The sequence below is a fragment of the Hemicordylus capensis genome, chromosome 1 (genome assembly GCF_027244095.1).
Source record: "Hemicordylus capensis ecotype Gifberg chromosome 1, rHemCap1.1.pri, whole genome shotgun sequence".
NCBI classification, from domain to species: domain Eukaryota; kingdom Metazoa; phylum Chordata; class Lepidosauria; order Squamata; family Cordylidae; genus Hemicordylus; species Hemicordylus capensis.
The window spans coordinates 16,070,544-16,142,632 of record NC_069657.1 but is presented as its reverse complement, the minus strand read 5'-3'; the positions used below and the strand labels follow the sequence as shown (position 1 = coordinate 16,142,632).

At 46.7% G+C, this 72,089-nt stretch overlaps 2 long non-coding RNA genes across 2 annotated transcripts; both read right to left on the bottom strand.

The window, feature by feature from the left end:
- Positions 1 to 18,819: 18,819 nt before the first annotated feature.
- Positions 18,820 to 50,892, bottom strand: LOC128340463 (uncharacterized). Its single transcript, XR_008313733.1, has 2 exons — positions 50,805 to 50,892; positions 18,820 to 18,996 (listed from the first exon to the last, which is right to left on the bottom strand). It is a non-coding gene; the product is annotated as an uncharacterized LOC128340463 (long non-coding RNA).
- LOC128340464 (uncharacterized) lies at positions 38,314 to 44,762 on the bottom strand. Its single transcript, XR_008313734.1, has 3 exons — positions 44,697 to 44,762; positions 40,613 to 40,826; positions 38,314 to 38,452 (listed from the first exon to the last, which is right to left on the bottom strand). It is a non-coding gene; the product is annotated as an uncharacterized LOC128340464 (long non-coding RNA).
- Positions 50,893 to 72,089: the final 21,197 nt, after the last annotated feature.

Sequence of the window (72,089 nt, the reverse complement as noted above, 5' to 3'; positions counted from 1 at the left end):
AGGTGAGACAGTGCGTGGAACTGCGGGTCCATTGGACTCACAGCTCCACATTATGTCCAAAAGTGGCCACTGACTCCCATACTGCACAGCAAGTTGCCAATCCAAGTGTGCGCATCCAGAGGTCAGCAAGGGGGCAGTTGCCCCCCTGGATCGAGCCAGTCCCATTGAATTCAGTGTGATAATCTCAGGTAGGCGGGTATAGGATTGCAGCTTTTGGACCCCTACTGGAAAAGTCCTCCAGATGCCCATGGATCTAAGTGAGAGGTGCACTCTCTGCTCCTGGGCCACTCTGCAGTTTGTGCTGTTTGCGAAGGTGGGGCTTTTCCATGTCAATGAACAAGTGTGTCATCACACTTGTGCTGCTCTGGGAATGATGGAGTAACATTGCAAGTGAGATGGCAAACTCCTTCATGGCCACGAAGCAGCCCCCCTTTGCAAACAGAGCAGGTGGGGTGCAGAGTGGCTCAGAAGCAGCAAGGGCATCTCTTACTTCTTTCAAGTTAAAGAGCACTGGTCCCAGTATAGCTCCTTGGGTGACCCCTCGTCTAAATTCCCTCCATTGTTAAAACAGTCTGTTTCCTTGCCTCCAACCAGTTACCAATCCACACATGAACCTGTCCCCATATTCCATAACTGCTAAGTTTACTCAAGAGCCTTGGGTGGGGAACTTTGTCAAAAGCTTTTTGGAAGTCCAAGTATACTATGTCAACTGGATCACCTTTATCCACATGACACTCCCAAAGAACTCCAAAAGGTTAGTGAGGCAGGACTTGCCCTTGCAGAAGCCATGCTGGTTCTCCTTCAACAAGGCCTGTCCTTCTATGTGTTTAACAATTTTGTCCTTAAGTATGCTTTCCATCAATTTTTCCAGCACAGAAGTTAAGCTAATTGGCCTGTAATTTCCCAGGTCCCTCCTGGGTCCCTTTTTGAAAACTGAGGTTACATTAGCTACTTTCCAGTCCTGTGGTACAGAGCCTGATTGTAGGGACGAGTTACTTTTTTTTTTGCTAGAGGACCAGCAATTTCACATTTGTGTTCCCTCAGAACTCTTGGGCGGATGCAATCTGGCCCTGGCAATTTGTTAATTTTTAATTTTTCAGGACAGTCTAGAACATCTGCCATCACCTCAAATTGTCCCAATTCTTCAGCCTCCAAGCCTGAGATGCCCACCAGGTGTTGGGCACCACTCAGGATTGAGTCCAAGGTCACCTTCTCTCTGGGTGGTTCCACAACCAACTGTTCTAAATGCACTCATTTAGCATTTCTAAAAATTTGGCACCTCTGTCAATACCCAAATGTTAATTTTCCTAGTCTATGTGAGGGTAATTGAAGTCACTCATTATTACACTCTGTCTCTCTTTGATGCCTCTCTGATTTGCTTCTCCAACTCCAGGTCACTCTCAGCGTTTTGATCCAGAGGGCGATAGCATGTCCCCTAGTAACACATTTCTTTTCAGTCCTTGTATTGTCATCCATAATGATTCTGGGGGGGTCCTCCTAGGTTTTCTAGCTTGTTGGATTCTATCCCTTTTATAATACACACAGTGCTACCCACCCCTCCCCCACCCCACCCCCCGCAATCCTCCCCTCCCTGTCCATTCTGTAGAGTTTGTATCCAGGAATAACAGTGGACTGGTTCTCACCATTCCATCAGGTTTCTGTTACGCCCACTATATCTATGTTTTCATTAGCAACCAAGCACTCCAGCTCAGCCATCTTGGCTTGGAGGCTTCTGGAACTGATAAATAAACACCTATAGGCTGAGTCTCTTACCTGGCATTGGAGTGTGCTATCTCCCCTTACTGTCACTTGACCTTTTTGACCAGCTGTCATGTGTTTCCATCTGTTCTTCTCCTGGTTCTACTCTGTTCCCTTCTCGTTTATCTGAAATGTTTGCACCCTTGCACCTTAGGGGATTTTGCTTGCCCAACAAGATACCATCCAGTTCCTGTTGGAAACCCGCCAGGCACCATTTTAAAAGCTGCTCTATGACCTTTTTTATTTTAAGCGCCAGCAGCCTTGTTCCATATTGGTCCTCGTGGAGCCCGTCCCTTTTGTACAGGCTTTGCTTGCCCCAAAATGTATCCCAGTGCTAAGCAAATCTAAACCCCTCCTCCCAGCACCACCATCTCATCCACGCATTGAAACCCCTAAGCGTCACCTGTCTTGCTGGCCCTGCACATAGAACAGGTAGCACTTCAGAGAATGCTACAGAGAAGGGTAGTCTCCCATTCAAATGTAAACCAGGGTGGACCTTGCTTAGCAAAGGATAGAATTCATGCTTGCTACCACAAGACCAGCTCTCCTCCCATAACTCACTATGTGGTATGTGGGCCAGCATCCCTATTTTGCCCCTATTTTGACTCTGGGGGATACCCTGTCAAAATGTTATTTTTTGTCCCAGGGTATTGATCATGGAAGCGCCTTGACAGTCCCAACGCTTCCCTCTTCATACAAATGCTGTCATTTCTGTGAGCAGTGCCAGGAGGGAGGTGAGTAATATGCTGAGGTGGGACTTCTGACCCACTTTTGGCACTCGTAAGCCTATGAGGAGCAGCATACTTTCAAACGAGCCAGCGTGGTGTAGTGGTTAGAGTGCTGGACTAGGACCAGGGAGACCCGAATACAAATCCCCATTCAGCCATGATACTTGCTGGGTGACTCTGGGCCAGTCACTTCTCTCTCAGCCTAACCTACTTCACAGGGTTGTTGTGAGGAGAAACCTAAGTATGTAGTACACTGCTCTGGGCTCCCTGGAGGAAGAGCGGGATATGATGATGATGATGATGATGATGATGATGATGATGAAATGCCTGAGTGCCTACAGCCACTAACATAGGACTTAAAGAATCCCCATCGTGGATCATTATTTTCCAGTATGCCTTTGGGCCCCTTTATAAGCTGAGCAGAGTTTTAGTCACAACCAGGCAGGGTAATCTTTTGATCTTTTGCAATAGACTCTAGCAAGATTTCCTTATAATTTTCTTGATTTCACAAGGCTGCTTGTACCCCTCCTTTACTTGTGTCATGATGATGTCCGTATCCACATCAGTTCTGCTGGTAGACATGATGGAAGGGAAGTGAGGAGAAGAACATGGCTCCTATTTTCAGCAGCAGTTCTACATATGGAGTAGCATGTAGTTTAGCCTACGGAAACCTAACTCCAAAACCTTTTAAGGATAGCTTAAGGGACCTTAAAAGATGCTGTTTATCAGCTCCCAAGTTTCTCATCCATGGGAATACTCACATATCAAGACAAAACAGGGAAATAGGCCAAATAATAAGGACATATTTGAAGCTTGACTGTATGCAGGGTGCTCTGTAGAAGATTTTATTCCCTAAATGTCAGCTGGTATCTACAGACAATGACTTATTCTTTCAAAGAACAGAGAGAGAGGTTTGAAGACTAGAGGAAATATATCTGCAAGTCATACCTGTGCTAGAGTGGCTCTGAAAGAGCACTGTGATAGGAGGAAAAAGCTCGCTTTCTCCAAAATTGCTTTTTCAGAAGGGATTTGTGTGGCATTATAAATCATATAGCAAGTGTTTGGGAAGTTACAGGGCATAATGCATAACTGATCATATGCTTTTTCTTCTCAACTAAAGTTCCAGCCACCATCCTAGAGATAGCAAAATTAAAAAAAAAATCCTAATTAACACCCTTTCATTAAAATCCCACGTCCCCCGTGGCCAGAATTAAACAGCATCTGCATTACACCAAACTCCTTAATAATGTTTTTAAGGTCATAAATCTTATCAATTAGTATTTCAAAATGATTCATCCTATTTCTAATATTTCCGTTGCCAGGCAGAATCTTGCAGATAGAGTAAAATAAATAAATAAAGTATTTTTGAGCAGATTCAAAGTAATTGCTTTTCAGAATTGCTGGTGGGGATTCAGCAACTCAGAATACTTAAGCCTGTAAATGTGTTTAAGAGATTAAATGAGGAAAACGGAGCTGGTCTGATAACTGCCCACTTTTTGTATGTCTTCAGAGTTTTTACGGCTCCAAATGTGGCCAGGAGCAGCTGGCTATGCCTTAACCTTCCTTAAGGAAAAGATTACCAAAGGTTTCATGCTTCTAAACAGGTTCTGCACATGTTATACCCAGAGCTGTCCTTTAACAGGATGCTTTAACCCTAGGATGCTGCCTAGGGCAGCCTGTTGTAGTGGGTAGCACTTTTGCTTCGGCAGCAGATGGAAGGAGCTGCCTTTCCCAAACTCCAACTGCAGCAGAGGTGACATTTAGGGAGATCAGGAGGGCATCCTGTTTCAGACCTCTTGTGGCTACTCCTAAGGAGCCCTGCATTTGTTACTGGCTAATGATCAAGGAAAATTCCACTGTTCCTTTTCACCTAGTTGTGTTACCTACATAAGCCCTAAAGGTCGCAAGTTGCTGCACCCTGCCATTACAAGGACACCTTTTCTTGGAAACAATACTCTGCCCCACTTGGGTAGAGATAAGCACCAGTTGACCATAGCTTGCCCTGCCTGACTAGGCATAAGCACAGCTAAAGCTGATTGGTGCATTATTGCTGGTTTCTGTCTTGTAATTGGTTCACCTTGTCCACCAATGGCTAAGCTTTATTCTGCTTGTACTAGTATGATTGGTGTATACCAAGAAACTTTGTCTTCTGATAGGCTCTGTCTGTACTCAATCCTATAGCCCAGGCATCCCCAAACTGTGGCCCTTCCCATATACACTGATGGGGCATGAGCTATCAGTGACTAACATAGGAAGCTGCCATTCCTATGACCATTGGTCCAGACCATTGGTCCATCTAGCTCAGTATTGTCTTCACAGACTGGCAGCGGCTTCTCCAAAGTTGCAGGCAGGAATCTCTCTCAGTCCTATCTTTAAGAAGCCAGGGAGGGAACTTGGAACCTTCTGCTCTTCCCAGAGCAGCGCCATCCCTTGAGGGGGATATCTTGCAGTGCTCAAACTTCTAGTCTCCCATTCATATGCAACCAGGGCATACCCTGCTTAGCTAAGGGGACAAGTCATGCTTGTGACCACAAGACCAGCTGACCAGGAGAGAGAACCTGGGCTCATGGTGGACAGGTCATTGAAAGTGTTGACTCCACTGTGAAAAAAGCCAATTCCATACTAGGGATTATTAGGAAGAGGATTGAAAATAAAAATGCTAACATTATCATGTCCTTGTACAAATCTATGGTGTGACCAAATATGGAGTATTGTGTACAGTTTTGGGCACCATATCATAAGAAGGATATTGTACAACTGGAAAGGGTGCAGAAGAGGGCAACCAAGATGCTCAGGGGCCTGGAACACTTATGAGGCAAGGGTACAGCATCTGGGGCACTTTAGTTTGGGGGGGGAAGTGACTAAGGGCCATTTCAGCCCTTCTTCCGGTGGCAGCAGACATGCAGCATTCCCTTGGGCATGCGCAGCAGCCTCCAAAATGTCCACCACCAATGGAGGAAGGGCTGGAACGGCCTGAAAATGGGCCGAACCTGTCCTTTTTAGAATTGGAGAAGGCCTGAGGGGGAGGGGGATATGACACACGCACACACACACACACCCCGTGGCTGCAACCGCTAACCTGGACCTGGAGGTAAGTCTGGTTTTTTAAATAAATTTAGAACCCCTGAACTGGCTCGAATATGAGCCGAACCAGTGGTATGTTGGGGGGAGGCACAAAACTGAACATTCACAGTTTGGTTTGAGTGCAATCCGGACTCGAACTTAACCGGGCAAACCAGTTTTCTACACACACCAAAAGAGGAAGCACTTTTTCCCACAGCGTATAATTAATTTATGGAATTCCTTGCCATGGGATGTGGTGATGGCCACCAGTTTTGACAACTTTAAAAGGGGCTTAGACAAATTCATGGTGGACAGGACTATCAAGGGCTACTAGCCTGGTGGCTGGTGGCTGCCTCCAGTCTCAGAGGCACAATGCCTCTCGATACCAGTGGCAGGGCAGCAACAGCAGGAGAGAGGGCATGCCCTCACCTCTTGCCTGTGGGCTCCCCAGAGGCATCTGGTGGGCTACAATGTGGAACAAGATGCTGGACTAGATGGGCCTTGGGTCTGATCCAGCAGGGCTGTTCTTACGTTCTATGTTCTTATTAACAGTCTATAGTGCAATGTTCTCGGAGACTGAGTGAAAAAATGTACCGGTGGTTTGAGAGAGCAACTTTTAGAAACAAAACGTAATCCCTCCTTAATTATAGGCACCGCTTTGGAGACGCCTGTCTTCCCTTCCCTTCCCTTCCTTGCCTGTGTCCTGACAGTGTTTTGATAATCATCTGACAAATAGCCTGCTGAGATCTCAAAGCAGCCTGTCAGGCTAGTGCAAAGATCTAACGCTTGGCTGCTGTCCCACTGGGCTGCACTGGAGAAGCTGTTCTTGCTGTGCTTTTGGGGGGCTCCCCCCCCCCCGTCTTGCCTCATCCCAGACACAATTGCAGCATCTCTGCGAACTAAAAGGCTCTCACATAGCAAGGCTGGGGAATACAACTCTGCCTGATGCTGGAAAGTTGCTGCCAATCAAAGCAGGCAAAACTGGGTTAGCTGGAGCAATGGTCCGACTCGGTAGAAGGCTGCTTCATATGCTTGTAGTGTAATAAAAGTCTTGATCACTTTTCTTTGGATTTAGGTCAGGGGTGGGCAATCTCGGCCCTCCAGATGTTGGACTACAACTCCCATCATCCTCTGCTATTGTGGCAGGGGTGATGGGAGCTGTAGTCCAACAACATATGGAGGACCAAGATTGTATTGGAGAAGGGTAAATGGGCTTCTCTGTTTCCAAGTAACATTCTTAGGACAGAAACAGGCCTGCCTGGGGCAAATAAAGATTTATCAAATAACTCTATCTCTGAATATCCTAGCCTAGGCAGCACGGTTAAATTTCTAGGTGCCATGGCTCCTTGCCACCTGGGATTTATCAAGTCCCAGTGTAACATAAACCGCTCTATTTATTGTATTGAAGGGTGGTCCCTATTTTCAGGTCTGTGTCCCAAGTAAATCACAGAGCCCATGAGAAAGGGCTTGAAGGGGCAGGGGAGGACGCCTCAAACGACTTACCTCCCGCGCAGACGATCCTCACTTTTGGTCTGGGCGTGGAGATTGTGCGCCCAGACGTGCAGCTGCCTCCTTGGGTGGCAGGGAGGGTCGCGGGCCAGGATGCATTGTCCCAGCCCTGGAACTCCCATAATCCACCACACGAGGGATTCCCTTGGAAGGATTAGGGATTATAGTGCACTGCGCAAGGGATTATGGGGATTCCCTCGACGTCGGCCAGGAGCCCTGCAGTCACCCAATCCCGTCTGCAAGCAGCTGGGGCTGGCAGACGGTTTTTAAAAATCAGGCTAAGCGAGCACTAGCTTCCTTAATCCTGTTGAAAAGGATGGCTGGCTTTTCGGGTTTGCTGCCGAGGTGCCGCCGGGATCGGGCACGATCCCAGCGGTTCTCACGTTAGGGCAAGACCGGGCTTGGCTTCATTGGCCCGGTTTTGCCTGCATGTCAGAACAGCCTCACAGACTCTTTCTTATATCTGTTTTTGCTTGTTGAGAGATATGTAGAAACAATGAGAAAATTCTTCCTTTTTTTTTTCCTGGGGGGGGAGCTGAAGGTCCATTTCGAATTTGAGTTTAGAGAGATTACAGTTGCAACCTATGATGCCTTGGTGTAATTTAGTTCATGTGAGTTGCTGGAGTTGTCATTCTTTAAGGCTCTGCTACCTTGGGTCTCTAGATGATGAATCTTTGATTGTGTGCATGTGTGGGAAAGTAAATCCAATGTAATCTGTAGTGCATGTGCATCCCAATGCTTGCACATGAATACTAATGCACTATGCAGTTCAGAGCGTGGCATTTCTTGCACTACTCTCTCAGAGGTCTATTTAAGGTAATTACATACCTTAAAACAAGGGTTCTCAAGCTTGGTCCCCCAGATATTGTTGGACTACAAGTCCCATGATCCCCCAAGATCCCCTTTGGCCATTGTGGCTGGAGATGATGGGAGTTGTAGTAGTCCAACAACATCTGGGAACCCAAGCTTGAGAAACCCTAATTTAAACATATTAGGTTAACTGTATTTATATTCTGCTTATTCTGCAAAAATTCTGAGTCCCATTCCCCTAGTTTCACCAAATGCTTGGCTACAAATCTACTCAGCACCCACAGAAAGATACACTATGCATATGCTCAGCAATGCTATTCTGTATCATTATTTTGCATCCTCCAGGTCCTCGCCTTTTTACTGTAAACCAGGGCTGCAGAATTTTGACCCCCCCACACCAGCTGTTTTTGGACTACAACTCCCATCTTCCCCAGCCACAATGGCCAATAGTCAGGGATTATGGGAGTTGTAGGCCAACACCTGCAGGAGGGCCGAAGTTGTGCAACCCTGTTGAAAACTATTCCCAGTGAGCCTGCCTAAAAATGCAGCCCAAACTTTCCCCCACTGTATTAGTCACCGAGAAGATCATCAACTTGCTTCCCAGGAACCACCTGGCCAGGCGAGTGGCATGTCAAAAGCAGTTAACAAACAATCGGCATAGCCTGGGGAGAAAAATGAAATATGCAGCCACTTTTATTCGGAGCTCCTACCTAAGGCTTGGGAAAGAAACCATGCTCTCCTGCAAGGTATCCTCACTGATCCATTTTAATTAACCAGTTACGTACCGTAACTTGCCTGGGGCACTGGGAAAGAAGGCATAAGCACTTTGTCGTCAGTGTATGAGCCTCAGCAACATCAGATCAGGCTGCCTTGCCATTCTGTGATGCCTGTTAAAGGCAGGAAAGCCAGACAGGACTAAAAGCGGAGTGCTGAATTGTCTCAGGCCTCCCAGAAAGGCAGAGTCGCCATGGGACCGTGGCTCTGTCTCTTTGCCAGCATCATACCTCTCTTATTTAAAAGGAAAGTTGACTCTCCTTGGCAGGCACAGCTGCGCTCTCTTCCTGTACTCTCCATAAAGCATGAGGTTCTGTGCTTAAAAGGTGGCAGAAAAGGCTAGCACATAAGCTCCAAACATTATGTGTGTCTTGGAAAGCAGGAGAATAAAGCTTTGTTCTGGAGGGAAAAGCCTGAGGCACTTTTCTGCACAATCAGTCAAGGTGCGTCCCTGGAAGGGAGATGCAGAGAGAGCCATTCACTGCTCAAGTTGGAACCAAGATTTCCTCAAAGCAAAATTTGAATGAGATCAGCCTGGTTTCAATCTTGGTTTCATGTAGGTTACTGACATTACTGGGATTGGTGTGAATCCACACAATGGTGGGAATCTCAGATTCATCTCAGGTCATAAACCACTTTGGTTCACACAATCATGTCAATATTGGTAGCCCACATTAAACCTAGATTTGAAGGATTGTGTGAACCAGGCCAATGTCAGGGTTCCTCCCGAGGGGAAACTTGGAGAATTTTCTCAGATGCTTTCTCCCAAGCACTGCCACATGGTTCTCCACAACAGCCTCTTTCTTTGGTGCAATGGATTGTGAGCCTTTTGGGGACAGGGAGCCATTTTATTTATTTATTTACATCTATGTAAACCGCTTTGAGAACTTTTTGTTGGAAAGCGGCATATAAATATTCATCATATTCATATTCATGGATAGAATGGGAAGACCTGGGTTCAAATTCTAGTTTAGCTGCAAAGCTCTCTGAGTGCCCATGGGCCAGACACTGAGGTCGTGCACATGACTAGTACAGGGGCAAGAAGGGAGGGCAGGGAATAAGGCAGGGTTGACCCTACCATCCCTCCAGACGATTGCTGATTTCCTCTTCATGGTGCCGTTGCACGCCCACACGATCCACACTGCTCCAAGCAGTGCAGATCACTGGAGGCCGGGAAAACAAGTCCCAGCCTCCAGGAATCCCAAAATGCACCATGCAAGCAGTGCAGTTCATTGGAGGATTCCCCCATCAGGCAGGCGCTCTAGGCACCCAACTCTGTGTGTGCTTGGGCTGCATATGGCCCAAGCACACACAACCCCGGACCTGTGGTTCTAACCCTGGTTAATGGCCAGGGTTTAAAGTCGGGCTAGTGGGGGCAGAAGCACTGTGATCAGGAGCAATCCTGGTGCTCCACATGAGCAGCTCAACCCAGTCTAGACTGCCCTAGCCTGAGTTGGGCTACTTGTGTGAATAGCCTTATTATGTCTCAGCCTAACTTATTTCAGAGTGTTGCTGTGGAAATAAAACCCTCTTATTTCTTTATTTTTTAGTTTCTTACGTGAACTGCTTTGCAAACTTTTGTTTGCAGGGAAGAGCCCTGGTCTTGTGGCAGCAAGCATGACTTGTCCCCTTAGCTAAGCAGGGTCCACCCTGGTTATGTATGAAAGGGAGACTAGAAGTGTGAGCACTGCAAGATATTCCCCCCAGGGGATGGAGTCGCTCTGGGAAGAGCATCTAGGCTCCAAGTTCCTTCCCTGGCATGGGCCTTGGGCCTGATCCAGCAGGGTTGTTCTTATATTCTCTCCCTCCAGTGATGTCACACACAGGGGGTGTGACTGGCACATGCTGTGGCTGCATGTGCCTGGCAGAGCCACAGAGATAGGGGCAAACACAAGCCCCCATTCCCTTGGATACACCAGTGAACTTATCATCTCTCAGGCAAGGAGGAGAGCAGGTGGGGGAGTGGTTGATTGCTGGTAAGTTTCACACACCCCTCTGCCATTTCTGCACATGTGCCTTTTCTTCAGTTGTCAGTGGTACAGCAAAACCTGGGAGGCCAATTTGGCTGAGCCATGAAAAAAACGTGTTGTGTGAAGAGGCTATGGGGGCTTAGAAATATCCCAGTAATTAGCAAGGATCTCTCCCCCCCCCCCCGAGTTGACCCTGGCTATCTTCATGGCAAAGAAAGAGGGGAGAGCTTCAAACTGGCTAAACTGCAGGCTCCTTTGTTGGTTGGTTTCCTGGACAATCCTGATTTCATTTGGTGCCCTGGCACAGTCGCACAGGGTTGCGGCGGTCATTAATGCCGCCTTTGATAAAATCAAGCCATGTTGCCATATGCTCTGATGTATTCCAATGCAATTATTGCCCCAGAAAGGGCCTTTTGAACAACAACGGCAAAATTAGATTTCTCCTTGTTCTCTTTTCATTACCCTCAGGATGTGTGGCTTTGCTTCCCCGATACAAACAACATAGCCAAACACCTCCAGCACATTAGGAGGAGATGCGGCTCTAATGGAACCGCAGATACTGTTCCTTTTTATTTGTGTCGTGTTAAATCAAAGCAGCCCTGACATGTGGCTGCAAACCTTCTGTTCAGGAAATGCAGGTTTGGGCCTCAGTGAGCGTAAATGAAGGGGTATAATTTCATTGGATAGTCACTGAAATGTGGCACCCGACACCCTGGCTGTCCCTTGCTCAATACAATAGTCCCAGGTCTCACAGCATGGTCTAAGGGCACACGATACGACGACATTGTTGGAACTAAGCCGATGTTGGCATAATCAGTACCTGGATGGGAGACCTGTGTGTGCTATCTTTGGAGATGGAGCCATAGCTCTGAGGCAGAGAGTCTGCTTTGCATGCAGACGTTCATAGGTTCAGTTCCTGGCAGCATCTCCAGGTAGGGCTGGGAAAGACTCCTGCCTGCAGCCTTGGAAAAGCTGCTGCCAGTCAGTGCAGACAACACTGAGCTAAATGAACCGATGGTCTGACTCAGTAGAAGGCAGCTCCCTATGTCCCTAGTACAGCTTAGCTGAGATGCAGTTCAAGAAAATCACGCTGTTGGGAATCTCAAAGGTTCTTGCATTTGACCCAGGGCTGGCCTTATCGTCAAGCCAGGTGAATCCGCTGCAAGGTAGATTCTAAATGGGATCGTTTTTTCCTGCCTCTCTATTTTGTGGAAAATTAGCAGGGAAGAGACATTTCACATCCACAGAACACCATCTGAATGTTCAAAATACCTCACTACTTATATTATCTTAGGCCTCATTTACACATACCAAAAAAAAAATGAGTGAGTTGAGCTTTGAAGTCGTAGAGTGAATTATCCCACCCCAATTTCTCATGTTACTTCTCTACTTGTAGGGTTTGGGGTGTTTTTTTAAAAAAATTAAGGTGATTGATTGATTGATTGATTGATTGGGTGCTGTCAAGTCAGTGTCCACTCTTAGCGACCACAAACAGATTCTCCCCAGGATGGTCTGTTTTCGACTTGGCCTTTGAGAGATAAAGACCAAGTCAAAAACAGATTATCTTGGAGATAATCTATCTATGTGGTCACTAAGCGTCAACACTGACTTGACGGCACTTAATCAATCAATCAAGCAATCCCCTTACTTAAAAACCCCCCCCAAAACCACCCTGTAAGTACAAAAGTAGCATGACAAGGAGGGAAGTTCTAACTTCTTGACTCACTGCTTTAGTTATTGATATTGTAGAACTGGAAAAGGTACAGAAGATAGCAACCAAAATGATCAGGGGCCTGGAGCACCTTCCTCACGAGGCTAGACTACAGTATCTGGGGCTCTTTACCTTGGAAAAGAGGCGACTAAGGGGAGACATGATGGAAGTGTATAAAATTAGGCATGGAGTGGAGAGGGTGGACAGAGAGGATTTTTTTTCTCCCTCTCTCACACCACTAGAACCGGGGGTCACCCCATGAAACTGAAGGTTGGGAAATTTAGGACTGACAAGAGGAAGTACTTTTTCCACAGAGCATAATTAATTTATGGAATTCTTTGCCATGGGATGTGGAGATGGCCACCAGCTTGGATGGCTTTAAAAGGGGCTTAGACAGATTCATGGTGGACAGGTCTATCAATGGCTACTAGTCTGATGGCTGTGGGCCATCTCCAGCCTCAGAGGCAAGATGTCTGTAAATACCAGATGCAGAGGAGTAACTGCAGGAGAGGGGGCATGCACATACCTCTTGCCTGTGGGCTTCCCAGAGGCATCTGGTGGGCCACTGTGTGAAACACGATGCTGGTAAATAGGCCTTGTGCCTGATCCAGCAGGGCTGTTCTTATGTCCTTATGTTCTTAGTTTTCTACTTGCCGTGAATTTTTGTTAATTGGTGTTTTTTTCAACATGGGGAACATTAAAAATTTGATCCTCCCACAATAGGAATTGTTGGATTCTTTCAATTGTGTCAGAACTCTACCCAGTGGTGGCTGTTGCAGGCACTGTTGGGGGTGGGGGTTGGCAAGAGGCACCTTTAAGCATCAATTGGTAGGTGCTTACCTCTGCTCCAGCCACACCTGCAAGCTGCTCTGAGCAGCAGTACACTGCACAGCACTCCCTGCGATGGGGGATTGGCTCCAACACCCACCTCAGCTCCGCAGAAGCCAGGTGAGTGGTAGAGCTGATCCCCATCCCAGGGAATGCTAGGCAGTGCGCTACTGTCGAAGCAGTTTGCAGGTGCAGCCAGAGCAGAGGTAACCACCTACTAATTTATGCTTAAAGGTGCCTCTCGCCGCCGCCACCACCACCACCTCCGCGTGGCACCTGCACCAGTTGCTACTGACTCTACCACAACATCTCTACCCCATTCTGCTTTAGGGATAGATCCATTTCTGTGTTCCTTAACAGAACCTTGTCATATTTAATAGAACCTTGTCAGATGAACGACCTCAAAACAGTGGTACATCTGCTGGTCACCTCCAGACTTGACTTCTGCCATGCGCTCTATGTGGGGCTGCCTTTGTATGTAGTCCAGAAACTCCAGTTGGTCCAGAATGCGGCAGCCAGGTTGGTCTCTGGGTCATCCTTGTTGGAAGTGAAGGACTTTGCGCTGTCTCTTGTCTCAATGACAGTGGAGGACAGACTAGTGAGTCAGAGGGCTAGAGGGTCAAGACACTGCTCTGACACTATCCCTTTGGAATGTAGATTGCTACTCTCAGGGACACTTCCTTCCTGCCTGTCTTGTCACTTCCTCTCTCCCTTTTCCTCTTCCCTTCCTTCTACCTTGAAACATGCAAGCTCCTCTCCCCTGCACCATGTGTGCAGAGATGCAGAATCCATCTGCATCCCGCTAGCTAGCTAGATTAGAGATCCTAACTCCTCACTTTCCTATCTAGAATGGAGTTCTCTAATAAATACCATTTATATTGATTTGAAACTATGAACTGGCTCCAAGTTACTTTACTCTTAGCATACACGCATGCCTAACTAAATTCCGCTGTGTTGTGCCTCTGTGCACTCTGCTATAATGAAAAAGGGTTTCTCTTACCAGAGAGAATTCCCAACAATCCTGGAGAGACCATATCATATCACTCCTTTGCTGATGGAGCTACACTGGTTACCAATAAGTTTCCGGGCAAAATACAAAGTGCTGGTTATCCTCTCTAATAAAGCGCTTGGTGTCCGTCCGTGGACGTACACCAAGCGTGTGTCCGTGCCTCCCTGCCCTGTTCTGGGCATGCGCGAAGCAGGGCAAGGGAGACACGATCGCCGGCACCCGGCAGCCATCTTGGGTGGCCAGAAGCGGCCACCCCGAAGAAGCCGGAGAAGCGGCGGCGGGGGAGAGTGACCGAGGCGGCCGAAAGAGACGGAGGCCGGGGGCGGAGCGGAGGCCATGTAACTTTAAAAAAAAATTGCTCCCACGGACCGCCCACCCTCCCGCAAGCACCCAAAGCAGCAGTTCGGCAAGAGGCTTTGCACAGGGAGGAGCTCTGCTTGCGAGCTCCTCTCTGCCTCTTAAATTGAGGGCTGTCTACGGCCGACAGCAGTCGGCCAGGGTAATGGGGACTCGGCAGCTGTGAGGGAGGGTGGGCGGTCGGCGGCATCGGCCGTGGGAGCAATTTTTTAAAAAAGTTACATGGCCTCCGCTCCGCCCCCGGTCCCGGCCTCCGTCTCCCCAGCCTGGCGGGGGCAAGTGCCTGGGCCGATTTGGCCCTTAAAGGTGGGGGGGGCGGACGGCGGAGGGAGGGGGAATGATGGCGGGGGGCCAGGAGCCCCGTTACTAGCGCCCGTTATTCAACGGGCCAAAATTCACTTGTAACCTATAAAGCCCTAAATGGCTTAGGCCCTGGGTATTTAAGAGAACGTCTTCTTCACTATGAGCCCCACTGTCCATTGAAATGAACTGCCCTCTGTCTCGTGACTGCATCTGTGCGATTCTGCGGTCTTGCACATCCGCACAAAAGTTTCATTCCTAGGCTGATGGAACTTGCTCAGTATGTCAGCCAAGATTTGGACTGGGGACTTCCCAGCGCACTGCTCAGACATTTAGCTGCTCTGCCACACCAGTTGCATGCGTAAAAAATATCAAAAGCTGACACTGGTTCAACCCCCTTGAAATCTCCTCTTTAAAATCTCCCAGCAAATTCATGCGAGCAAAAATGCGCAACGTGACATCCATTGGAAATAACGGATGTCATGTCACTCAACTGCGCTTGTACAACGTTAAGTCACAGCAGAACAGTCCTGTTCCCTGGAATTTACACAAATGCAGCAGTGCAGGCAGTGTTGAACCACCCACATTAGGCTGCGCTGAGTGTGGGTAGAGACCCCCACAGTTAGTTATGGGGGTAACTAATCCCATTGTCTGACCAAGTTATGCCACCAAATTTCACATCACACAAAATTTTATAGCACATTCAGAGGTCCTTGTTTGAGCTAAAGAGTGGAGGGGTTTTGTGGGGAACAAAAACCATTTGATCACTATTGTTTTCTCTCTCCACTCTTCCTGATGAGCTAGTTTCATGCTTACAGAAACCTCTCAGAAAATAGACAAACTTTTTCTTCATTTGCTGAGTGAGAAAGCTCAGAAATATGACAATCCTGGATGAAACTCAAAGAAGTTCACCCATCACTATCCTTCTCTCTATCAGTAAAAGTGTGAAAAGTCTTACTTAAAAAGAAAGAAAGAAACCTGAAAATTCAGGAAAGGGGTCTGCAATATCCCAGGACCTTGTGGCCCCCTCCTGCGGCTACAGTTCTAATTGAGCTTCAGCTACATCAGTGTCCAGTCATGAGGTCCACCGCTGAGCTTGGGCCAATCCACATGATCAGGCTGTGAGAACTTGGGATCATCAGCGGGGAAAACAAAATAAATAGAAGAAGAATAAATAAACTGTGCATTAACGCCAGCATGAAGCAGACTTCAGTCTTCAAAGGGCCGACTCCTGACCTGGCGAACATCCCATGCTACCCTGTGGACAAGCACAGGAAACCAATCAGCACCATATTTGGCACAAAACAGTGCATAAACATGAGCTAATTAATCCACCTGGCTCCCCTGCAAGGCAGGAAGGTGGCTATTAATATTCCTGTTTCTTCAGAGGGCGAAATGGAGGATGAAGTAGCAGTGGTAATCATTATTGGGATTTGCATTAGAATGGGTTTCCTGCAGACTGGTGGGTTTCAATGCTCAGAACTCATTTGTAAAACATGATCGTTTCATGCATGATCCAGTTAATGGAAGGGAGGGAGGGAACGAGGGAGGGAGGAAGGATCTGCCATAGGGTTGGTTCCCAGAAGCTTCCAGTAAGTTGGGTGCATGGAGAGCACACACATGGACGTCTGTACCCACCAAAGTCCAGTTCCCAAGCCAAACTGCCAACATTTTGATAGGATGTTTTAGATGTATTGGCAAGAGTGATGTGCGTTCACTGGTTTTCCAGCACTCACCAGTCCATCGCCACTCCTAGCACAGGCAGGGAAGGCTCCACACTCTAGAATCCCGAGAGGGAAGGGTTTTGGCGCACAAGGACCAGGCAGTGGAGTATAATTGACAGCATTAAGGATTGAATGAAGAAAACTCTTTTGCACAGCAAGGCAAATACAGACAACTTCCCTGTATCGCTGCTTGTTGTCTATCTGCCCTGCCCCCTGGGACCGTAACTACAGCACTATTTATGAGCTGGCCTGGATTAAGGAGTTGATTTATGGAAAACATCACGCATGGACGGAGCCAGGGGCGCACCTAGATCCGAAATCAGCCCAGACCTCCCCACTATGAAGCCCCCCCCCCTTAATTTTTTTTTAAAAATGCCTCCTGCTGTCCTGCCACTGCTCGTGTCTCTGGGGGGGGGGCTCCAAATATTTGGGGTGGCAGAGCCCCACTGCTGCCCTGTGGCAGCATGGGCTGCACCACCGCCACTCCCTTGCGCCGAAACTCCCTGCACCAAGAGGGCCGCTAGAACTTCTTTTCTGCGTGCACGGAGTATTTAGGCAGGGATGTCTACAAGGGTATTTCACTCTTGGCCCCCACCGGCATGTGGCCCCTCTTCTTCGCAGCTCGGCATTCCAGCAGCTCCTTTCTCCCTCAGCCTTCCTGTCCCATGCGTGCAGCCTCCGTCGCCCCCCATCATCTGTAAGGAGCCATCTCCAAAGGCGACAGCAGGCAAGTAGTGGAGAGGGGACACTCAGGGACCGAGGGAGCGCTGGCACTTCTCTGGCTGTTGAGGTGGGCATGGCCACTGGGCATGGCCACCGTGGGGGCTGCTGTCAGGGGGAGCGCCGCTTCTGCCCTTCTGAGCTGGCAACCTCATCACTGCTGTGGTGGACGAATCGGGGAGCCAATCCCAGCAGCTTCCTGGCCAGCAGATCAGGGGGGACTGATAGGAGATGCTGAGTCCTCCTGCTGCTGCTCCTCCTCCAAGGAAGGAGGGACCCAGGAGCATCCAGGCTGTGGGCAAGAATGCTGCCCGGCCAGAAATAGGCCAGCCCACCCCGGTGATGCTTCACAGGCAGGAGAAGAGCCTTGGCCGTGTTCCAGCGGAGCTCAAGTTGAGCCCTTCTCCTCCTCTGGCTCCTCCACGTGAAACATGGAGGCAGGGCAGAGACGCCTCCACCAGGGCACCTCCAGCAGCACCAGTGAGGGATGAGGACAGGACGGAGGCCAACCCGTGGAAGGGTGCAGAAGTCATTCATGGCTGGACACAAGAAGCCATGGGGGAGTAGAGAGAAATCAAATGGCAGGCCCAGCTTCTCTCCAGCAAGTGGCCCACACAAAAAAGGAAGGGTGCAGAAGAACCTTGTCCTCATTCAGGTGTAGCTCTTGGGACCTCCCCCTCCTGCTGCTTTCCCAGAACACTAGGCACCCTCAGCAGCACCCACTCACCCACTGGCTGCTGCGTCCACCACGGGGGAGGCCTGCTCGGTTCACCCCACCCCTGGCTGCGCAAATGGTGGTAACAATTGCAAATATTGGCACGGTGGGGCAGCGGTGGGTGGGCACGGAGCAGTGGTGGGGCTCTGGGGAGGTCCCACAGGACATTTGAAAGCCCCCCCCCGGGAAACAGGAGATAATGGACCTGATCCTCAAGTTCTGTGGCTAAGAGTGCCTCTGGACGGAGCCTCCCTTGCCCGCGCTAGAAGTAGCAACGGAGTGGAGAGTGCCACTGAGGCAGTGAGCCCACATCTTTCGTGGGAGCACAGCTCATTGTGCTATATGTAAGCTATTTTGTTTTATTGTGGCAGGCCCAGCTTTGCCAGCCTCCTTGTGAGGATTTTGACCCAAGAATGCAAGAATGATTTTGACCAAGAATGCAAGAATGCAAGATACACCTCTCTTAAATAATAAGTACATAAATAAATGTGCAACCATGCATGTGTAAAGGTAAAGGTAAAGAGTGTGCCATCGAGTCGGTGTCGTCTCCTGGCACCCACAGAGCCCTGTGGTTTTCTTTGGTAGAATACAGGAGGAATTTACCATTGCCATCTCCCATGCAGTATGAGATGATGCCTTTCAGCATCTTCCTATATCACTGCTGCCTGATATAAGTGTTTCCCCAGCGGGGATTCAAACCAGCAAACTCTGGCTTGCTAATCAAGTCATTTCCCCAATGTGCCATTAGGTGGCCCCCTTAAACACCTCTCACTGAACATGTAGACAACAGCAAAGAATAAGTTGATAAGTTGGCAATGCTATGCACATATTAACTCTAAACAATTCTTCCACCAAGAACTCTTTATTACGCAAATATAAAATACCATCTGCTAGATGTTACAGGTTACAACAAAACAAAATTTTCAACAGGAATCGATGTCAATACATCATCCTCAGTTGCTTACATAAACCAAGTATCTCAGCAGTTCTTAAATTCCTTTCTCGCAAGGTAAGCAGTAGCTGGGGAAGAGAAGAGGGAAGATGACATAACAGTAGCAACAAGGAACAATTAACTCAGCTTCTACCATTACTAACAATTTCATTGCCAAAACCATCTGCTCCTTAACATTAATATCTGGTTTTAATTTCTCTATATACATTGCCTCCTTTATGTTGTGCTTCTGCACATTTCTTTCCACCATCAATATAGTTATCTTCGTTCTCACCACTTGTTCAGCATGCCCATCCACCCCAACCTCGTATGTATAGACCACGGCTTGGTATGGCTCCCATTGTATTGCATATCCCACTATCTATATCTTAACGGTCTCCCCATCTCTCCTATGTAGAAAGAGGGACATTCCAGATCACTATATCTATTTCTTAATGTTCTCCCCATTATTAGTATTACTATTTATTGTTTACACAGTCAGACAGGTGTTATTGACTGGTTTGTTTTATCCAGACATCGAGTCCTTCCCAAGGATCTGGGATGGCTGAATTTTATTATCAATATTGTTGTTATTATTATAGATATCATCACAAAATGTAGGCTGTTCCCAGTAAAGTTGCTTTTTGCAATTGGCTAGTGGTGATTGCTGTGGCCCCTATGGTGTTGAGGTGCTCTTCAAGGTCTTTTGGAATTGCACCTGGGGCGCCAATTAACCACTGGGATTATTTTGGTCTTCTTCTGCCACAGCCTTTCCATTTCAATTTTTTGTAGATCTTTGTATTTTGTGATTTTTTTTCTATTTCTTTTTCTTCTATTCTGCTATCACCTGGTATTGCTTTGTCGATTATTTTGACTTGTTTTTCTTTCTTCTCAACTACAGTTATATCTGGTGTATTGTGTGGCAGATGTTTGTCTGTTTGTAGTCAGAAGTCCCATAACATTTTTTCATCTTCATTTTCTACAACTTTTTCAGTTTTATGGTCCCACCAATTTTTGGCTATGGGTAGCTTGTATTTTTTGCAGATGTTCCAGTGTATCATCCCTGCTACCTTGTCATGCCTTTGTTTGTAGTCAGCCTGTGCGATCTTTTTACAACAGCTGATTAGGTGGTCCACTGTTTCATCTGCTTCTTTACAGAGGTGGCACTTGCTGTTTGTTGTTGATTTTTCTACTGTTGTTGTTGTTAACTGCAACATCTAGTGGATGGTATTTCATCTTTGTGCAATAAAGTGGTCTTGGTGGAAGGACAGAAGAATAATAGGGATAGCAATAGCAATAGCACTTACATTTATATACTGCTTTATAGCCGGAGCTCTCTAAGCGGTTTACAATGATTTAGCATATTGCCCCCAACATTCTGGGTACTCATTTTACCGACCTCGGAAGGATGGAAGGCTGAGTCAACCTTGAGCCCCTGGTCAGGATTGAACTTGTAACCTTCTGGTTACAGGGCGGCAGTTTTACCACTGCGCCACCAGGGCCACTCCTGGATATGCAAAGCAGTCCCACTTTGGGGAGCATCTCAAAGCTGAGTAAGCCACCTAGTGGCACAGCAGGGAAGTAACTTGCCTAGGGAGCAAGAGGTTGCTGGTTTGAATCCCCACTGGTATGTTTCCCAGACTATGCAGCTATATATTCCTATAGCAGTGATATAGGAAGATGCTGGAAGGCATCATCTCATAATGCGTGGGAGATGGCAATGGTAAACCCCTCCTGTATTCTACCAAGAAAACCACAGTGCTCTGTGGGCACCAGGAGTCGACACCGATTTGACGGCACAACCTTTCCTTTCCTTTTCAATGCTGAGTAGAGTCCTAGTTTGATTTGGAGCTTCCTGGACTCCCACTTTGTTCTGATCCAATTTGAAGCTCTTGCTTTACTCTTGTTCTCACTGGCCCAACTCTTGAAGCTACAAGACACAGGTTGAAAGTAATTTATCTTGCTCCCTCACTAACAAGAACAAGATGAACTACCTTCAGCTTGTCTCCTGCCCCTGCTAGTCCAGTAAATACCTTCAGAGTTCAAGGAAGTGGTGGGTACGGAGATGCTCATTTCATAAATAGTCCATGTATGGTAGTGGTTAGAATTTTGCATTTAACCTGCGGAAGCTAGGTTCAGATCCCCACTCAGTCATGAAACTGTCTCTATGACCTTCAGCCACTCACTAGACTTGTTCACACGACTAATGGCAGGTAGGGAAGCCAGGAGTGCTTTTGGATTTTGGTCGTGTGCTTGCATTTAAGGCAGAAGGCAGGAAGAATGATTGTGTGCAAGGCAGCAGCTGGATAGGACAGCTTTTCCTCCTAAAGTAATGGTAAAGTTGTGCCGTCAAGTTGATGTCGACTCCTGGCGACCACAGAGCCATGTGGTTTTCTTTGGTAGACCACAGGAGGGGTTTGCCATTGCCTTCCGAAATTGGAAGACCTGTCCAAATGAAGAGAACAGAAAGGAACACAAACTCTGGCAAAAGAAATGCAAGGCAACAATAAAGGAGGCAAAAAGAGAGTTTGAGGAACATTTAGCTAAAAGCATCAAGGGGAATAACAAAAACGTCTTTAAATACATTAGAAGCAGGAAACTTGCCAGGGAGGCAGTTGGACCATTAGACAATGAGGGAGTGAAAGGGATTATTAAGGAGGATATGGAGGTTGCAGAGAAGCTAAATGAGTTCTTTGCGTCCATCTTCACAGCAGAGGATACTGAGCATATAACTGTTCCTGAACCAGGCTTTTCGGGGATGGCGGCTAAAGAACTGAGCCAGATAGAAGTGACGAGAGATGATGTTCTAAACTGTCTGGAAAAACTGAAAACTGAAATCACCAGGGCCGGATGGCATCCATCCAAGAGTCCTCAAAGAACTCAAATGTGAAATTGCCAACATCCTTGCTAAAATATATAACTTATCCCTGCAATCACGTTCTGTACCAGAGGACTGGAGAGTAGCAACTGTAACACTGATTTTCAAGAAGAGATCCAGGGGTGATCCAGGAAATTACAGGCCGGTTAGCTTAACATCAGTTCCAGGCAAATTGGTGGAAAGCATCCTCAAGGATAAAACTGTAAAGCACATAGAAGAACAGGCCCTGCTGGGAATGAACCAGCATGGGTTCCGCAAAGGTAAATCTTGCATCATCAACCTTTTGGAGATCTTTGAGAGCAGGGGCGGAGCCACCATTTGGCCAACGGGTTCAAAGAACCCGGGCCGGTGGCCAATCAGGAGCCTGGAGAGTGGCCCCGACACCCCCCCCCCCCGCGTCTGATGTCAGATGCGGGGGCGTTAGTTTAGCTCCTGAGCAGGGGCCGCGCGGCCCCTTCGGGAGCTAAACAAAGGCTGGCGCTGCGAACGCAGTGCCAGACTAACTAGCTCCTGAAGGGGCCACGCGGCCCCTTCAGGAGCTAAGACTGGTGCTGCGTTCGCAACACAGCCCAGAAGCGGCTCTTCCCTGCAGGGAAGAGCTGCTCCTGGGCTGCGCTGCGAACGCAGCACCAGGCTTCGTCTAACTGCCGAAGGGGCCGTGCGGCCCCTTATGCAGTTAAACTGCTTCAGCGATCCCTAACGGAGAGCCAGACCACACACCCGCGTCTGAGGTCAGACGCAGGGGTCAGAGCTATCGGAGCGCCCGCCGCGGCCGCACACGGGCCGCCGGCAGGCTAGCTACACCCCTGTTTGAGAGCGTCAACAAGTGTGTGGATCAAGGTGATCCAGTTGATATCGTATACCTGGACTTCCAAAAAGCTTTTGACAAAGTTCCTCATCAATGACTCCTGAGGAAACTTAGCAGTCATGAAATAAGGGGACAAGTACATGTGTGGATTGCTAACTGGTTGAAACAGAGGGTAGGTATAAATGGAGAGTTTTCGCAATGGAGGGAAGAAAGAAGTGGGGTACCCCAGGGATCTGTACTGGGACCGGTGCTTTTTAACTGATTCATAAATGATCTAGAAGTAGGGGTAAGCAGCGAGGTGGCCAGATTTGCAGATGATACCAAACTCTTTCGGGTAGTGAAATCCATAACTGATTGTGAAGAGCTCCAAAAGGATCTCTCCAAACTGGGGGAGTGGGTGACAAAGTGGCAAATGTGGTTCACTGTTGGCAAGTGTAAAGTGATGCACATTGGGACGAAGAACCCCAACTTCAAGTATATGCTGATGGGATCTGAGCTGTCGGTGTCTGACCAGGAGAGGGAATTTGGGGTCGTGGTGGACAGCTCGTTTAAAGTGTCGACTCAATGTGCAGCAGCTGTTAAAAAGGCCAGTTCCATGCTAGGGATCATTAGGAAGGGGATTTAAAATAAAACTGCTAATATTATAATGCCCTTATACAAAATTATGGTGTGACCACACTTGGAGTACTGCGTACAATTCTGGTCACCATATCTAAAAAAGGACATTGTAGAACTGTAAGAGGTGCAGAAGAGGGCAACCAAGATGATCAAAGGCCTAGAGCACCTTTCTAATGAGGCAAGGCTACAACACCTGGAGCTATTTAGATTAGAAAAAAGACAACTGCGGGGAGACACGATAGAGGTCTATAAACTCATGTATGGTGTGGAGAAAGTGGATAGAGAGAAATTCTTCTCCCTCTCCCATAAGACTAGAACCAGGGGTCATCCCATGAAACTGATTGCCAGGAAATCTAGGACCAGCAAACGGAAGTACTTTTTCACACAACGCATAATCAACTTGTGAAATTCTCTGCCACGAGATGTGGTGACAGCCAACAACCTGGGTGGCTTTAAGAGGGGTTTGGATAATTTCATGGAGGAGAGGTCTATTGACAGCTACTAGTCGGAGGGCTCTAGGCCACCTCCAGCCTTGGGGGTGGGGTGCCTCTGGGTACCAGTTGCGGGGGAGTAGCAGCAGGAGAGTGGGCACGCCCTCAACTCCTGCCTGTGGCTTCCGGCGGCATCTGGTGGGCCACTGTGCAAAATGGGATGCTGGACTGGATGGGCCTTGGGCCTGATCCAGCAGGGCTGTTCTTATGTTCTTATGTTCCTTTTCTGGCGCAGTATGAGATGATGCCTTTCAGCATCTTCCTATATTGCTGCTGCCCGATATAGGTGTTTCCCATAGTCTGGGAAACATACCAGTGGGGATTCGAACCAGCAACCTCTTGATCCCTAGGCAGGTTACTTCCCTGCTGCACCATCAGGTGGCTACCTAGGTAAAAAGCTGGGAATGGAACCTGTAAAGGGCTCCCTCATCCTACCCAGCTGCTGCCTAGCATATGATCACACTCCCCTCCACCTACCACACTGCTTGCAAGCACATGACCAAAAACTGGGTGTGTACCTGGCTCTCCTACACTGTTTCTTCCCTGCTAAAAGAGGAAAGAGGCACCTATTTAAAGTGGTGATTCTCTTTATTTAACAAGGGGAGAGCAACTGGCCCTATCCATCCCCGGCACAGCATCCCTCCAGTGGCTGTTGCTTGGGTCTATATATTATATTTCTTTTTTAGATTGTGAACCCTTTGGGGACAGGGAGCCATTTTGTTTATTTATTTATATCTATGTAAACCACTTTGGGAATTTTTGTTGAAGAGCAGTATGTAAATATCCATCGTATTTGTATTCGTATACACTGCAAGAGGTCATGTGAACAAGTCTACTTTCTTTCCACTTAATCTACCTCACAAGGTTGGTGTGAGGTTACAAAAGAGATAGGAGGAGAGCTGGTCTTGTGGTAGCAAGCATGAATGGCCCCCTTTGCTAAGCAGGGTCAGCCCTGGTTTGCATTTGAATGGGAGAGTACATGTGAGCACTGTAAGCTATTCCCTTTAGAGAATGGGACCACTCTGGGAAGAGAGCATCTGCCTGCTTGCATGCAGAAGGTTCATCTAATATCTCCAGATAGGCTGAGAGAGAGTCCTGCCTGTAACCTTGGAGAAGCTGCTACCAGTCTGTGTAGACAATACTGAGCTCAACGGGCCAATGGTCTGACTCAGTATAAGCAGCTTCCTATGTCCCTATGAAGGGGAACAATCATATGTGCTGCTCTGAGCCTCTTAGAGGAAGAAAAGGGTACAAGTGTAATAACATACATAAGTTCATCTGGCAATAAAGGGCTCTGGCCGATGCAAGTTCATGCCACAATAAATTAGTTAGTCTTCAAGATGCTAGAAATCTCTAGGTTGTTTTTGCTGCAACAGATGGCCATGGCTCCCCTTCCTCAGTAATTCTTCTTCTTTCTGTCTCTTGGAGATTGTGCAAGTGCAAACTTAAGTTGGGGGGAACTCCCATCGAATTAAAAAAAATTAAAAATTCCATGCAGAAGGCACTTTAATAGAGGCTGGAAGCTAAGTGGAGATTGGATTTAATTTAGGCCAATCCTCTGCTGAATTTCAGATAAAGGGCTTTTTTTTTTTCTAATCTAGTCATAGGCCAGATAAAAATACCCCTCTTCTGTCCTGCAGGCAACTTTTTTTTCCTGCCAATTTTCTTGGCAGAGTGGAAGGCGGGGGCGGGGGGTGGAGAGATATAATTGAGAGGAAACTGCAGCTTAGAAAATTCACACTTGAGGTAGAAATCACTTTGGAATTGGATGCCCTGCTAGACACTTGGCATTTTCACTGCTGTTTTTCTCCCTCTTGTCCTTTACGGAATTTAAATTGGTCAAATCATCATTGGCAGTCTTACTGGTACAAGGAAATTCGGTGGTGAAGCAGATGTGACCCCCAAGAAAACGTTAGGCATCTGAACCTTACCTCTTTGCCCTTCCACCCACCCAGGCCAAGCAAACCATGTTCAGTGCAGGGGCAGAGGGAGGCCAGCAGTGGCCCGGGTCCAGCCTGCCGCCACAGCGCCCTAGCCCTGCCCCCTGTGTCTGATGTCAGACACTAAGCCCCACCCCCTGCATCTGATGTCAGATGTAGGGGGCATCACTTTGCTTGCAAATGGGGCCTCGCGACCGCATTTGCTGCCAAAATCCCCCCGGCCAGCTCCACGTTCATGGCACAGCCAGAGCAGCTCCCCCTGCCTAAAAGGCAAGGAGAGTCGCTCCCGGCCACTCTGCGAACACAGCGCTGGTTTCGCTTGCAAATGGGGATTTAGGCAAGAATTGCTCCTCTGGCCACACGGCAGGGTTGTCTGGGGATTTTGCTTGCAAACGGGCCTGTGAGGCCTCGTTTGCAAGCAAAGCTACGCCCCCTGCGTCTGATGTCACATGCAGGGGGTGTGGCTGGGACCCAAAGGGCAGCCCCAGACGGGCGGTGTCCCAGGTTCTTCGAACCCATTGCCTCAATGGTGGCTCCGCCCCTGGTTCCATGTTAATTTATTTTTCCTAAATTGCCTGTTGTATATACACAGCATTGCCCACAGTGTGCTTTTATTTATTTACTAGATGAATCCATACAGAGCATCTGTAGGCTAGGACTTTGTTGCTCTCCATGCCCACCGCCACAGCCCCTGCTTTATTGCTCAGTGTCAGCCACCCACTCTCAGCCACAACCTCCCCGCCACTCCCTCGCCCCCTCCCCACCGCTTGCTTGCTCACTCACCCCGCCCCACCACTCGTTCGCACACTCGCCCCCACCCAGCCACTTGCCCCCTCCCTGCCCCCTCCCCACTGCTCGCTCACTCACTCACCCCCTCCCTACCACTCACTCACTCACTTGCCCCCTATCCACTCCTCTTCCCTGTCTACTTATGGAATCCCCACTACTCAATCACCATAGTGCTTCGACTCTGTTACCTGTGATTGGTAAAGCACTGTGTGGGCGGGGCTTGCCACGTACATCCTTAGCGTATTATATAGAGAGATTTTTTTCCCTCTTGGCTTTAGGCCATGATAGCACCGTGGTAAGGGTGCATGTATACACTCTTTCAGGATGTAAAAAAATAAGATGCCTGTTAGAGGCAGATTCTTTTGGAGGTGTGACCTTCCAGTTCGAACCAACATATAAAGCCCAGTCCAGGGTATTAAAGAGACTACTTTCTTTGTCATGAACCCTGCGTCCTGTTAAGATCATCTAGGGAGGTCCGGTTATAGCTGCCACTGGATCGTTTGATGGTGAGCCGGGACTGGGGCTTCTCTTACTCTGTGGAATTTTTTTAACTGTTTTACTCTGTTTTATATTTGTTGTTTTAAATTGTGTACACCACCTAGATATATACATATCAGGTGGTGTACATTATATAAATTAGATAGATAGATAGATAGATAGATAGATAGATAGATAGATAGATAGATAGATAGATAGATAGGAACATAGGAAGCTGCTATATACTGAGTCAGACCCTTGGTCTGTCTAGTTCAGTATTGTCTTCACAGACTGGCAGCGGCTTCTCCAAGGTTGCAGGCAGGAATCTCTCTCAGCCCTATCTTGGAGAAGCCAGGGAGGGAACTTGGAACCTAGATGCTCTTCCTAGAGTGGCTCCATCCCCTGAGGGGAATCTTTTGCAGTGCTCACACATGTAGTCTCCCATTCATATGCAACCAGGGCAGACCCTGCTAAGCTAAGGGGACAAGTCATGCTTGCTACTGCAAACCCAGCTCTCCTCTCCTGATAGATAGATAGATAGATAGATAGATAGATAGATAGATAGATAGATAGATAGATGTACTTTTTCTACTACAGCTGAGATAGCACATCAAACATGCTTTCTGAGCCTGCCAACAGACTGAGTGCATGAATGGCGAGTTCTCTGATCCTTGCTCTCAGAGCAAGGTGGTTGACAGTGCTCTATGAAGAAAGCAATCAGGTTGTCAAAAAAGCTGCATGCCAGATGGCCACCCACAGCATTTATCATCATTTTTATTTAAATACATTGTTATGAAGACAGGAGATGACTTTCTCACCCAAGAGCTACCCTGTTGCTTAGGAGCCCTGGGAAAGTTACATTCCCCGTCACTCCTCCAGTGTCTGGCTCACAGCTCAAAAGCAACTTGCAAGCCTCCAGTGGGGAGAGAGATATCTCTCCATTCTCATCAGTGCTACCTCTGGAGCAACAAGGAAAGTAATGAATGGAGGGGAGAAAGGACCAAGGGAGTTTGGGGTGGACAGCTGGGTGAGAGGGCTAACTAAGCCCTGTTAACTGAGCAAAGAGGCACCTTTTCAAAGTGGTGATTCTCTTGATTGAGCAGGGGGAGAGCAACTGGCCATATCCATCCCCAGCACTCCAACCCTCCATTGGCTGTTGCTGGTTTCTGTCTTATGTTCCTTTTTTAGATTGTGAGCCCTTTGGGGACAAGGAACCATGTGTGTGTGTGTGTGTGTGTGTGTATGGCATACCCGTCGCTAATCCCATGCGTGGCAGCTCTTGCGAGAGTTCGTGAGCAGCTGCCAGATAGCAACAGGTACAGGCGGGGGAAAGAAGATGGCGGTGGCAGCTGGCCGGCCAGTTGGGGGGAGGGGAACGCCAGGCAGAAAAAACAGCAGCAACAGGCAGGGGGGTGGAAGAAGGCGGCGGAGGGCTGGCGAGAAAACTACTGCAGCGGTGGGCAGGCAGGCGGTGGAGAGGGTGGTGCACTCCCTCTCTGGCCCACCTGCCGGCCAAAAGGAAGGATAGCCCAGCGGCTGCAGCTCCAGGGATAGGAGTGGGGGGGAGCAGCGGGGGGGGGCGCAGCAGCGGCAGCTCCAGTGGAGGGAATGGAGGAGAACAATTGTTAATTTGTTTTAATTGTTTTTATTATGCTGTGAACCGCCCTGAGCCATTTTGGAAGGGCGGTATATAAAGCTAACAAACAAACAAACAAACAAACAAACAAACTCAGCTGCATACTAATACTTGGTAAGTTGCATTCTGGGGCAGGGAGCTATAATAGGGAAGATGGGTTCAAAGAACCCATCGCGCCATTCATCTGGGAACCGCCAAGCATCCAGGAGAAGCCACCAAGCTGAACTACCCCCTCCCACTGGTTGGGGCTTCTGCCAGCCTCCTGCTGCTGCCACCACAGGTAGCCACCTTCTCCAACCACTGGCCTGGCTCCCAGGCCCATCCTCTTTCCATTGGCTGGGCTCCCAGCCAATGAAAGGAGGGTGCACATGCATTCCCGATAGGCTGATGGAAAGAGAGTGGGTCTAGAAGCTAGGTGGAAGGAGGCAGAGGAGGCAACGGTGACAGTAGGTGGCTAGCTGGAGTGGGGAGTCGAATGTGGGGGGGACTGAGTGAGGGGTACACGTGGGTGGGGTGCACGCATGTATGAGTGCATGCACTGCCAGGGGGGCACCAGCACAAGTTCACTTTGTGAACACGGGCCCACTCTCCCTTCGCTATGCCCTGTTGCATGCGGCTTTTTGGTCACTAGTTGTGCAGGAGTGATATAATGTCTACATTTGAGTGCTGTACAAAAATGAATAAATGCAGACACGCCCTGCCAGCAGACTTGCAATCCAAAGAGACCGGTGAGAAGGGATAGCAGGGAACACAAGGGGAGAGGAGGCATTCAGATGAAGATATTGTGTTTGCCTGAATCCAAGACTGGTTTTTTTTCAAGTTTTTAAATATTAGAAATCAGGAGGTCCTCTTAAATTCAGAGTCATAAGAACATAAGAACAGCCCTGCTGGATTAAGCCCCAAGACCCATCTAGTCCAGCATCCTGTTCCACACAGTGGCCCACCAGATGCCGCTGGAAGCCACAGGCAGGAGTTGAGGGCATGTCCTCTCTCCTGCTGTTACTCCCCTGCAACTGGTACTCAGAGCATCCTGCCTTTGAGGCTGGAGGTGGCCTATAGCCCTCCAACTAGTAGTCGATGATAGACCTCTCCTCCACGAAGTTATCCAAACCCCTCTTAAAGCCATCCAGGTTGTTGGCTGTCACCACATCTCGTGGCAGAGAATTCCACAAGTTGATTATGCTTTGTGTGAAAAAATACTTCCGTTTGTTGGTCCTAGATTTCCTGGCAATCAATTTCATGGGATGACCCCTGGTTCTAGTGTTATGTGACACGGAGAAGAATTTCTCTCTATTCACTTTCTCCACACCATGCATGATTTTATAGACCTCTATTTTGTCTCTGCGCAGTCGTCTTTTTTCTAAACTAAAAAGCCCCTGAGGTTGTAGCATTGCCTCATAAGAAAGGTGCTCTAGGCCCCTGATCATCTTGGTTGCCCTCTTCTGCACCTTTTCCAGTTCTACAATGTCCTTTGTTAAATGTGGTGACCTGTTCCTTTTGTGTAAATGCAGGTATAACCTGTATTGACTTCTACTTTTTAAGGTGGTTGTCTTAATTTCAGTATCTTTTTCTATCTGGGTAAATACGATTTTAAAAGGCTAAATGAAAATAAGGTTTAATGTTTTTAAACAGAGAGAGAAGAAACTGCACAAATGCTAAGCCAATGAAAAGGGCAACAATTCGTCATAAACCTTCCATTCAGAGAACTGGAAAGTACTCTCAAGTAATGGAGTACCACTTGAGTAGAAGTACAGAGAGAAAGAAGAGGAGAAGCGTAAGTAAGAGCAGGACAGTCGAAGCACTTCTAAACAAAAAAGAATTGAACGTCAATGTGCTGAGGAAAAGGCAGCCAATGAAAAGAGGGTCGAAGACAAAAGAAGACACAAACCATGCCCAACAAATAGTCGAGTGCAAAACAGAAACCAGCATTTCAAGGAAGGAAACAGGAAGATCTGTTTCTGAACGCAAAATGTTGGCAGGTGTTAGAGACAGGCAAATTTAAGAACCAAGTCTCATCTTCATGTTTGAGGAACAAAGACAGGAAGCATATGAAGCTGCCTTATAATAGGGCTGTTAAAACCCTAATCAGGGTCATAGGAGTGTGCAGCCAGGATCGGAGAGCTGTGCATGCTGCCGATCAGCGGCTGTGTGCATGCAAAGATCAAGGTAGGTAGAGAGCTAACCTGTGCTAACTAAGCAAAGAGATACCTTTAAAGTGGTGATTCTCTTATATTTAGCAAGGGGAGAGCAACTGACCCTATCCAGCCCCAGCACAGCATTCCTCCAGTGGCTGTTGCTGGTATCTGCCTTATGTTTCTTTTAGACTGTGAGCCCTTTGGGGACAGGGGACAATTTAATTTATGTATTTTTCTTTGTCAACTGCTTTGTGAATTTTGGTTGAAGAGTAGTATATAAATATTGGTTGTCATCGTCGTAGTAGCAGTAGAGAAGAGTGATTGTGTGGGAGGTGAGAACTAGGTAGGATGAGCACAGCCAACCCACATTCTGTCCGCAGCATTTTATCCATGGGGCACGGAAAGCTGTCCTACCCAGCTCCCACCTCCCACATGAAACACTCTCTCCTCCTCCTCCGCAAACATGTGAGTGCCAGTCGGGAGCATGCACAGCTCTCCTACTCTGACTGGGCGCTCCTCCGGCCCTGTTTACGATCATGAAGACAGCCCTACTGAGTCAGACCATTGGTCAGCCTACCCAGTAGAGTCTACTCTGATTGGTCATGCCTCTCCAAGGACTTGTCAAGTGGGGGCAGTCTTAGACTTGGGTAGGTTTCTAGGTCCTACTCCCTGAGATCTCTTTAGGTGGAACTGACAGGGACTGAATCTGGGGAAATGTTTCTGGGAGAAATGGAACAAATGGAACACATCAAGGGACCTGTAAAGGAAAAGCCCCATTTCCCTTTGTTATTGTACAGGCGTAGTCTAGCTGTGGGGATTTGTGGCTGGATCTCTATCTGCAAATGTGCTATGCTTTAATGAATTTTCAATAAAGGAAAGATGATTTATGAACTTCCTTGTCTCTGCTCAGTGCTCATCTGACAACAAATCTTTCTGGGGAAAGGAAACCTGTATGAGAGAAGAGAACAGAAATAGAGATATTATATTGTCACTGAGCTATGGTCCCTCCCTGCAGCTCCCAGTGGCTGGCATGGCTGGGACACAGATTTTTCTGTGTTAAAACAGAGGCAAACTTCACTCTTCCGTGAAGAGGCAGCACAGCTAGACATCCCAGGGGGAGCCTGAGGAGTAGCTCCTCACTTAAATTTTCAGGCAGGGTGAGGAAATACACTTGGGAGGAAGAATATGTTTTGGGGATTGAACGGGTTATTAGGTTTGGAGTTCAGTAAAATGGAGATAAACTTCTCAAATTATTAGAGGGGACTTGCACCCCTACTTTCATTCACCTGCAGGAAGTAGATAACAGAGTAGGGGTGTCCAGAACCAATCTGAATCAAACCTGATTCAATTCGAACTGGCCCGTTTGACCAGTTCAAGCTTGGAACAGACCAGCCCCCCCGTTAAAAAAGGGTTCAACTGGTTCGGGATGCTTGTAAAGGGGGATCTGGTTTGTCTGCAGAACCGAACCACCCTGCTCGTTCTAGCGAACTGGTTCGCAGACCAGCGGTTCAGTTCGAATTTGGCTCAAATTCAAACCGAACTATGTTTTTCGGTTCGTGCACACCCCTTCAACAGAATACAGTTGCTGCAAAATAGGGACAGTTGGAGCCCATGCGCAGCATTTGATGTTCTCCTTCAGGCACCACCAGTGTTCCCTCAACAGGGATCCCCAGATGCTGTTGACTACAACTCCCACAATCCCTAGCCAAAGGCCATTGCAGCTGGGGATGCTGGGAGTTGTAGTGAACAACATCTGGAAATCCCTGTTAGCAGGAATACTGGCACCAACTTGTCTTGGGCTACTTCTAGAAGCAGTCAACCTCCATGCTAGTGTTGGCTATGCCCGAGCCTAAATACAAGGAAGTCGATTTGTTGTTGACAGCAGAGAAGGGTAGTTCAGGCTCTATGGTGATTAAATGCCTCCTTGTTCTTCAGACGAAGCCCCTTCTACTTCTAATCATGCTAGAATGGCCTCTGAAAAGCTGGGCACCCCTGCCGTTCCATTCTGAGAGTCCCTTTTTCACTAGCTTAACAGCTATATTCAGCCCTACCGTGCAGATTACCCAACACCTCTTTCCTCCTGCTCTCTCCATCTGAACGCTGCTCCTATTCAGCCAATATAAACCTCATCCTCATTCTTTGCCCAGCCTCGTTAATTTAATTTAGCAACCTCGGTTGAGTCATTGGTCCATTTTGTCCCACTCGCAAGCCAGAGTGTTTTTCTCAGCAGGTAACATCAAAGCTACGGCCAGCTCAAAGGAGAAGTGGAAATGTTGACAGACAGGCCTCAGTCAGACTCGTGCATCTGCACACAAAAGGAAGAGTTTCCTCCCATTTGACCCCATGCCTATGGAGATCTATGGACAAAGACTTGCTCCCTATTTCATAGACCTGGAATAGATCATGATCCAGAGCTGTGGTTCTTGGCTATGGCTCGTCAACCATGGAACTGCCTCCTAAAAGAAGCCAGTTTGGGCTTGTTGTTGACTCAGGCAGTCCTCTTGCACCATGCTTCAGATTCAAAGAAATAACTGGAGATTACGCAAATTCTTTCTCTTTATTTATATATAGAGAATGTTTCTGCAGCTAATACAGCTACTGCCTGCTCTTCCTCTAAATCTTCTGAACCAGGGGTTCCCTGTAGTACTTGAGCTCTTGATGAACTACCATTCTCATCAAGCCCAGCAGCCACAATAAATTGTAGCTGGAGATGATGGATGATGGGAGTTGTAGTAAAGCAACATCTGGAGTACTAAAGGTTGGGAACCCATGTATCGGTTCATTACGCCCTTTCGAATCCTGTGCTTCTAATACAATATATTGTTACAAGTGCTATTATTATTGAGTCATTATAGGAACACAGAAACACAGGAAGCTGCCATATACTGAGTCAGGCCATTGGTCCATCTCGCTCAGTATTGTCTACACAGATTGGCAGCGGCTTCTCCAAGGTTGCAGGCAGGAGTCTCTCTCAGCCCTATCTTGGAGATGCCACCAGGGAGGGAACATGGAACCTTCTGCTCTTCCCAGAGCAGCTCCATCCCCTGAGGGGAATATCTTGCAGTGCTCACACATCCAGTTTCCCATTCATATGCAACCAGGGCAGACCCTGCTTAGCTAAGGAGACAAGTCATACGTGCTACTTTAAGGCAGGGAGAGTCACTCCGGCCGTGATGCTAACGCAGTGCAGGCTGATTTTGGCTCCAAATGGGGCCGCATGGCCTTCTTTGGGACCGAAATAACACCCCCGTGTCTGATGTCAGATGCGGGGGGCATGTCTGGGGTCATACTCACGGCCCCTGATTGGGTGCGGCTCAGGTTCTTTGAACCTGTACTCCCTGTGGTGGCTCCGCCCCTGCTAAAATGCTCTCTAGAATAAGAACGTTTTAACTTCCTGGTTGAAGGAACTAAAGGAAATGGCCAGACAGATTTCCCTGGGCAGCAATGCAAGTTCCTCAGTGTAGGTGCCACTCAGGAGGGTAGCTAGGGGAGAGGGGGCCCATGCACACCCCTCTTTCTGGCGGCTCCCCAGAGGGAGGGAGATAATGAAGAAAATAGGGATTGGTGGATCTGGAGGGCCCTCAGGAGCTGTGGGCCCATGTTCTTTGAACCTTTTCGCTTAATTATAGCTATACCCTTAGTGCCATCACAGAAAAGACCCTGGTCCGTAAGGTTAAAAAGGGTTTAATATTGTTACCCCCACTTTTACAAGTCTTTGGGGAGGGCAGGCTACATGCAGAGAGAAATTAATAAAATAAACATGAATTGTGTGTGATAGAAAGAGCGTGCTACTGAATGGGAGAAAAGCACATTAGGGGAGAAACATCTTCTGTTCCCAAGTGGTACAGATGAAAATGACTAATTAAAGAATAATATTCCATTGGCTGCCAGCTCAATCAAAGTTTAGATAGACAAACCAGCAATTACAGGAAGGAGATAATCAGTTATGCATTTAAAAGACTATCTGCCAAGCAACTTGTCCTTTAATTAGATGTGCAATTTTGAAAAGAAAAAAATTGGATTGTTCGGAAGTGAAGGAAAAGCAATAATCATATGAAGAGTGAGGCCTCAGTTGAGTTTATCTCCATGTAGCAGGAACCAATTAAAATAAAACAATAAATCACAATTGTTTAGATTGTGTTCTGTGATTGCAATTAAAAACACTGCATTAGATACCCCAGATGGAGCAAGATGGCCTAGAGGGCGGGGGGAGTTTTAAAGAGTGAATAAATAAATAATACGTTTGAAAAATCCAGAGATGACTCAGGCCTAATCCATTGTACTTGCCTTGTGGTAGCAAGCATGAATTGTCCCCTCTGCTAAACAGGGTTGCCCCTGGTTTCCATTTGAATGGGAACTACATGTGAGCACTGTAAGATATTCCCCTTAGGGGATGGAGCCATTTTGGGATGGGGCTGTTTTCTTCATGCTTGCATGCAGAAGGTTTCAAGTTCCCTCTCTGGAATCTCCAGATAGGGTGGAAAAGACTCCTGCCTGCAACCTTGGAGAAGGTTCTGCCAGTCTATGTAGAGAATACTGAGCTAGATGGGCCAATAGTCTGACTCAGTATATGGCAGCTTCCTATGTTCCTATATCAATTAATACTGCTGGCAGGGGTTACTCACCTGACTTAATGTCTCCATATACTGTATTCACCCAAATAGATGACTCTGAACTTAAGATGACCCCCTTTTAAAATACAAGTTAAATACAGGTTATACCTGAATTGACCCAAACTGAAGAGGACTCTGGATTTAAGATGACTCTCCTCCCACCTAATTTCTAACATCAAGGAACTTTTTAAAAAAAAACCCAACTCATCTTAGATTCAGGTGAATGTGGTATTTTTAATTTTTTTAAAAAACCAAATACCACCACAAAGAAAACTGCGTACGTAATGTTAGAATCCTGTTCTCTGATGTGCTAGTTTTCTATGTTCAGGGATTTATTTATTTTTAATGTATTGGTATTGAATTTTGGCATTGTGTTTTCGTATGGAAGTATATTTCAGTCATTATGGACCCTTATTTGCAGTGACACCAAGGAAGGACTGTAGCTCAGTGGCAGAGCATCTGCTTGGCAAGGAGCAGGTCCCTGGATCAAGCCTTAGCCTCTCCAAGTAGGGCTGGGAAAGATCCATCTGCTACCCTGGAAAGCTGTAGCAGGCCAATGCAGATAATACTGAGCTGGACTGAATGAGGGTCTTTTAGTCGGAGGACGATAGGCCACCTCCAGCCTCATAGGCAGGATGCCTCTGAATACCAGCTGCAGAGGACCAACAAATGCAGGTACTTTTTCACACAACATATAATCAACTTGTGGAATTCTCTGCCACAAGATGTGATGACAGCCAACAACCTAGATGGCGAAAAGGGGTTTGGATCACTTCATGGGGGAGAGGTCTGTCAACAGCTACTAGTCGGAGGGCTATAGCAGGGGCGTATCTAGGGTGGGGCAGACAGGGCACGTGCCCGGGCACCACTTCAAGGGGGGCGCTATTTTTAAAAATTTTAAAAAAAAAAATTAAATGGCCACTGAAAACAAAATGGCCGCCATGCATGCTCAAGTGGCCTCTGTGAGGCCCTAGGCCATGCCAGGCCTCGCAGAGGCCATTTGAGCATGTGTGGTGGCCATTTTGTTTTTGGTGGCCATTAAAAAAAATATTTTAAAAAATGGTCACTGCACATGCTCAAATGGTCCCTGTGAGGCCCTAGCCCTTGCCAGGCCTTGGAGAGGCAATCTGAGCATGTGTGGCAGCCCCCACAATGGCCACCACGCTGATCTTTGCAGGCCCAAACAGGCGCAAAAATCAGCCCAGGACAGGCTGCAGCAGTGAATTAAGAGGCTGGTGGGGGAGAGGGAACCTTTGCAGACCGCCCCCCCAGCCTTTAGGAACTTAGCCCCCTGAAAGGGCTACAGGTAATTTTTTAAAAATTTAATATAATATAAGTCACTGTACACATATTCAGTTTGGCACTATGTACAGAGAATCAGGGCTTGTGAATACTGAGCTGAAGCTTATGAGCTCGGATTGTATTCATTTGCTCTTACTTTGCTTCTTGTGATAAGTGAGTTAAATGTGATGGCTTAATAATATGGCTATTAATGGTGAGTTTGTCTTTGAATCAGTGTGAAATCCTTATTATTAAGGCCACTGGGAGTTTCTTGCTCTCTTTCTCTCATTTTAAATGTCTTTCTGAAATACTAGAATATATTCCAAGCAGTGACACAGTGTACTCTGCATATCCTTTAATTATTTTCAGAGTATCTGGGAAAAGTCAAATTCTCCATTTATTTTTAAAACTTATGTAATAGTAATGCTACAATGCATAGTAGAGAATTAGACAGGCACTTCTGTTTAGTTTTTAAAGTACACCTCCACACAGTATTTGGGTATTTCATGAGCCCTAGCATACTGAAATGTGTAGTTTTCCAGCATTTTTTTGTCTGGCTATGCCCACTGCTAAATAGTTTTTGAAATATTAAAAGATTAACTAGCTTGACCTGTATTTTTGAGCTGATATTATGGTAAAGTTATCTGAAAGATGGGTGTCAGATGTTTGGATAGGGGGCGCAATTTCAGTGCTTGCCCTAGGCGCTAGATAGGCCCTAGATACACCTCTGGGCTATAGGCCACCTCCAGCCTCAAAGACAGGATGCCCCTGAGTACCAGTTGCAGGGTAGTAACAGCAGGAAGGAGGGCACGCCCTCAACTCCTGCCTGTGGCTTCCATCTGGTGGACCACTGTGTGAAACAGGATGCTGGACTAGATGGGCCTTGGGCCTGAGCCAGCAGGGCTGTTCTTATGTTCTTAGGTATAAGGCAGGCATGCAACCTATGACACAAGTTTACTACCCGAGTGAGGGTCAACCGCAATGTTACTTTAAGTATAGGGTTTGCAAGAGCATTTTTTAATGTTAAATAGCAGTTGGATTGATTGAGTGAGTGAGTGTCGACTCTTACACTTGACTTAAGTGTGGATTAAGTGTTGACTCTTAGTGACCACATAGATACATTCTCTCCAGAATGATCTGTCGGGGGAAATTTAACTCTCCCCACCATCACCACCACCACCACCACCGCATTCCTCTTTTGGATATAATCTCCAGCAGCTGCTATTTGCCAAAAAACCCACAACTAGTTTTCATTGGTGCCAATGAAAACTGGTCTTGTGGTAGAACCATGAAATGTCCCATTTGCTAAACAGGATCCACCCTGGTTTGCATTTGAATGGGAGACTACATGTGTGAGCATTGTGAGATATTCCCCGCAGGGGATGGGGCCGTTCTGGGAAGAGCGTCGTCATGCTTGCATGCAGAAGGTTCCAAGTTCCCTCCCTGGCATCTCCAAGACAGGACTGTGAGAGACTCCTGCCTGCAAGCTTGGAGAAATTGCTGCCAGCCGGTGTAGGCAATACTGAGCTAGATGGACCAATAATCTGACTCGGTATAAGGCACCTTCCTATGTTCCTATAGTCTATGTCCCTAAGTCTTTTTTTCCTTGGCAAATAGCAGCTGATGGGGGTGTTAGGATTGCCAGTCTCACCTGCCGCAGACCCAGTTTGCAGAGGGCTTGATCTGGCTGCTATTTAACTTTTTTTTCTTTTTAAATAAAACACACATGCAAGTACCTGCTTGGCATTTAATTTCATCATTTAATTGGAACCTGAGAACTACTAGCGCTAGGCCAAAGTTAGCACCAGGCAGGACAGATCTTTATTCCATCTGTAACAAGAGCACTCCCCGTTTTCTGCATGGTCAATTTTTCGCCAATCTATGAAGGACACAAAATAAGACCTCCATTCAGTCAAAGGCATCTGGTCAGATTCTGAGCCGCCTGTTTTGTCTCAGGCAGAGACAGGCTGCGCAGCCCTCCCAGACATATTTCTGGATGCAAAAAGGTGTTTTTAGGGAGGGGCAAAAGCAAAAATCTCCCTTCCCCTTCACCTCCCCATATGCTGAAGCTGCAAGGCATCGTTTGTATGCAGTTAGTTCATACACAGCAGTTCTGCTTTGAAGAGGCAATCTTGTGGCCCCTATTTCAGTGTTCAGCTTGCCAGGATGGTCCAAGGTATTGCAGCACCTCATGCAAGGTGCCAAATGCTGCCTTGACCCATGCTCACATGCGAGCTTTGAAAGTGGCATCGGGAGCAGGGAGGAGGGCAAGTTGCCAGCAGCCTCCTCTTTTTGCCTCATGCTTCATGCAAGCTTTGCAAAGAGTGTGGGTCCTAAAAAGCTGCTGCAATGGGCGGGGGGGCATCTTGCCACTAGAGATGTGCGAACTGGTTCGGGGGGTTTGGGTTAGAACCAACACCCCCACACACAGCGGTCCAGCCGGCCCGAACCAAACCCCCCGCCCCAGTTCACAAATCCTTTAAAAAAAATTTTTAAAAAAATATTATTTACCTGTTGCCCCTTCAGGGGGCTTCCTAAAGGCCATGGGGGGTCCACAAAGGTTCCCCCTCCCCGCCAGCCTCTTAAATCACCGCCCCGGCTCGATTTAATAATCCTTTGCGGCCCGTTCGGACCTCCATATACTGGAGCGGTGGCCATTCTGGAGGTGGCCACACATGCTCAAATGGCCTCTGCGAGGCCTGGCATGGCCTAGGGCCTCGGAGGGACCATTTGCACACACACAGCGGCCATTTTGTTCCCGGCGGCCATTTAAAAAATGACCACTGGGAAAAATGGCCACTGTGCATGCACAAAAGGTCCCGGCGAGGTCCTTTGCCATGCCAGGCCTCGCAGAGGCCATTTGAGCATGTGCGGCGGCCTCCAGAATGGCCACCAGTATACAGAGGATTATTAAAACGGGCCATGGCAGTGATTTAAGAGGCCGGTAGGGGAGGGGGAACCTTTGCGGAGACACACACCCTGCGGCCTTTAGGAAGCCCCTCGAAGGGGCAAGAGGTAAATAAAAATTTTAATTTTAAAAATAAATATATATCTGCGACCCCCCACCTTGACCGGACTGGACCGGACTGAGGGGGGGGTTCGGGGGGTGCCGGACCGAACTGGCCCGGTCAGATTTGGGTGCAGTTTGCACCCGAACCAAACTGGGCCAGCCAGTTCCATGCACACTTGCCACCCTGCTGACAACTCAATAATCCGCCACCTGAAGCAACCACCTCGCCTCAGTCTGTGAAGACAATACTGAGCTAGATAGATCAAACGTCTGACTCAGTATATGGCAGCTTCCTATGTTCCTTGCCTTGCCTCATGAAATGACCACCTCTGCCGGTATGCATTGCCTCCTGGGAGAGTCTATTGTTGAAAGGCAAGGTGGAAATAGTTTCCGTAATTACAACAACCAGGAGGAGAGCTGGTCTTGAGGTAGCAAGCATAAATTTTCCTCTTTGCTCAGCAGAGTCTGCCCTGGTTTGCATTTGAGTGGCAGACTACATGTGTGAGCATTATGAGATGTTCCCCTTAGGAGATAGGGCCATTCTGGGAAGAGCATCTGCATGCAGAAGGTTCCAAGTTCCCTCGCATCTCCAAGATAAGGCTGGGAGAGACTCCTGCCTGCAACCCTGGAGAAGCCACTGCAAGTCTGTGTGGACAATACTGAGCGAGATGGTCTGACTCAGGCAGCTTCCTATGTCCTAAGCCATGTTAATAATGAAATCTTGGCTATGTCGTCTGTCTTGAGGGGGGGGAGTTGAGTCTGGCATGGCCCCCTTGACATTTACCCTAGCAAAACTGAGGATGGAAAAAAGGTCGCTTTTTTTTAAGCTCCCGAACATCACTTGAAACATCATCACTTTGAACCAGAGTCCAACAGATGCCAAGGAACTGAGGACATCATTCTCCTCGCTGCTGGGCAGGAGAATAAAAATGTCTCTGGCAGCATCAGTCCTGCGGGCAGAGCTGCGTTTCATATCAAGATTGCTGGTGGAGAAAAGAGCTGCATTGTCCTGCTTCAGCTATGCCTAACCTGCTTGAATGGTAGCAGGTTGGCACCGACCCCTCATCATGCCTCATTGGATAAAAATTATTGACTTCCTGCAATTGAGTGGTTTATTTGAGATTTCTCCTCCGGCCACCACCCAAAACCCCTCTCCATTTGCAAAGGGGACGTCAGGACACTCTGTTCCAGCTGGCATCTGCTCTGTGTTTTGCTCAACTGGATTCTTGCTAGAGGGCAATATCTGAAAATCAAAGGCACATTGTGGAGAGCATGCATCTTTTTTAGTAAGGGTTTTTTTAAAAATAAAAATAAAAGACTCTTCCACAAATCAGGCACATGTTTGCTTAGTACTGCACCAAATGGCTGACATAAAGAGCAAGGGTGCACCAGTGCAGCAAGAGAGCAGCCTGACAGAATTTCCCAGTTAACTGCACCAGTGCAGCAGGGACTCGGCAGTTTTTTATACCCGTCTTTCCCTAAAGAAAAACGCCACCCAAAAATATGTGCCACCCAAAAATATGTCCCTGTGGGTTGCATGGCCCTTGAGGATATATTCTGATATCTCACTGAGGGCTTCTTGGGGGAGGAAAGAACTTCAAAAATCGCCACTTCCCCACTTGGCAAGCGCAGTACATTAGGGAAGGTCTGTTAGGCTGCTCTCTTACTGCAACGGTGATTCCTCACTCTGTATGTCAGCCTATTTATTCACAATTGAACATTTTCTGCACACACAAAAGATAATTTTGTGAGCCACAATGCCCCCCCCCCGCAAGCATCCCTTACTCACTCCTGGTGCAGTTGTTTAATGTCGATTCTGTTCACAGCCCCTCTTGGTTGCTACTCTTAGTGCAATTTTTATGTTACAGCATCTGCTTCTTGGTGGCTATGTGATCAAACTGATCAAGCACCATATAGCAAGTGTGATGACATTAGAGTGCCCTGTGGACTCAGATCCAACTAAGTGCTGATGTCATAAAGCCAATTCAGTGTGATGCATTTCCCTCAGTCTGAACGGGTGTTAGAGAAGGAGGAGCACAGCTGCAGAATCCCCCCCCCCCCATTTGCACACACAATTTGAAACACCTCTGAAAGAGGTGAGGCCCTTTCAGGTGAGTCTGAAAATGTGCACGGAAAGCAATAGCACATTTGTATAGGATAGACATGTTCTACTAGAGCAATATTTGGTCTGCATCATTTTAATTACAAAAGTCCTCAGACGTACAACACAATTGGTTCCAGAAAAATGTGGCTTAAGTAAAAATATCATAACTTAGAACCTATTTTCATAGGAAACAATGTTATCAATAGGGGCTTGAAAATAATGAGGGTCTCCACAAGAGTAGTGTGGAGAGCCGAGGTGGGTTAAGCGGGGAGAGCGGGTTTGGCCCGCTCTCCCCGCACACGAGCAAGCAGGAAGCCCTGGGTGTCTGGATCGGCCGCCCACACGATTGCCGGCTCTGTCACGGAGCCAGTTGGGTCTGTGGGGATTGGGGGCTGCCTGGCCCCCAGAAGTCCCAGGATGCCCCACACGAGTGCACGGGACATCTTGGAGAGACCCCCCAAGTTGGGAGGCTTGTTTCAGCCTCCCAGCGGGGGTCTCCTCATGAGTCTCTGTGGTGCAAAGCTGCTCCATGGCGCCTCATGATTAGGTAAATGGGGTTAGCGGAGCATGCACTCCACTAACCTCGTTTAAGGGGAGGGGTATTTATGGAGGTAAGCTTCTGGGAGCCACGCAGCTCCCGTTGCAGTACACAATCACCCCAAAGCGGGCTGGACTCCCTTAGCCCGCTCTTGGGAGATTGTGGGAATAGCCTCAATAAATTTCCCCTATAAATAGGAGAAGCAAGGCCAGATATGGTTACCCTATTTTTCCCCCCGGCTGCTGTCAAAGCTGGTGGTGAGTCAGTCACAGATATGCAGCAGAGAAGCTGATGGTGCAGAATCAGAAGATGCTCTCCTTTGTGACCTGCTTTTTTCCCAGTTCACTCTTGGCTCCTTCTCATTTTTCCATGGAAGGAAGGGAAGCAACTGGGAAGCTCTATCTCCTCCTCTTTCTGGGCAACAGTTAGATGAGGAAGCCTGCAGCCCAAGTGGAAGCATCTTGGGTGGGTGAGTCAGCCAATCCCTCTGTAGCCTCAGCGTCTATGGCAGTTGTCACTAGGACTGCCATTCTCAATGACCATTCTCCTCCTCCTCCTCCTCCCTCCTCCTCCTCCCCTGGTCCATGCACCAACAACAACTATCTACAGAGCCTCCCTTCCCATGGCAAATGTGAAATTGAAACAAGGTGCCATTCATCTTAACTCAGATGTCTTAAGCCAAGGATTGCCTATGATGTGAAGTTCAGCAGCTGGGCTTCCTCCTTGGTCCCAGTGCAGCACCTTTTGCCCACAGAGGGCAAACATTGCCCCACAAATCTCATTCCATGAGTATTCCCTTCCTACAAACCAACAGCACATTGACCCTCCAGTTGCTAGACTCTGTGTGAGGCTCTGCCCCCAATCTTTCTTTCTCCTACCCCTCACTCAGCTCCATGTTATCCCTGCCTCTTTCCCCATCAGTCCTCTTTTTCATACTCAAGCCAAGTAAAATAAAAGGGCCCTCCGTATGCCAACTCTCTGTTGGCCAAAAAGAACGTTAAAAGTGTGGAAACAACATTCATTGTCACCACAGGGCTTTCGAGCCATGTGCTAAAAGGGTCTTAGCAGAGAGTCTACCTCACATTTTGAAACACTGCTCATGAATTGAGAGCATATCGATCTGGAGAAATGATGCAAAGTGCTGTTTCTCTGAGTAACATGATGATTTGTACCGCAAAGGAAACAATGGCCCATTCAGTTTTCCCAAAGGTTCCTGGATTAATAACAGGCATTTCTTTTTTACTTCAGCATTTTACATAGTAGTGATATGAGACCATGGGGTGTATAGTGATAAATGCTCACTTTGTCTGTGAAGGCTCTAATAGGGGGTTGGAATAGTGATGAAGCCCTTCTGGAATTATGGGATGCAAAAGCAGCACCCATTGGAGAGGGGGAAAAATCTAGGAAGACACATCAGAAAACAAAGACTGACTACAAAAGAAGGTGGGTTTCGATGTTCTGGTTGTTGTTGTTTTAATTGTATTAAAATGTATCTCTCACATATTCCCACAGGACTTAAAACAGCTTCCATTCAGAAAATGGTAATCAATAATATTTTTGAAATCCTCAGAAAAGCTGAAGGCTGAGCCCAAACCAGTGATGTTCAGTTTTCAGGGTATTGAAACGGAAGAGTGATACAAAGATTATCCTGGGAGAAATTTTGGCCTGAAATGTTGGGGGGGGGGCACTAAATCTGTCCCCCACAGCTCCTCTTTCTTCCTCAGTGTCAATATGGGGATTGCATTCTGCCCACTGATGGTGGCAGGGCTACTGCTCTGGATGGCTGGCAGCAGCCATTTTTCTCCCAGAAGTCCCACTGAGAACAAAGTTGCATGATAACACCATGCTTTATAGCTGCTTCCCTCGTAAATATGAAGCTACCTTATGTTTGTTTAACGAAGACTTTATTCTGAAAACAACTCCATTTTCTCCTTCTCATTTCCCTACCTTTTCTTTCTGACTCTACCCCACGCCCACCCGCCCCAAACACATTCTACGCTTGCAGGCCTGCTCAACTTAGGCCCCCCGCCCGCTGTTTTTGGACTACAACTCCCACAATCCCCAGCCACAGTGTCCAATAGCCAGGGATTATGAGAGTTGTAGGCCAACATCTGCAGGAGGGCCGAAGTTGAGCAGGCCTGTAGGATCCCCACTGGGACAACTTCTAGTTCTAATCAACAAAACTACAACACATCAATCCCAGGGGGCTTTGGTGGCAATATTTTCCTCAGAAATGCCCTGGGAATGGCATTATGTGATCACATAACATTGTTCCCAAAGGACATCTGAGGAAAAAATAGCTGCATCATTCACCACCTGGGAATCACTTTAATGCCCCTCCAATTTCACCACCTATGAAAGGGGCAGTAAATGGACAGTGCATTTTGCCTCAGCCAAATTGAAAAGTGCCATCCATCCATCCATCCATTGTTTGCTTTATACACCACCTTTAATAATATTATCCCACTTACAGCATTTGTTGTATATACATTACACTGGAGTGCTTGAACCATGTACCTTCTTTACCCTCATTTTCCTTGGCCTCATTTGCCCATACCACTGCTAAATTCTATTGGCTGTGGCCACACATGTGATTTTGTCAGTACCCTCACAACACCACTTCCGAGGTGACGACATCGCAAACTCTCAAACAAAAAGCCACAGGGCACTGCCAGAGGAAGCAACAATGTGGGCAAATGAGATCTTCAGTTGTCCATAGTGAATGTCTTGAGCGGCACACAAAACATGCATAAATAGACTTATGTGGATTTCTGGCAGAAACATAACTATCGGACTCTGTCCTATCCCTTGCAGTACACTTGACCTTGTGCTAAGAGATGTGTAACTCCAAAATTAATATTCCCAGAGCAATTTCCCCACTAGTTCTAATTTACTAGTAATCTAGAAGCATACCTAATTAATCACTAAATCTTTAGGGGGCTGTTTTGTTTTGTTTTGTTTTGTTTCCAGAGGTTTACTTTCACATTTTAGCTGCTGGGCCCAGGCATTACTTTAACTCCCCTCTGAAAGGCGGGTCTCATTCCCTTGCAATCCAGTACCTTTTTGCTACCCTCAGGGTCTCAACAACCTGCAACTGAATATTTACTCAGAACTGCATATTCAGTTATTAATAATAACTGAATATTCAGATCTGAGTCAGATTGGGCATTTCAGTTACAAACGTTAACACTAGAGATTTGAGATGCAGCTTTCCACTTGGAAATCTGACATTTAAACTGTTGGGTTATAGATTTTCACAATATATTTTCATTATTATTTATTTTTAGCCTACTTTCCAGTAGGCTTATGAGATCACCCAGCATTCCGTGTGTGTGTGTGTGTGTGTGTGTGTGTGTGTGTGTGTGTGTGTGTGTCCCACATCAACTTTGCAATGCCTGGACCAATATGAACCAAATCAGGTACAGTTGTAGGGACATATAGGGATAACTCAATGGTGTAGTTTATGATGATGACACACACCCTGATCCAAGATGGTGGATGCTTAAACTTTTGAGGTGCAAGTGGGCTAACTTGTGAACTGCCTAACTGATTTAAACCAAATCAGGTACAGCTGTAGGGACACATAGGGATGCCCAAATGGTGTGGTGTGTGATGATGTCATCCACTCCAATTCAAAATGGCAGCCATGTGAACATCTGCGGTGCAAGCAGGCTAATTTGTGTACTGTCTAACCAATTTAAACCAAATTAGGTACAGCTGCAGTGTGTGATACATAGGGACACCTCAATGGCAGTTTGTGATGATGTCATCCACACCAATTCAAGATGGCGGATGCAAAAACTTTTGAGGCACAAGTGGGCTAACTTATGAACCACCTAGCCAATTTGAACCAAATTTGCTACAGCTGTAGGGACACATAGGGATGCCCTAATGGCATGTGTGACAATGTCATCCACTGCAATTCAAAATGATGCCCACTTGAACATCTGAGGTGCAAGCGGGCTAATTTGTGGACTGCCTAACTCATTTGAACCAAATTGGGTACTGTTGCAGTGAGTGACACACAGGGACACCTCAATGGTATCGTTTGTGATAATGTCATCCACACCAATTAAAGATGGTGGATGCGCAAACTTTTGAGGTGCAAGTGGGCTAGCTTGTGAACCACTTAACTGGTCTGAACCATATTTGCTGCAGCTGTAGGGACACATAGGGACACCTCAGTGGTGTAGCTTATGATTATGCCATCTACCCCAATCCAAAATGGCAGATATGTGAACATTTGAGGCGCAAGCAGGCTAATTTGTGGATTGTCTTACTCATTTGAACCAAACTGGGTACTGCTGCAGTGAGTGACACACAGAGACACCTCAATGGTGTAGCTCTAGTTTCTTTTGTAATTAGTTTTTCTGATTCAGCAGTAAAACTTAGATGTGTAGAATTTGTTGTATCATCTTTCGCTTGTGGGGAGACCTTTGTTTGGCTTAATTGCAGACAAACAAAAATATATATTGTAGCCATCAAACATAAATAGACGGAGGCTGTATCCTAATCCTTCAGCTTCTCCTCTCTTTGCAGCCGTAATTAGACATGAGGCTTTTAAGACCTTGCATTCCAATGATTGCTGCAGTCACCCTAACAATTACAAGGATATATATATATAGTCAGCAAGGAAACACTTCAAAGGATAATATTTCAAAGTGGCAGAGGGTTTGGGGCCCATAAATCTTCTTTTAAATATTGTGGGGTTGCACTGATTGGTCACCCATTTTGTTGTTTAAGTCAAAGGCTGTGCTTTGCCAGCGGGATAGAAATATTTATAGAAAACCTCTTAATTGTGGAAATGTTCACCGCTTTTTATTTTCTGCCATTGTTTCCCCATATGCTGCTGCTATGTCACCATTTTTTCCTACACAGGGCTTCATCTAGAGCAGGGGTTCTCAACATTGGGTCTCCAGATGTTATTGGACTTCAACTCCCATCATCCCCTGCCCCAGTGGCCTTTGGCTGGGAATTATGGGAGTTGAAGTCCAATAACATCTGGGGACCCAACGTTGAGAATCCCTGATCTAGAGTTTCTTCTTAGGGCTTCTTCCAAGCCAGTCAGGGATCATGTATTGAATGTGATGATGTAACAGTACAATGTAGCCAGTCAGCTTGGCTATGTTCTGATATCACAAAGGCAATGTAGAGTGAGGGAAATTCCTTCTGAATGAGCCACAGGGGTGATCCTAGCCAATCAGGGGATACTCAGGGCAAATGAAACCTATATTCATTGTCTATTGTTTTGGTCAGTCCTAATATATTGTGGAAAGGTAATATTCTATTTTTTTTTTTTACATTTGCACATCAGAGGGGTGTAGACATGTGGCAGATCATGTCTGCAGAAAGGCCAATTGGATGCTTTTTTGTGGGCCTTAGTTCACACCAAGAAGAACAAGCGGGAAATGTTCCCTAGGGTCAAACCAATAGCTAAAGTGCACATTAAAAATATTTTTCATTCATGTCTATTTCCGGAAGCTACCCCCACCCTCTGCTCGGTCTCAGTTGCATTAACTGTCCTATAGCCAAAGTCCTTGGAACAATGCCAGATATCCACTGCTCTGTGAATACATTCTCTATTCTGGACAGAAACTTTCAACTACTGAAGAACTGGTGGAGTTATTTCCTTTGATGTATTCTGCCCCAAGGCTTTTCACATTTCTGAAGTGTTGTTCCTCAAAAGGTCAAGGTGCCCCTTATGGAGACATGGGTCTCCCTGAGAAATCACCTAAGTTCATCTCAGCACGGAGCCAGCCTGGTATAATGGTTAGAGTGTTGGACTAGGGCTGAGGAGACCCATGTTCAAATCCCCCTTCAGCCATGAAACTCCCAGGGTGACTCTGGGCCAGTCACATATCTATCAGCCTAACCTGGCTCAAAGGGTTGTTGGTCTGGGCTCCTGTGAGTAAGAGCTTGAGCTATTCAGGAGTGAACATTCTCCATTGCAGCCCCTGGACTTTGGAATGTGCTCCCTGTTGAAATAAGAGCCTCCCCATCTCTGGCAACTTTTTAAAAGGCACTGAAGACACATTTATTCACCCAGGCTTTTAATTAGATTTATGGTTTTAAAATTTTAATGCTGGTTTTAAATGATTTTAATGTTAAAAGTTTTTTATGTTTAAATGATTGTAATTGTTTAATTGATTTAGTTTTGATTTTAACTGTTAATTGATTTTAATTGTTTTTATTTGTTGTTAACTGCCCTGAGCCATTTTTGGAGGGGCGGTATATAAATCAAATAAATAAATAAATAATAACAACAACAACAAAATTCTGGCATCCCAGGTCCAAGGGAAGGACTCAATGTCTGGATAAAACAAACCAGTCAATAACACCTATTTGACTGTGCAAACAAGAAAGAATAATAATAAAATGTAGAAATAAATAAATAAATATCATTGTAAACACACACACACACACACACCGTTCTTGTTCAACTTTTATATCAACACCATGGTAGCCCAAATTCACAATGCTGACTTTCACACACACACCCAAGCTTGCAGGGAGACACACCTCCTCCCTCCTCTACACAGATGATGCAGTGATCCTCTCAAGGTCTCCCATAGGCCCCTGAAGAGCCCTGGCAGCCCTAACGAAGTACTGAAAGGAAGATCTGCCGGAAATTAACTGCCAAAAAACTAAAATTATGGCCTTCACTAAAAGACCGATGACTTACCCTTGGCGCTTCGATGGACACTTGATCAAGCAGGTGGTGTGTTTTAAATATCTGAGGGTTGTCCTTCACTCTACTGGCTCCAGAAGAGCCCACAGGATTCACATTGCTCATAGCACATAGAGAAGCTCATCTTCCATCCTCAGATTTCATCAAACAGGAGGGGAATACTACATTCCTGCAGTCCTCAAGCTGTTTGAAGCTAAGCCACTGGCACAGCTTCTTTATGGTGCCCAGCTGGGCTGGTTTCCCAGCTTCACCCCTCTGGAGTGCATACAATCAAAATTCTTAAGAGCAGATCTCCAAGACCTGAGATGTGTTTCCAATGCCTCCCTGCGTCTGGCAATAGACCTGATGAGAGAGGAGGCCAGTGTGGATGGCCACACTCATCTATTGGCTCAGGCTAAAGTACTGCCCCCTAGGCCTTGCCCCACTAACCTTGCAGGATGAATCCAACAAATGGAAATTGACAATCAAGATTAAAATATCATATTTGGGCCTTTCCCGTCTTTCTCTAGTTAGCATGGGCTTCAGCCAAGTCAAAGCGCTCATTAAAAAAGGTGTATTATGGACACTGAGCACCAATTTTAATGTTAATAATTTTAATAATTTGTTTTAATAACTGTGTTATGCTATTGATTTTATTGTGTATTTTAATTTGTGTTGACTTTTAAATATTTTAAATTTTGTACACCACCTAGAGATGTACATATCGTATAAAATATGATAAATAAATAATAATAAATAAATAAATCTGACCTAGCCAGGGCCTTGAACTTTCTCATCAGCGAAGCTTTTAGATACCTGGCTTCCCCTGTACCGTACCTAATGTACGGTGAGAGACAGAGCCAGCATGGTGTAGTGGTTAGAGTGCTGGACTAGGACCGGGGAGACCCGGGTTCAAATCCCCATTCAGCCATGAGACTTGCTGGGTGACTCTGGGCCAGTCACTTCTCTCTCAGCCTAACCTACTTCACAGGGTTGTTGTAAAAGAGAAACTCAAGTATGTAGTACACCACTCTGGTCTCCTAGGCCTGCTGTCACATACAATGTGTCTAGGTGTTCTGCATGACAGTGATTAAAATTTGTCAGACAATGACAGGCTGCGTGTAGCTTGGTGCCCACCTACAAAGGTTATGCTCCCAGGCAGATATGTAGTGTTAGACTCCCATATTTTTACTACAGTTTCTTACAGCTCTAATAGTTTTATAATCTCCACAGTTTTTATTGTTTCAAAATCCTATAGTTCCATAAAGTTCAGTATCAGTTTTTAACCCTCTCAACTTCTAACCTCAAAAATTTAATAGTTCTTACAGCCTTTCGCATTTTTACAGCCTCATAATAATCAGATTATTGTAGCCCTGCTGCTGTATACTCCATGTTCTTTGGTATTATGGCTTTTATGCTTTTATGCTTGTATCTGCTTTGACCTGTACTTCATGCTAGTCTTTGACTGTAATAAAGATTGGTTGGTTGATATCATTGTAACCCAAACATTTGATTATTGCAGTAGAGGGCTAGTTTGCATGATATATCCCCTGGCACATGCAATTATGAAAGGGATGTGCCAAGAACATGCCCATCAGGACATCCAAATGACCCCTGTACATTTGTTCCAAACACCTGTTTAAAGGACTCTGGTGAGATGGCATCGGGATGTCCTCAGAGGGCCTCCCAACAGGCGCACTCTTGGTGATTCCTCTTCATAAATTGCATGTGCCGGAGTTTGTATTGGCCCACAGTCTACATGGGACTACCCTTGAAGAATATGTAGGAAATTCAATTAGGATGTGGTGGTCTGTCTCTGGAGGGGGGAAACCAACAGGAGCACATTATGCTGGTTCTCCATAGCAATATTATTCCAATTCTAGGCAAAATTCAACATTTAAACCTATAGTACCTTAAACATCTTATGCCCCGGGAAACGTCAAAGACTCTCTTCACCTCTGCACCTCTACCTCCAGGCAACAGCAGGCTCTTGGCAATCCTATATAATAAAAGGCTAAGTGAGTGGCCGTGGCTTTGGAATGTTGGGGATCTGCGTCCCTGCCTCCCTGGGCTGTTCTGGGCCTGTGCAAAGCGCAGGCCCAGAACAGCCCAAGGGACACAGGACCTCAGACACCAGTGTCCCACAGCCACGGGCGGCCATTAGCCGGTGTGTGGCGGCGGGGGAAAGTGGCCGAGGCAGCGGCGGAGCTGCCGCCTCGGCCATGAGCTGCGGCACGGCGAGAGGAGGCCGAGGCAACCAGAAGCGGCCGCCCTGAAAAAGGCGAGGGCAATGGCGGCGGGGGAAGACCGAGACGGGGGACAGGGAAGCTGGGCGAGGTGGCGGCGAAGCCGCCAACGAGGCCCCCGCCCGCTCACAGCTGTCGCCGCCGCCTGCTCACCCGCCCTCCCAGCTGCCCAAAATGAAGCTGGGCGAGGTGGCAGCGAATCCGCCAACGAGGCTCCCGCCCGCTCACAGCCGCCACCGCCGCCTGCTCACCCGCCCTCCCAGCTGCCCAAAATCACCTTCCCTGCTCCCCCCCCAAAAAAGATTAAGGGCCAAAATGGCCCATGAGAAGGTTGCCGCCCCCGCCTATCGCCCTACCAGCTGTTGAAGACCAACTTACCCGCTCCAGCCCGAGGGAAAAGAGAGGAGCTCACGAGCAGAGCTCCTCTCTGTGCTAAGTCACTGCTCAAACTGCCGCTATGGACGCAAAGGACGCCTATTGCGTCCATTGCGACAGTATAGGCAGCAGCTTAACACAGAGAATAGCTCTGTTTCCGAGTTCCTCTCTTCTCCTTCGGGCTGGAGCGGGTAAGGTGGGCTCCGGCAGCTGGGTGCGCGGGAGGGCGATAGGCGGGGGCGGCCACCTTCTCATGGGCCATTTTGGCCGTTATTCATCCACCCCCCCCAAAAAAAAGTAAAAGCAAAATAAGGAAGAACAAAAACAGAGAACAACAACAAAACAAAAAACAAAAAGAGAGAGGGGACAAGGGTGGGGGGAAGAGACAGAAAGAGAGAGAGAGACAGAAAAGACGGGATAGAAAGCTAGCGCCCGTTATCATAACGGGCTTAAAAATACTAGTATCATATAAAGAGGCATTATCCTGAAATGGAATATAAGGAGGCATCAGGCGCGTAACAACGATCGGGCAAGGGGAGACAGTTGTCTGGGGGCCCCACTGCCTGGAGGGGCCCCCCAGAAGCACCTCACGTTGACTCCCCATTGCCCCCTGCCCAGCCCCAAGGCCCCTCAGCCACTTGCCCTGTTCGCCGTCTCTCCTGGCCGGCAATCAAGCAGCAGACAAGCTGCAAAGAGCTCCTTTTCTCCCGCCTCTCAGCTGATCTGTGGGTGGGCGGGGCTTCCACGGAGGCCTCCTGTAGGCCTCTGTGAAGCCTGAATTCCAGTAGGGCCCAAGCCAGCCAGGAAGGAGGAGGCAGCCAGAGTGGCCACCATTGGTCTCTGCAGCAGAAGACCCCTTGCTGCCAGGTAGAGTGTGAACTCCTTTTTGTGGTTACCTTCCCCGCCCCAATATATAGGCATCTGCTTGCCATAGGGCTTTGATATGGGGGGGAGGGACTGAGAAGTCTCTGAATATTTATTTTTAAACAGCTTGGAAAATTTGCTGGCTTAAAAAAAACTATCTAAAAAGTCCTATAAGTGGCTTGTTTCATGGCAGAAAATTACAAAAACTTCTGGAAGAAACAGTATTATATTTATTTTATTCATTCATTCATTCATTTATAAATGCACTTATGTTCAAGTTGTTTTGCAACCCAGAAGGTCTGAGTGAGAACTGTGAAGCATGTCTTGTGCTCTTATTTTATTTTATTTTTCTTGTGTGTGAACTGCTCCCCAATAACTTGCAGGGACTTCAGGGTAAATCTGGCCAACATGTGAATGCAGCACCTCTATTCCAGAGGAGATGTGTGTTAAAGGGCTTTAAAAGCCTCCTGTGAAAAACCTCCTGGAATCGAACTTGACTGAATTTGTTCAGAATTCTGAGAAAACAAACACAGGCTCACCCTGCATGGTTGAAAGTCTCCTTTGCTAATCTGCAGCAAGGGGCCCATTTTAATCATTCATCTTTCTAGTGTGTTCTAGGCATTAAAAGTAAAACAAATGTATAGTACTCAATGTATATCACTATATATTGTGACGTGTGCGTGTGTGTATTCAGTGAAATGTATTTGCAGGCAGCATACTTATTTTGGAATATCAGACTTAAATCCTTGGGGGCCTGGGGTGTGCGGAGGCCCTGGACTTTGAGTGGGGGGGGGCATTTTAAAATCTTGTCTCTGGGCCCATTCCAACCTTGCTACGCCCCTGGGAGGCATTCTCTGTGTCCCTTCCTCTGTTTCCAAGTTTAGAAGTCCTGTACATGAAGCAGCATTCAAACATCTTCTGTCTCATCATATTGTTATGGCTTATTGATGGCTGCTTGTTTTAAATTTCCTGTTGTTAGCAACTTTGGGCATTCCTCTTAAGTGAGGGGAAAGTGTGACAACATTTTGTAGAACCAACCAACAAATAAACAAAACTTTATTTGTGTATTAAAATAATAATGTTTGAATAATGAGAAGAGTCTTGCTGGATTACTGCCCTGGTTATCCTGTTTCCCACAGTGGTCAGCCTGATATACCTCTGGGAAGCCTACAATCAGGAGATGAAATCATGCCCTCTCTCCTGCCATTGCTCCCCTGCAACTGGTATTTAGAGGACTCCTGCCTCTGAACATGGGGATTGTCTAGCCATCCGCACTAGTAGCCACATACTTCCCCACCTGCAGGCTGCACCACCAACATCATCTTGACTGATGGCTATGGATTGGAATAATGAGATCCTTTTCCATCTAAAAATTATGTACCTAGAAATCGAACATCTCAGAGATCTAGACTGGAACACTGACATTTATTTTTCTCTATGGAGGTATTGCTTTAAGTGTAGAGGAGCATTTATTCAGTGACACACCTTCCCCCCACCCCTTTAGAGGAGGGAGTTGTTAAAAGGATCGAGTAGCAGACAGCAGGGGGGAAAACCTCTTCCTGAGCCCTAAGGAGGAGCTGCCTTGGACTACAACAAGGCAGCTATCATGTGACCCTTAGGGACATATTTGGTGACATACAATGGGCTTGGAGGGAAGAGCAGGTGATCAAAAATTGCCTTTTCCCCCACTCAGATGACAGCATTTCACCCATAATCTTTCATCTCAAACTTTCCCCCTGGTTTAATGTGAACTACCTCACACCAGTGTTCCCTCTAACAGGGATTCCCAGATGTTGTTGACTACAACTCCCATAATCTCCAAGCAAAAGCCATTGCAGCTGGGGATTCTGGGAGCTGTAGTCAACAGCATCTGGGAATCCCTGTTAGAGGGAACACTACCTCACACATGTATGTACATACATGCACATTATTATTTATTATTATTTTTAATTGGATTTCTATATCGCCCTTCCAAAAATGGCTCAGGGCGGTTTACAAAGATAGATAGATAGATAGATAGATAGATAGATAGATAGATAGATAGATAGATAGATAAGATGGATCCCTGTCCCCAAAGGGCTCACAATCTAAAAAGAAACATGAGATACACACCAGCAACAGTCACTGGATGTACTGTGCTGGGGGTGGATAGGGCCAGTTACTCTCCCACTGTTCAATAAAGAGAATCACCACGTTAAAAGGTGACTCTTTGCCAAGTTTGCCAAGTTAGACAGGTTACATGTGCTTGTAACATCTGGGCTGATTACATAACACTGCAAAAACACAAGTTTAAGGCCTGCCTCTGTCTTTGTTTTTCTGGTCTTTTGGTGCTGTCTCCCTTTTCCCCATGTAATCTTGTGACATCATTCTATTCACTGTGTGATCCCTGATTGAGTGGAACCATCCATGTGACTAAAACAGGAATCAGGAAAAAGCAGCTACCAGGCAAAAACTGTGCCAAATTAATAGCTGCTAGGAGAAACAATGACACCCAACAAGATATTAAAAAATACAGTCTAAGTGGTTGTGAGTGGGGGCTTATTTGCACCCCACCAATGTGGTTACCTTGAAACCGAAATAGGAGAATATTCCATGCATCTTCAGTACAACTCATAGGAACATAGGAAGCTGCCATATACTGAGTCTGACCATTGGTCTATCTAGCTCAGTATTGTCTACCCAGACTGGCAGCGGCTTTTCCAAGGTTGCAGGCAGGAATCTCTCTCATCCCTATCTTGGAGTTGCTGCCAGGGAGGGAACTTGGAACTTCAGTGCTCTTCCCAGAGTGGCTCCATCCCCTGAGGGGAATATCTTACAGTGCTCACACTTCTAGTCTCCCATTCATATGCAACCAGGGCAGACCCTGCTTAGCTAAGGGGACAAGCCATGCTTGCTACCACAAGACCAGCTCTCCTCTAATCAGAACAAATCGGCATGTCTGGCCAATTATTAGCCAGGGCTACTATCCCACAAGTTGATCATTAACCAAGGGTACTATCACATGTAGGGTTGTGCGTTTTGTTTTGTTTTCTGTTTTGTTTTTGGCCCGAATCCGAAATACCCCCATTTTGTTCTTTGTTCAAAACCAGCCAATCCGAAACACCCCAATTTTGTTCTTTGTTCGGAATTGCAAAATCCGAATCTGAAACGTTTTGGATTTTAAAACATGGCCACAGGGAAAAACTAGTGGGTGAGGGTGGTAGTGCCCAATGGGTGGAAACTACCACCCACATTTAAGAGGAATTGGGCAAAGGGCTGGGTTTTGGTGAATTTTTGAAGTATAAGATTTTTCCCTTAGGGAAGAATTGAGGTTTTAGCAAAAGTATAGCTTCATTTTGAGGGGAAAGGGGTGGCCCAGAGCAGAGTAGGGTGGGTGGTAGTGCCCAGTGGGGGCAAGGAAGCTGCCAGAATTATTTCAAAGGAATTGGGCAGAAGGCTGATTTTTAAAGATGTAATGGAGTTTGCGTGTCTGTAAAGTTCTTCCCCATAGGGAATGATGGACCTCCATAATTCCTGCCCTATAACTGCACTTGGGGGGCACCAGGGTGCCCCATAGCGAGTGGTAGTGTAGACCACATAGGGTGCCAACCACCCCCATGGATTGCTGACCCATGGGGTACTGGGTTCTGTTGTTTCTGAGATGTTTTGAGTGTAGATTCAGATTCTCTGGTAGCATATGAGAGTGGATTCATGGTTTGTCATTGAAAATCTCATATTCTACCAGAGAATCTACACTCAGAACACTTCAGAAACAACAGAAACCAGCACCCCATGGGTTAGCAAGCCATGGGGGCAGTTGGCACCCTATGGGCACTACACTACCACTCACTCCCAGCCACCCCAGTGCCCCCCAGGTGGAGTTATGGGTCTGCTGTAACCTCCATTATTCCCTGGGGGGGGGGACCTTAAAGAAGCGTAAACTTCCAACAATTCCTAAGAAATCAGCCCTTTGCCCTATTCCTTTGGAATCTGGGTTGTGGAAGGCACCCCTTGGGGCACTGCCACCCAACCCACTGTTTTGCCCCTCAGGCCCCCTTTCTGCACAGAATCTACCCCAAAGACATTTCAACTTCAGAAATTCGTTAAAAATCAGCCCTTTTCCCAATTCTTTTGGAATCTGGGTGGCAGCAGGCACCCATTGGGGCACTACCACCTGAACCACTCTTCTGCTCCTAAACCCCCCTTTGTGCCCCAAATCCACCCCAAATAACATCAACATCACACATCAACAACAGCAGAGCTTTGGAAAAAATCAGGCAGATTTCCAAAGGTTATGCACATCCACATCCCCCACCCCGCCGTCCGAAATGCAATTGATCTACACACAACAGTGTGAAAAAACAACAATGAAATGCACACTGCCCCGCTGGCCAATGAGGGTAAATGCACACTGCCCCACTAGCCAATGAGGGTAAAATTTACCCTTAAATTTGCTCAAAAGGAATAAGGAGGCAATTGCCAGCAGATCAGTCCATGCTTTCGCTGGCCAGTCTGTGGGCTGGAAGGGCTGGAAATTCAAACAGATGTCAAAACTAAAAATGGAGACTGAAGGAGAAAGACTTTCTGCTATCGCAAAATGGAGTTCCAAAACAGCCGAAACACCAAAACATTTTGTATCTGAAACAGGGACGTTTTGTTTTGGCTACAAAATTTTCTGTTTTGAGGTTTAGGTGTTTTGTTTTGGCTACAAAACAGCCGAAATGGCCTGTTTTGTTCACAAAACATTTTGTATCCAAAACGAAACGCACATCCCTAATCACATGAGTGTGATAATATGGGTATTTCAAAAGTATTTCAAAAAGGAAGAACAAGACAATTTCCCTCTCTGTTGCATTTTCAGGTCAATCAACTATTGTATTTAGTCTGTAGACCTTTCAACAAACTACACACAACAGGGGTCCTCAAAAGTGAATTACCAAATATTGTTAGACTACAATTCCTATCATCCATTGTGGATGAAAGCCATTGTGGCTGGGGATGATGGGAGTTGTAGTCCAACAACATCTGGGAACCCAACTTTGAGAACTCCTTACATGTAAAATAAAAACAGCAGAATACATGACATCACAATTAACAATATATACTATATATCAATTACATAATATACATTCCCAATTAAAATTTTAGATAGCAACATCAATAAAGAACAAAACGGCTCCAGCTGAATTTTGATTACCTGCTGTTTCCTCCATCTTTTAATTCTTACTTGTTGTTTAAATTGTGGGTTTTAAAAAATGTTATGGCATGTTAATTTTGATTTTTCTAAGCTGCCTTTTGAGAGCCAGAAGGTGGGATAGAAATAGATTAATGAATGCATACATGAATGATTTTTCAATGTGCAGTCTCTGGGCAGCCTGACGCTGCATACAGCCTGATGCTGGGGGTCTTTGGATGGAGGGAGGTATCTAAATATAAATATGAATAAAATAAACGCCTGGGAGTTATTTGCACATGGCTTCATGCTGTGGGATAAATGTTGAGCAAAGCCACTCTGAATCACACTCACCGCATTGAGGGAAGCAGCCCCTCCCCTCTGCTCTCGGGTTTTGTTTTGAAACAAGTTCACATGGCATGCCTCCATGTTTTCCTTCTAGCCAAGGGTGGGGGAGAGAGAGAGATTACTAAAAAGCTACATCTGCCTTTCTAAAGAGAGTATCCCTCTTATCATGCTAATGATCTACTTCAGTGCCTCTTCCTATTTGCTCTGTTGCTTTCAGAAAAAGTAGCTGAAAACCAGCATTTAAAAAACCTGGAAATAACTCGAGATAAGCTAGAATTCGCAAGACAAAGTCCGATTTCAGGGGCGTATCTAGGGTAGGGCAGGCAGGGCACGTGCCCTGGGCACCACTTGAAGGGGGGTGCCATTTTTTAAAATTAAAAAAAAAAATTAAATGGCCACCGAAAACAAAACGGCCTCCGCACATGCTCAAATGGCCCCTGTGAGGCCCTAGAGGCCAGGGGGGGGAGGAGGAGCCTTTGCAGACCCCCCCCCACAGCCTTTAGGAAGCCCCTCAAAGTGGCTACAGCTTAAAAAATAATAATTTAATATGTCACTGTGCACATATTCAGATTTGCACTGTGTAAAGAGAATCAGGGCTTGTGAATACTGAGCTGAAGCTTATGAGCTAGGATTGTATTCATTTACTCTTACTTTGTATCTTGTGATAAGTGAGTTAAATGTGATGTCTTAATAATATTAATGGTGAGTTTGTCTTTGAATCAGTGTGAAATCCTTAGTATTAAGACCCACTGGGAGTTTCTTGCTCTCTTTCTCTCATTTTAACTGTCTTTCTGAAATACTAGAATATATTCCAAGCAGTGACACAGTTTACTCTGCATACTTTAATTATTTTCAGAGTATCTGGGAAAAGTCAAATTCTCCATTTATTTTTAAAACTTATGTAATAGTGATGCTACAATGCATAGTAGAGAACTAGACCGGCACTTTTGTTTAGTTTTCCAAGTACACCTCCACATAGTATTTGGGTATTTCATGAGCCCCAGCATACTGAAATGTGTAGTTTTCCAGCATTTTTTGGTCAGGCTACATCCACTGCTAAATAGTTTTTGAAATATTAAAAGATTAACGAGCTTGACTTGTATTTTTCAGCTGATATTATGGTAAATTCATCTGAAAGATGGGTGTCAGATGTTTGGTCAGGGGGCGCAATTTCAGTGCTTGCCCTAGGCGCTATTTTCCCTAGATACGCCTCTGTCCGATTTGTGTGTGGAGTGGTCCAAGGGTCTTAGAGGGACTTTGGGTTAAGTTTGGCTGGTGTGTGAATGCACACACTTTCTTCTGAAGGCGATTCGGGGTAGAAGCCCTGTCTGTAAAGCCTCCTGGAGACCAAGCCCAGCTTCTTCTCTGCTGTGAATTCTGTCCTTCCTCATCAATCCAATTTTCTTTTCCATCCCATGATCCCCATCCCCAATCCATAAAATATGGAGCTGTCACTCTAGCTTCTTATGCGGCTGGCCATTCCCACTGTATCTCTGCACTCCAGAGATATCACCGGATGGCATTAAACATCTGCCTCTTTGACTGTTTGCTGGCAGCTTAAGGGGACACCTTTACAGCTCCTGCATCCAATGAAGCTGGAAGTGCGTTTCTGCCCTATCAGCGCCCCATCTCATTACAATGCTACTGCAACATCCTGGTCCCTTCCTGCACTTTGATCAGCAAAGATTAATTGCCCCAGACTGAATTAATAGCAGTGATTAAACTTAACTGAAAGTAAATGGGACTGCAATATGACCGTGTTACAGGCTTGCCAACATGACCATTCACCAGTGATTCCTTTATGCATGATTTCTTCTTAATCATTACACACTAAGACTTTATTATGGTGTACTAATTAGGCAGACACAGCTAATATACACTAACCATTACAGTATGTGGCATAACTTAGCCAATTATGCACAATAGTGGATGTGTTGGGCATTCGGTGCTTAGCACAGAACTTATAAAACAATCTTTTGCTCAAAAATATCCAGGCACGGATATCACACTGAGGTTGCGGGTCCGGAAGGTAACTCATGGTTAGAACCTGTGCAGAGATTAGGGCTTATTTATCATATTTTATACCGCCAAATATGAACAACACTATTAAGAATGAACTCGAGATTGTGTTATGTGTCTAATGTTTTTTAGTCATAGGTTCAGGCTTGCTTTTCTTCTTCTTTTTCTTTTTTTTAATGATGGTTTTTATAAATATATTGTAATGGTGTCTGGTGATTTTAAATTTTTTTAAAAAAATTAATATATGTACATCTCTAGGCGGTGTCCAAAATTTAAAATGCAATATAAAAATGTAAAAACAGTTAAGATTCCACAAAACACAATAAAAACAATCTCATAAAATGAAACCAGTTATTAAAATTAATTTCACTTAAAAGTCTGCAAACACAGGTGCATCCTGAGGGTCTTCCTAAAAGCAAACAGAGAAGGAAATACTCTTATTTCAACAAGGAGCATATTCCAAAGCCACAAGGCAGCCACAGACAAAGCCCAGTCCCAAGTCACCACCAAACAAGCCTGATGCAACTGTAACCAGACCTCTCCAGAAAGTCATAATAGGCAGCAGGGATAAACATGATTTATCCATGTTGTCAAACAAAACTTTATTTGTTGGTTGGTTCTACAAAATCTTGTCACACTTTTCCCTCAGTTAAGAGGAATGCCCAAAGTGGCTAATATCAGGAAATTTAAAACAAGCCACCATCAATAAGCCATAACAACATGATGAGACAGACTGTGGCATTAGAATCAATGGCTGACATACAGGGCAAGCAAGCATGTACCAGTGCAGCCACGAGAATGTAGCCTAACAGAACTTTCCAACTAATCGCACTGCTGCAGCAGGGAAGTGGCTTTCTTTTTTTACCTCCCCTTCCCCAGGAAGCCCTCTGTGCCATGCAAAAATATGTCCCTGAGGGTTGTACAGACCTTGAGGACATAATTTCAGGGGGCACCGAGGGCTTCTTATGGAAGGGGAGGGTGTCAAAAGCTGACACTTCCGCACTTCCACACTGGTGCAATTAGTTGGGAGGTTCTGTTAGGCTGTTCTCACTATACTGGTGCTTCCTTACTCTGTGGGCCACGTTCGAACATAACGCCAAACCAAAGGTAAATGTGCCAGAGGTTTGAATTAGTGATCATCCAAATGCATGAATCCACAGTTTTGTCACCCAATCACAGCTCTGTTTTCACTTCCAAACTGAAATTTGAACCCCCGGTTGATAGTCAGTTTCACTGCTGAAACCTTAAGTTCGAAGGCACAATTGTGTCGTCCAAATTCTGCTGCAGGTATAACCCAGGTTTTGTGAGCAAGCTGCTCCTACAACCACAGAGAGATTGGCTTGGAGCAGCCCATAAATGCATCAGCCTACCCTCTGCCATCTCCTTACTCCTCCAGCTGCTGCTTGACAATAGGGATGCTGTGTCCCTAGAGTTCATGTATTTAAAGTGACAAAAGCAGTACAGGAATGAGGCTTCCTTCAACTGGATCTCTAGAATGTCCCAGTTGCTGTTCAGCATCCCTCCCCCCAATCCCCATCACAATCTGGAAGTATGCCTTGCTATCTTGGGGTGTCAATAATTGTGCTTGTGTATGACTGTGTAGTTCCAGAGTACTTGCAATGTCAGTGGTGCATGTGGTATGAGAAAAGGGTTAAAATGTCTTTGCCCTGCCGAAGGCGAGTGATCAATGCCGAAAAAGAACAATCACACTGGGCATGCCCCCTCTAACACTTCAGCCAGTGGTTGCTGCTTTCGTGATATACTGACACCTTGCCCACATGGGGAACAGAGCTTGCTGGAATGCAACCTGGGTGGACTAGGAAGCGGAGGGTTTCCTCTGTCCAGAATCTGGAGGTTGCAGAAAAGTGGCAGCTTTTGACACCCTCCCCTTCCATAAGAAGCCCTCTGTGCCCCCTGAAAATATGTCCCCAAGGTCTGTACAACTCTCAGGGACATATTTTTGCATGGCACAGAGGGCTTCCTGGGGAAAGGGAGGTAAAAAATTGCCACTTTCCTGCTGCACCATTGCAATTAGTTGGAAAGTTCTGTTAGGCTACTTTCTCGTGGCTGCAGTTGATCAATTGGGAAAACAAGAGGTTGAATTATGCATGTTGCAGTAAAGAACCAAGGGAACAGAAAAAAGGAAGAAAGCAGAGCACCTGTCCTGGAAGTATTTGTACCTGCCCAAGGTCAACAAAGTCCAATCAGCTTCCAAGGACTACCCTGTAACTCATACACCAGAATGGAACAAACTTCATGAAGCAAGTGCTGGAGTATCAGTCTGAAAGAAGTATAACTAAGCAGAGATCAGGTCTCATGATGGATTTGGCTTCTGATCACAACATTAAGGTCCAGTCATGTGAGTTAAGGTAGATGATTAACAAAGGATATCTTCTTATGGGTGTGTTTGTGTGCATGCGTGTGCATGTGTGATTGCTATACATACAATCAACTGGTCTAACGCTTGCTTGAGCAGTTGGGAGGACTCACACACTGAGCCTGCATCCAAGCTTGAGCTGAGTCTTAGCCTAGCATCTACCTTCCATCTCCTTTTACCTAGGACTCACCTAAAGGATGCTGGCTGATATCCAATGCAATAAACAGATGCACCCATGTAAAAAAGGTCATGTAGCAGATGCTCAGTGTTGTCCAATTGCACTCGAGCAACCAATATAGCAGATAGCTTTGCATCATTCCCTGAAACATATATGGACTAAGAAAAAGTTCCACATCAGAAGGCATGCTACAGGTTGTGCAGGCATACCCGGTTGTACCGGCACAACACTAATCTGGAATACAAGCTCCCAATTTGGCTAAGGCAACATCTTTGCACTAGCGCAACATGTTTGCACTAGTGCAGCATTAGTCTGGATATCAGCCACTGTAGTCCACCCAGTCATCTTTCTGTGGAGGCCTGCAGATGTGTTGGGTGGTCTCCAGATGAGCACTTCAGGGTTCACTCATTCATCCTGCCTGTAGAACCAGCAACGTCACTGGTTACCATGAATGCATCTGCAACCATCTTCTGTTTTAGAGGCCCTGTATTCCCATGCACATTCCGGGGTGGTGGTGGATGGGAATCACACAGTCTTCCCCTTTTGCCTGTCAGTGATGGAGGAGTCACCAGTTTGCACTGGGGGAGCTGCCACTGTGGGGTACAGGTTAAGCTATGGACATAATTTGGGGCATGTTGCATATGCCTTCTACTCCAGCATGGAAACAGGCTTCTGGGTGCACAGCCCATGTGGATGCAGATCTTCCTTTGGATGCTGAACTGGGGCTGTAGGGATGGATGGGAAATGGGGCCATAGCTCAGTGGCAGAGTATCTGCTTTGAATGCAGAAGGTTGCCGATTCAATCCGAAGTATCTCCAGTGGGGAAGACTCCTAACTGGAGCTTTGGAGAAGCCACTGTCAGTCAGTCTAGACCAGTACTGCACAACTTTGGCCTTCTAGCTGTTTTGGAACTACAGCTCCCATCATCCCCAGCCACAGTGGGCAATACAGGGATGATGGGAGTTGTAGTTCAACATCTGCTGGAGGGCCAAAGTTGTGCAGCCATAATCTAGACAAGAATGAACTAGGTGGACCAATGATCTGACTCGGTTTAAGGCAGCATCCTATGTTCCTATGTAACTGGTGACTTTTGATGGGGATAGGGATGCACACCTTCACCCAGAGCCATTAGTAGTTCTTGTGCATAACTACCATTGAATCAAACCCACTGCCTTCTCTTCATTCACCCTTCAACTTGCCTTATGTAGGCTATAGAAAGAAACCTCTTTCTCCTCCTTTTAGAGACATAGGACTCGCTGTCCTTCCTTCCCCCACCCCTCCTAGCTTTCTCCTCTCTCCAGATGGTGTATTCTCCTGCACGGGCTGGCATATGCACAGCCCAAGGCTTGCCCTTCCAGGGTGAGCCCCTCAGGAGCCAACTACCCTTCCAAAGCAACACTCCTCCAAGGGAACAGCTGTCAAAACTCTACCTTGCTGGGTGTCTGAGAAGGAAGGAAGGCAAACAGCTGCTCCAGAGGCAATCATCTGACCTGGCTGAAGGGATGAAGGGGGAGATTTGCCAACAGGCAGTTCTGAATCTTCAGTGCTACTGATATCTGTTCCCTCAAAACTTAAATATGTCACTTCACTGTATCACTCACCCTTCATTCTGTTCTGTTATTGGCCCAGTTCAGCCATCTGAAATCTGCCGTTTTCACCATCTGCAAATCTGAGATGTACAGATCATTCTTCTTTTGAAGGGAGAAATTCTGAATAATCAGCCATGTTACACACTTCTTGCAAAAATCACAGAGTCCTGTGACACCTTAAAAACCAATAATCTTTTTGTGCAATAACAAGCTATTTCCTTGTTTGGCTCGGTGTATCCATCTGTCTATCTCTCCCTTAGGGCTGTGCGAAGCTTCAGGGGCCTATTTGGGTTCAGACCACTTCATACCGCTTCATAGGAACATATAAACCTGCCTAATACAACGGCACAGCGGGGAAATGGCTTGACTAGCAAGCCAGGGGTTGCTGGTTCGAATCCCCGCTGATATGTTTTCCAGACGATGGGAAACACCTATATCGGGCAGCAGCAATCATGGCCAATAGTTAGGGATGACGGGAGTTGTAGGCCAGCATCTGCAGGAGGGCTGGGGTTGTGCAGCCCTGACCTACACTGACTAGCACTACATTGACTAGTGACTAGCAGTCACTAGTTAGTGTTAGTGACTAAAACTTAGTGCTAGTGACTAACACTAACCTCTCCAAGGTGACACACATGTGTCTTTCCCAGCACTACCTGGAGATGCTGCCAGGGATTGAACCTGCAACCTTCTGCATGCAAAGCAGATGCTCTACCAATGGGCTGCAACCCCATCCCATGTTTCCCAGAATCCCCCTTATTGTGCCATTCTGAAGGGCATTCTGCGGCGGGAAACGGCAGCTGCCAGTAGCCTGAGAAATTTCTCAGAATTTCAGAAACGGTTGATATCGACCTTCCATTTTGGTCCCCTGAGAGTATGGTAGAAAAGATGGAAGATGCATTTTGGAGATGAGATAATATGGTGTGGGGAAATGGGAGGGAGTGTTTCAGATCAGCATGAATCCCACCTGGACTGCTATTCCTCTCCTTTCCCCTCACACAGTTAGATCCTGGCATGCCCCGGCTTGCCCCTGACTGTGACTTTTGCTGGTGTGTGGCCACATTTCCTCTCTGTTCCCCACAGATCAAGTGGCTGTCGTTCTCCCTCGGGGATGGAAAAGGCAAGAGGGGATGTGCTCTCACACAGTGCTGGCTCTCGCCGCCAACTTTCCAGGAGCTCTTATTGCCCTTCATGTTCAATGAAAGGCTTTTATTTAGCTTGGCAAGTACTACCCCCTTTTCATGTCCGTTTCCTCTCCCTGCTTTGATGTGCAAAATATCCAGGGATAATGTTATGATATTATTGAGAGAGAAAACCCAATCAAAGAGACGCTGCTCTCCTTCCTCTCCCCCACTCCTTAAATCCTTCACAGACACTTCTTAGCTACTGCTGTTTTGACCTACTAATTAGGAGGATGTAATGTAATTTATACTGCTCGCTTTAAAAAAAAAAAAAGATATTCCAGTAGTGTTTGGGAAGTGACAATCTTCTGCAGCCTGGTATCTCAGTTGAAAGAGAACGGCATCTATGAATGCCCTGTGGATGTTCCTTGCTTCACTCCTCATCAGGTAGATTGTGGCCTCAGGCAGTGCCTGCACCAAGGGGCAGCAAAAATGGGCACCCCACCCCACCCCCTGGGAAGAGCACCTGCCTGCTTGCATGCAGAAGATTCCAGGTTCCCTCCCTGACACCATCTCCAAGATAGTGCTGAGAGATTCCTGCCTGCAACCTTGGAGAAGCCGCTGCCAGTCTGTGTAGACAATACTGAGCTAGATGCACCAATGGTTTGACTCGGTAGAAGGCTGTTTCCTATGTTGCCCCACCGCTGCAGGCATTGTTTCACCTGTCTGCCATTGCTGCCCCACAGCTCCTTGCCACCCCACCACCCTCTCTTTGTGATGAGGGAGGCAGGGCTGGTGTCAGCATCAGGGGCTAGTATCAGTGTCAGGAGGTGGGACCAGCATCGGGATTCAGGGATAGCAGCTTCTTGGTGTCATTTCTAGTGATGGAAGCTTGCAAGTCAGTGCCGAGAGGGGTCTATAAACATGTGCAGATGTCTTATGCTGAGTAAGACCATTGGTCTATCCAACCTAATTTTGAAATAGTACTCAGCATTAATGGCCAGCATCCAAACTAAACTTAAGTGATTGGCTTCGCCTCTGCAAAAGTAAATCTTCCCTCACCAAACTTTTGGGGGTCTTTGTGAGTTTCAACAGGTGTGTGGATAGGACAGGAAACAGAGGGTAGGTATTAACCGGCAGATCTCTAACTTGAGGGAAGTAAGAAGTGGGATCCCCCAGGGATCAGTACTGGGAACAGTGCTTTTTAATTGATTCAGGAATTATCTAGAAGTAGGGGTAAGCAGCAAGATGTCCAGATTTGCCCATGACACCAAACTATTTAGGATAGTGGAAAAGAGATTGTGAGGAGCTCCAATAATATCTCTCCAAACTGGGGGAGTGGGCAATGTGATGGCAAATGCAGTTTAGGGTTAGCAAATGTAAAGTGATGCATATTGCGGTGGTGGTGGTGGGCGGGGGACCCAACTTCACATATATGCTGATGGGGTCTGAGCTGCCAGTGACTGACCAGGAGATGGATCTCATTGAAAGTGTTGACTCAATGTACAACAGCTGTGAAAAAGGAAAATTCCATGCTTGGAATCATTAGGTAGGTGACTGGAAATAAAAATGCTAATATTATAATGTCCTTATACACATCTACGGTGCAGCCATGTTGGAGTAATATCTACAGTTCTGGTCACCGTATCTCAAAGGGGCATTATAGAACTGGAAAAGGTGCAGAAGAGGGCAACCAAGATGATCAGGGGCCTAGAGCACCTTCCTTACGAGGCAAGACTACACCTGGGGCTTTTTAATTTAGAAAAAAGATGACTGAAGGGAGACATGATAGAAGTCTATAAAACCATGCATGGTGTGGAGAAAGTGGAAAGAGAGTAATTTTTCTCCCTCTCTCATAACACTGGAACCAGGGGTCATCCCTTGAAACTGATTGCCAAGAACTTTAGGACCAACAAAAGGAAGTACTTTTTCACACAGCACATAATTAACCTATGGAATTATGTACCACAAGCTGTGGTGACAGCTGCCCTGGATGGCTTTAAGAAGGGTTTAATAAATTCATGGAGGACAGGTCTATCAATGGCTAGTAGTCTGAGGGCTATAGGCCACCTCTAGCCCAAGAAACAAGATACCTCTAAATACCAGTTGCAATGGAGTAACAGCAGGAGAGAGGGCATGCCCAGAATTCTCACCTGTGGGCTTCCCAGAGGCATCTGGTGGACCACTGTATTAAATAGGTTGCTGGAATAGATAGGCCTTGAATAGGTTGCTGGTCTTGAAAAGCCTTGAGCCTGATCCAGCCAAGCTGTTCTTATGTTCTTAGGAGCAGCAGCAATAATTTAAAAAAAAAACTTTATTTTTTAGTCACCCTATTACAAATTGTTCTCTTGGGGGCTCACAACAACACAGCAGTAAAAACATTCAATAAAAATGCATAAAACAAAACAAATTACAGCACAAAATAGAAAATACAAAATACAGTACAAAACATTTTTTAAACTTTTACAAAAATCATTTTTAAAAAGCCCGAGTGAACAGAAAGGTCCTCACCTGGCATCTAAAACAACAAAGTGACATGAGGTGAGTAGGGCCTCTGAAGAAGGTCTTAAGGTCCAGGTCGGGACATATGGGGCAAGGTAAAACCCTGTGCTTTCTAAATTGAAATAATATACTGTTGTTGCTATTCTAACAGACTGATAAAGGTAAAGGTAAAGTGTATGGTCACATCAATTTTGACTCCTGGTGCCCACAGAGCCCTGTGGTTTTCTTTGGTAGAATACAGGAGGGTGTTACCATTGCCATCTCCCGCGCAGTATGAGATGATGCCTTTCAGCATCTTCCTATATCGCTGCTGCGATTCAAGGATTTGAACCAGCAACCTTCTGCTTGTTAGTCAAGCATTTCCTCACTGCACCACTTAAGGTGGTTAACAGATGTTACTTAATTGAATATCGAACAACAATCTATATATTTAATTCTCTAAGGCATACCTGTGGCTAGTCCCATGTGTGGCAGTTCTCGTGAGAGTTCATGAGCAGAAGCACCTGATTGGACAGTGGGGATTCCATATGCAGATAGGGAAGAGGAGCCTGTGATGGTTAAGGTCAGTTGGAATGCAACCATTACTGGTCAGAAGATATTCTTGATTGCAGAGGAGAGAAATCTCTCTATATTAAATTATAATGTGCAGAGCTCTGCGAAGAGAGGGGTCATGAGGGAAGACGATAACCAATAACAAATGTCCAATCACCCCTTTTGTACAAAAAGGATGACAAAAGCTGGGCAGAAAGTTGGAACTGGTAGCAAAAAGCTTGCATTCCAATCAAGTCTTTGTATCCCAACTTATTGTGCTGATAAGCATATATATATATATAAAACGATAGACACACTGCCCACGCTGTCCCTGCTCATTAGCTGTTCTGCATCTCAGGCTCAAACAAGGGCACAGAACTTGTTTTTCCCAGTGCCATTAACACATAAGACGCCCGAAGTTAGACTCGGTGACTTTGAACTCATAAAACCTTGAAGATATAATGTGGCTTAAACACATGGAAATTCCTTCAGGTCCTAATTAGTTTAGTCTTCTACCACCGAAAGGCTGTTGGTGTAAATTATTCATAAGATATTATAGACACACTGATCTTGAATTTCATACAAAATTATCACGCAGCTTCTCAAACTAGAAGGAAAAACAGCTATCAAAGGCCCTTGTGAAGTGGCCTCCAAACATGGCACCCATTGGGGGCCGTCCCATTCCGCAGCATCCTTCTGCTAGGGCTGTTAATGGACATAATTACCTGTTGTCTAACAAGACTTACTCCCCGTGTCCTGTTCGTACAGAAGAATAACTATTGGAGTGTCTTCCACTAGTCTGCGCAAAAATTGGAAACTCTTTTTAACTGGGGGTGCGCTGAATAGTCTGCCCATCTATATACTAATTTCTCATAGACGTGCCGGTCTGTGGGGATGCGTGGGGATGTGTGGCAGACCTCTCGCAAGAGTGGTGGACAAGTGGGCAGCCACCAGTTTGGGCGAGCGGTGGAGCCGCGCACGAACATAAGAACATAAGAACAGCCCTGCTGGATCAGGCCCAAGGCCCATCCAGTCCAGCATCCTGGTTCGCACAGTGGCTCACCAGATCCCTCTGGAAGCCACAGGCAGGAGTTGAGGGCATGCCCTCTCTCCTGCTGTTACTCCCCTGCAACTGGTACTCAGAGGCATCCTGACTTTGAGGCTGGAGGTGGCCCACAGCCCTCTGATTAGTAGCCGTTGATAGACCTCTCTTCCATGAAGTTATCCAAACCCTTCTTAAAGCCATCCAGGTTGTTGGCTGTCACCACATCTCGTGGCAGAGAATTCCACAAGTTGATTATGCATTGTGTGAAAAAGTACTTCCGTCTGTGGGTCCTAGATTTCCCGGCAATCAATTTCATGGGATGACCCCTGGTTCTAGTGATATGTGAGAGGGAGAAGAATTTCTCTCTATCCACGAGGCAGTTGGCTGGCTGGCTGGCTGGCAGACTTGGCCTTGCGAGAGGAGATGGGCAGTTTGGGTGGGCGGTGGAGCCGCGCACCTGGCAGGAGGCGGTTGGCCGGCTGGTGAGAGGAGGCGGTGGGCAAACGAGGGAGCTGCCACCATTGACAGAGGAAGTAGTTTGGGTGGGCCGTGGAGCAGCACGTGCGGTAGGAGGCGGTGGCCCGAGTGAGGGAGCTGGTGGCAGCGAGGAGGATTGGAGGCTTCAGTGTCTGTGGGAGCTTGCGGCAGCGAAAGAGGAGGATGGAAGGAGGTGGCAGTGTTTGGCCGAGTGAGGGGGCTGGCGGGGGTGAGCGGGACAAGACAAATGCCAGGTGAGTGCATGGGGGGAACACACATGGACGAGCAGCAAGTGGGGTGGGGGGATGAAAGGCCAAGCAACGTCTCCCGACAGGAGACCAAAGGCTAAGTGCACTACCGCACAGATGCTCTGTGCGGGGTCAGCTAATTCTGTGTTATTCTGGTATTTCTGGAACCTTAAGCAGCTACTAAAATTGTTCATAAGTTCCTGGTAAAGATGTATACATGAGAACATAGGAAGCTGCCTTATGCCGTGTCAGGCCATTGGTCCATCTAGCTCAGTAGTGTCTACTCTGACTAGCAAAAACTCTTCAAGAATTCAGGCAAGTGTCTTTCCCAGATCTCTTGAAGATGCAAGAGATTTAACCTGGGATCTTCTGTGTGCAAATCAGGTGCTCTGCCATTGAGCTACTATTCTAGAAAGCCCCCTACTGTTTGTATGGCAGTGATCTTGCTCATTGGCAAGATTAATTGGGTTATTAATTAGGTCTCACTTTGCAATGAAAATGATGTATTTTCCCATGGCTCATAGCTCAGGATCCAGACCTCCTGGAAATTTCCCAGGCAGCAGGCTTTACCAAGGATTTTCTGCGAGGCTTTACTGCAAGTTTGCCACCACAAAAATCAACGTAAAAAGTGGATTTTTTTACCCCAGATATAAATCTGGCTACACATTAATGTATGTTTTTAAAAAAAATAAAAAAACCCCAAATTGTGTGTTTTTTGTAGTTTGCAGAGACTTTGGGGTAAATTTGGCCGATATGTGAGTGCACACCCACCATTCTGGAGGAATTGCAAAATAAAAGCTGGGTGTGATAAACTTCCTGATATAATAGGAGAGGTATGGTGGCATGGAAGATGGAGACCCAATCTCATGGTAGCAAGCATGAATTGTCCCCTTTGTTAAGCAGGGTTTGCCTTAATTTGTCTTTGGAGGATGACTACATGTGAGCGCTCTCTGTTGTAAGATATTACCCTTAAGGAATAGGGCCATGTCTCAGTGGTAGAGCATCTGCTTGCATGCAAATGTTCCCAGGTTCATTCCCTGGCATCAACAGGTAGGGTTGGGAAAGACTCCTACCTGAAACCTTGGAGAGCTGCTCTCAATCAATGTAGACTGAGCTAGATGGACCAGTGGTCTTCCTTGGTATAAGGCAGCTTCCTATGTTCTTATGAGAAGGCTGTGGGGAGGAGGCATTCTTAGAGAGATGCTCAGAAGGATTCACCTTGCCACATGGGAGAGGATCCTCAGGATCCTCATGGCAAGTGTGGCTGAGGAACATAAAGACTTGCAGACCTGCTAATAGACCTCAACAACTTGAGACACACTTGAGCATGCACACACACACAACTTGAGCACACACACCTGCCCCAGCCTACCTTCAGCCCATCTCGAAGGGTACGTGCCCACCCTTAGCCTGACAACAAGCGATGAAGCCTCAGTAGTTCTGATGCATCCCTCTGGATGGGGCAAGCAGGGGATAAATCAGGGCCACACAACTATTATTGGATTACAACTTCCATAACCCTTAACTATTGGCCACTGTGGCTGGGGATGAAGGGAACTGTAGTGGATAGAGAGAAATTCTTCTCCCTCTCCCATAACACTAGAACCAGGGGTCATCCCATGAAACTGATTGCAGGAAAGTGAGGACCAGCAAACGGAGGTACTTTTTCACACAATGAATAATCAACTTGTGGAATTCTCTGCCACGAGATGTGGTGACAGCCAACAACCTGGACGGCTTTAAGAGGGGTTTGAATCACTTCATAGAGGAGAGGTCTAGCAACAGCTACTAGTTGAAGGGCTATAGGCCACCTCCAGCCTCAAAGGCAGGATTGCCTCTGAGTACCAGTTGCAGGGGAGTAACAGCAGGAGAGAGGGCATGCCCTCAACTCCTGCCTGTGGCTTCCAGCGGGATCTGGTGAGCCACTGTGTGAAACAGGATGCTGGACCAGATGGGCCTTGGGCCTGATACAGCAGGGCTGTTCGTATGTTCTTATGTAGTCCTACAACAACTGGAGGACCAACGTTGTGCACCCCTGGTATAAATTATGGAAATCAGGAAATAAATGATATCGCCTCAGAAAAGTCTGCATGGACCACCTGTTCCAACCAAACCGCTTCTCCTGTCT